Raw genomic sequence first — 59,537 nt, 5'->3', positions numbered from 1 at the left:
TCTCTCTCTCTCTCTCTCTCTCTCTCTCTCTCTTTTTTTTCTCTGTCTCTCCCTCTGTCGGACCACCTGCGGTGCCTCGCGCAGGGTTACCGGCGATCCTGCACCTAAAGTGGACTCATTGGAAGGATCACGCGCGTGTAAGATAATAATCAAAACAGCTCACCAGGAGACTCGGCGAGCACTGCTCGACAACATTCTTCCTGGTTTACTTCTCTCTTTCTCTTGCAAACAAACGCACGCACACACGCACACACACACACACACACACACACACATATTGCACATATTGTAATCTACTGTGTGTCCTTCTGCTGCTTTAATTATCTTTAGTGAAATGTCAGTGGCTGGGTGAAGACAGCAGCAAAACAGCGCTGGTGATTTCCCCTGACCGTGTTGGCAGTCAGAGCTGATAGTTCCCCGCTACAAATAGCCCAGCTGCACCGTTGGATGGTCCAAAATAGCACAAATGTGGTGCCATTTTTATTGCAAGAGTCAAGTGCTCATTTCGTGCAGAGAATTAACAGAAAAGACGTAGGAACATCGTGCAGGGAGGCTAAAAATAGCTCTCTTCCCGAATTAAAAAGGGTACACTCTTAAATTGTGATGCACCGATGTGTTATGCATATTTAAATTGGGTGTGCATGCATTTGTGCATAGGCTGAATAATATTATTGAATGTGAGTTTAAGATCAAATTCAGGAGTTGTAGTAAAAACAGGAACACAATAAAGGATTATTTCAGTGAAAATAAAAATGTTGCAGAGGTCTTTAGGATATGAGCACCCTCATTTATAATGGGAATTATTTACATGTACATGTAATGAGCGCACACATTTAAGTCATATTTACCTTATCATGACATGCACCTAAAGGTTTGACTTATGCTACATGCAGACAAAACACAATGTGACATGCGCATCATTTGCCCTTTCAAAGTCATCATCACAGTTATAATATGTAAAGGTTATACGGAGGAAGAGTATGCAATAGCAATACTATACTCTTTGGGGTCCTGGGGCATTGCTGGATCTAGTACCCCTTATTTCTCCATCATGCTGGAGTATCACATCACTGTAGAGCTGTGCAGAGTGAGCCAGTCGGGCACAACAGAGAGACTCATGTGCACCAACAAAGCTTATGGTTGGATCAATAAACAAAGCACAGAGAAGCATGCATGACAACACAGATAGAGGGAGTGACTTCATTCTCTTCTCAGGTACACAGGAAGGTCTCCAAGAGAGAACCTAGATTGGAATGTTTGGACATTGCATTCATTATTTTATAAATGTTGTATATCAACATTTTAAATAGTTGGACTATCAAAAACAACTGCTATAGCTGAAGATAATGAGGATCCAATAAGATAAACAAATACACTGTGGCTCTAATCACAAAAGCTTCTTTTATTATCAGATATTTCTGAGAACTAGTACACCTGGGTTTTCTGGGGGCCCCAGAGCAATTAGGGCAACGTTACCCAATTAGCTATGCAGAAATAGTTATATTCCAGGACCTCTAGAACTGTCTGTTTGATTGAATGCAAAAAACAGACAAAGATTCACACAATATGCAAATCCTTTATATGTTTGTGTTTAACATATTTCCATCCTCCTCCCAGCTTAACATCAGTTGTAATGGTCAGATCTGTCAGGAAGTTAAAAATATTGAAATACTTAAATATATAAAGTATTTTAAAACCTAAAAAAATCCTCCTAAGCGCATGAGACAAATGCGGGTGTTTTGGCGGCCTGACCAATGACCTTGTTTGTTGTTGTCACGTGTGTCTCTTATCGCTAAGATCTGTGAGGAAGTCATCGATGAAGAAGTCAATGTGAAGCACTTTGAGTGCCCTATAACAGAAAGTCGCTACATGCGCACAGTCAATTATTATGTGGTCAATATCCAGTGTTGTCCGGCGTGTCTTAAATCAATAGCGTACTATGAGGAGATCAAGAAGAAAAACATTCTGACCAATAAGATGTTGTCTGATGGTGAGAAGAGCACTCTCACTCTAAGTTCAGTCGTGCTGGTCTGAGTGTCAAGCTTCGAACTTGTAGAAATCCCTCGGTGGACTTAAATATGGTTAATAAGGTGCAAAGATATGGTCCTCATAGAGTCCACTTTTTGCTGCCCACTGTTCCAAAACCTCAGACCAAGAGAATATGATGGCCATGAAGAACAATATGTGAGAAAACATGAATACATTTGGTTTAAAATTCCAATTAGCAGCCAAGATCAGTGTGAGATAGACAGTAATTAAAGGTAACACTTTATTCAAATTTAGCATTCATAAACAGTTCATTAATATAACAATTAATAAGAGGACAGAATCCTCAACTCAAGCACCTCTGAAAACAGATTTGTATTCTTGTTTTCATCACTTCTGTAAATTGTAGATTGAACTCACTGACTTAGGTCTTTTTAGGTTCACATGTGTTTACGACATTTTGTCATCATGAAAAATATTCCTTTTTTATATGGTGCTGTACAAATAAATCTTGAGCAGCTTCAAGTTGCTTTGAAGCCTCAAATGCAGCATTATTTTCCATCTTATATCCCCACCGGCTCAATTCAGAAGTGTCTCATCTTTCCTGTTAAGCATCCAATACCAATAAAGGGAAGTGAAGTGACGGGGTATAGTGGCCGGGCAGCGCAACACACACACACACACACACACACAAGGCTTCATTTCTCCCTCTTCTCAAGTAAGTGACAGCTGCAGATTTTCGGACCATCCCTCCCTCCAGGATGCGGTGACAGTCCCCCGTTGCCATGGCAACAGAGGCAGTAAGACCAGCAGTTGTGACTGATAAATGCTGCTGAGGTGTATCCCAATCTGACACCCTGGCTCTCCCCCCCCCCCCCACCTTTCTCTCTCCCTCTCTCTCTCTCTCTCGCTCTCTCTCCTCTCTCTGACTTTATTTCAGGTGGTTTGAGATGATGAGTGCAGCCGATGAGGTTGTATCCATCTGCGCCGCGGTGACACAGCGCCCTGCCCTGTCATTGTGCTCACTGACATTTCTCCAAATTGATGCTCCGACATCAAAGACGGGGCGGTGTGCAGATGAAAGCTTCAGAGGTGACGACCAAACCCCACAAAACCTTTCCCACCAGCGATGTAAAAACACAAAAGGGTGAGGGGAGGAGGCTGGAATGATGCAATTGTAGCTGTGTGTGTGTGTGTGGGGGGGGGGGGGGGGGGGGTCTCAGGTGACCGCGAGATTGCAGCTCTTGATTTTAAATGTGTCATGTGTCCCACTCCTAGAGCCAGGTGATTTCCATGTTTGTGTGCGTGTGTGTGTGTGTGTTTGTGTGTGTGTGTGTGTTTGTGATGGCACCCAGTTGGCTGGGCGACACGGGTGATAAATGAGACCTTAGTAGACTGGGATCTTCAGCACATTCATGAATAGAAGCCCTCTGTCGAGGCTGGAGAAGCTGCTGCAGTGTTGTTTGTCTTCATGAATAAACATGCTTGCTGCCATTCATACAACACAATTAGCTCCATGCCTTTCTTGTGGAAGACAGGAATAGATGAACACAGAAACCAGCTCTCATGCATAAACACTGATATTCATAAAGCCGCTAAAAGACCTTGTGAACCACATTGTCCACATTGTGTGCAGAGCTAAATGGATTTATTCCTTAGGTTTTACATGATGTTTGCATGCATAACAATTCTACAATAGGGGGTCAAAGGAGACGCAAATGAACAAACCTTTAAATATGTCTTTGACACCTCTGCACCTCTGTGTGCACAACATCCATCAGATTGTATCAATGCACGCATACGCACAAGCGGAGGAATGAAAAAGATGAGGGAGACACAAAAAGAGTCCTCAGCAGTAGGCTGTGTGTTAAACTGTGTAAACGTGTGTGTGTGTGTGTGTGTGTGTGTGGCCTCTTGGGTTGCAGTGTGTGTGTGGGAGTGCTATTGAGAGATATTTTTAATTCTGTGTGTCAGCTCCTCTCATCTCTCCTCGCAGGAGAAGTTGGAAGGAAGCTGAAGAACATTTCCAGTGCAACTATCATTTAAATATACACACACGCGCCTGCTTGCACACACACACACACACACACACACACACACGCCGTTTCAGAACTCTTTTATATGGCACCAGTTGTGTCTTTGAAAGTTATAAAAAAGCTTGCCAGATTGTCGGTGTTTTTCATGCATTTCCCTCTGAGTGCTTGTGAGGGAATTTTACATGAACATGATTAAAATATGAATGTGATCTTGAATGGGTTCCATTTCAAATAAATGATCAAATCTTCCTGTCGTGTCATAAAAACACGTGAATTTCATACTGAAAGAAATAGAAGATTAAGAGAACGGTTCCTCGTCGCTTATGAGGAGATTTTTTTTTTACAAAAGTTGAAAGGAAAAGGAGGCTTTTTTAATTCTCCTGACACCTCCGAGCCGCAGTGACTAAATAATACTCCACCATACGGTAGATAACGACAGTAATATTTCCCTGTGCGGCAGTAGTCATCAACCTAATGACTTTCTTCCATGCCACTGCTTTTAGGAGTGTGTAAAGTCCATGTGGACTGCAAAGTAGGATTAAAGTCATCCTTGTGGAATATAGCGCAGGATTTATCTCAAGTAAAAAGGATAAGAGGATTATTTTTCTGACACTCCTATTCTTAGTGAAGCTCATGAACAAATAACATGTCACACAGCAGGTTGTCTCCTGAGTTTCTGTGGCCACCCTCAGCATGAAAGATGCCCTTTTTCTATTTAACTACCCAGGCTTGATAGATTTACACTTAAACTCTATAGATGTACAAATATATAGATTACAAAAATATGTTTCAAGCCTCTCTTGATGCACCAGATAATTATTAGCGTTCTAGCTGTTAAACATTTGGGAGGGATCTGAAAGTTGAGTCACAAAACGATTAATATGGTTCCTCAAATGAGTAGATATTTAGTTAGAAAGGATACATATCTACTTCAGGCTGCAGATTACATATTTTAATTTATATTGCAGTCCATAAATATTATAGTATAGAACCATGTCAAGGTTTTCCTCACCAGAAAAACAACACATCCTGCCACAAAAACTCTTCAGGTGGAAAACATAAACTTAATATCCAGTATTTGAATTGGTGGAAAGTAACTAAGAACATTTACTCAAGTACTGTAGTGAGGTACGGCTTTGATGTACTTACACTTTACTCAATTATTACCATTATAAGCTGTGTTGTACTTCTAATACACAACCCTTCACATGGAAATACTGTACTTTCCATGACTCTTATTTTATTTTAATATGATCTAAAGGGCTTTAGTGACCAGTTGCTTTTCAGATTAAAATGAAAGTAAACCTTTTTTAAGGATTTAACTACTCACTAGCTGGTGCCATATACAATATCATGTCATAGTAATAGGAGAGTAAAGTGATCATTTATGAGGTACCAGTGATCTGCTGCTTAAGAGATACTTGTTGCTTTTACTTTTATTGAATTAACATTTTAAATGCAGGGCTGTTTAATTGTAACATAGTATTTTTACATTGTGATGTTGCTATTTTAGCAAAATACTTGTTCCACACTATATACTGTACTTGTTACCTCCTATCATACAAATGACTTGTACACACTTCTGTTAGCTTCTATCTTCTGGCTCTAATCTCATCACATTGGGGTGTATCGTGAAATAGAGGAAATGATGAGCAATATGCCACCAGGTGTAGAGCTCAGCCCAGAGCAGATGATCAGACTGTGAAGTTCATGTCGCTCCAAAACTATGAATGGTAATTGTTTGTTCACAGCTGGCGAATAATTCAGTTCAGGTTACTCCAGATACCAGAATAATTAGCTATTGGATTTTCTTCAAATGGGTTCATGTGGTTCCCATAGTAACACAACGAGACGCAGCGACAACCTGCAAAAGTTTGACTACCATCATCTCAGATGTCAGTAGGAAATAATTATATAGTTTTAATAGTCTATATTTAACTTATCCGGGAGAGCAGTGCTGCTGACCGCGGCGACATGGCTGCCGTCACATCGACAGCATGTCGGACACTTATGGAGTAAACACGGTAACTACTCACTGCCTGAAAATACCTTTAGGTGGGAGGACACATGGGAGTACCAGTAACTCAAAGAAACCTGAGTCATGAGCAGAAGATCTGATCACCTGATTATATGATTGTTTTATAATGTGTTTTGTCTCTTAATTGGCACCAGATTAGAAAAGGCTTATATGGGTAATTTTTTAGGTATACTAAGACCTATTTTGTCGTTTCAGTTGAAGGACTCGTCCATGTGAGGGTAACAATGTCAGACACATATTTATTTTTAAAAAATTCAATCTGAAGATTTAATGACTGTAGGCTACAGTAGGTCAAAGATCCAAAAGATACAGACATAAATCCTGGAGTCCAGCTTGTGATGTGTGTTGCAGATGAACACCAGACCGAAGGTAAAAAATCCCTAAAACAAGCAGGATAGTGAAGCAGGCTGTACGACTTTATTTATGGTTATGTTTATTTGTCTTTTGGCGTGTTAAAGTTATGGAACCGTGGCAGTGTGGGAATGTGACTTACTCAATTTACAGGGCTCATTGAGGTTACGTGGTTGGCCACTGCAGCGTGGCGATGTGAAAGTTGATCCTGGTTCAACTTTCTCTGCCTCTCTTGCTAAACGCACAACCTACATTAAAATGTATTCCGTTGGAATTGTGTGTGAAGAAAACGGAGAACTTCAAGGACCTTAGAGAATGTCTGTCAGCTCAGGTGTTGGAAAATTGACAAAAGTTCCGATTGTTTTGGAAATGAAAACAAGGTTTTTGGCCACTGATATCTTAACACACATCTCGGTTAGCGACCGCGATCCACAAATTGTAGTGTGCGGTTGTATATGACTGCCGTGACTTGTTAATCACAAAAAGTTTCATTTGATCATATGATTTCTGATAAACATCCCAGAGTACAGGATGAATCATTAAACATTTTAAATATTTCACAGTCAAAACCCAGAAATGTGATGGGTCTGATATAGTTGAGATATTGAACACAGGGGCACAGGATTAAAACTGGGAAAAGTGTATTTTTCATCTTACTGATACTTTAATTTGAAATCCGATATACCAAAAGACAGAGGCAACACCACAAAAAAATATGTCACTGTCCAAATATTGCACTGTATTCCTCTGTCTGTTGTCCCTCCTCTCTCTCACACACATACACACACACGCCCACACACACACACAAACACAAACACACACATTGACACAGTCACAGGTAGAGCAGCTGTGAGCCCCACATTTGATTATGTTATTGACACTGGGCAGGAAACACAAGTGGAAGCGTGCCTCGTAAAATACACAGAGGACGAGGCTGCTCCGTCACAATAAATGAGCTAACTCGTTTAGATCAAGGCTGCTTTACTGCGTACAAGGAACAAAACTGTCAGATTAGGAAAGTGGAGCCTCGCAATCCATGAATCAGTTTGATTATGTACTAGAATTACGTAGGTGCGTTTCAACCCCCGGGGGTCTGTGCTCCTGATGACTAGCATTTACATAATGAGCTAAATGTTAGCTGCTGCCTTTAACTGCTACTTCTCAGCTGCGGGGGGCAAGCTGACCTCCACAGAAACACACTGAAGGCGTTGTGGAGGGGAATAATGTCAAAGTAAAATGGTGGAAGTCTAATAAAACAATTTTATTACATTTATTGTCTTTTTTAAGTATTTTATAATACTTAAAATAATCCTACTCGCAAGTAGCCTGTGTATCAAAGCCTGCGATACCTTCCTCCTCTGTGCTATAGAGCTGCACTGTTGTCCAACAAATGATCTTCATATGAGCCACACTGTTGTCCTGAGGGACATGAACACACACATACATTTACAGTTTTAATGCTGCTTCAGATTCTAGTAGAGACATTTTGAATGAAGTGTTTTTTTTATTTAGTTAATTAGCTTATTGGCCAAGAATTAAAGTTACAGTTAACACTACGATGTCTTCAGTGCATTATCTGTAACACTTCATAATAACTGAACGCTTTGAAGCATTAGTTGAGTAAACACTTCATTCATCATTTATAAAGCATTGTTCCACACTTTCTGAATGATGGATTCACCATTTGTAAATCAAGTATCATATAATGCTTCATAGCGTAGAGTTATGAAGTGTTACTGTTTATTTTTCGTTGTCTCTGTAATTATTGGTTATGTTCGAAGCAGCAGAAGCCGAGTGAAGTCTATCTCTGGTCCTATGTCTCGGTAATAAATTATATAAAACTGCATTATATAATACGTATTTCACTTCAGTAGCTGGTTATCTTAGCTTAGCATAAAGAGTCAAAAACAATTTGACAAAATATGCCGAGCAGGACCTCTAGAACTTACTAAATAACACATTACATATTGTTTGTTTTATCTGTACAAAAATCAGTGTAAAAAAACGGACATGTAATGTTTTTTGGGGGGGTTATGACTCTTTCTTGGATGGGACTAGTTGCCAGGCAACCAGCGGAGACTCTCGGAAGTTATTAGTCATGAAGAAGAAATAGAATTAGATTTTTTTTTTTTTTTTTTTTTTACAGATTAAGCAAAGAAGATATAACTTCACATAACCAGCTGCTGTGTAAACATGAGAGTGCTATCAATCTTCACCCTGTAACTCACGGCAAGAAAAGCAAATAAAAGCATGTGTTGCGCTGTTCCTTTTAACCCTCCAAAATTCCCAGAAAATACATTGCACTGGACATCATGTCCGCCATGGTTTGTCATTTGAAAAATCAGCATCATCTGTATCTCCATTTTTTTCTCTCTCCTCTAAACAAGACACAAATTCTCTCGCTCATCTTCATCATCTCCATCACAATCTGTCTTCTCAAAACACAGACAGCTTGCCGGACCGTCTGGACTACACATTTGGATCTGCTTGTCACTTTACATCTCCCTCATCTTTATCTTCTCCACCTCTCTCTGTCTTGCTCTTTTCCTCATAATCTCTCTATCTGTCCATCTCGACCCATGTGAGCACGCTAGCCGATACTAATTCTGCAGCCAAGTGACGACCGGGAGCAGGAGAAAGGGGGGAGGGGAGGTGGCTCTAAATCTAAAGAGTTGGGGCTCTAAATGTAAACAGTGGCACGAAGAGCAGCTAAAGCGGGCTATAAATAGAACGATAGAGCGAGAGGAAGCAAGCAAGAGCGAGATAGAGCAAGAAAGCTTAGTTACGGAATACAAATTGCTCCCGAAAGTCCGGGATTAGTGCTTCCCTGGAGGATTTTCACTCCAAAACCCAATCTGGGGTGACTGGGAAAAGCACCAGCCCCAGTCATCTTAATGTAGTTAAACCCTGCCCAACAGGCAGGCAATAGACAACATAGATGTTTGTTTGCACGCAATCTTACAGACATCCAGCTGGTGCAGATGTAAAGCTGTGTGCTTTGGTAATTGTAAGATACACACAGAAATGCTACCATGTATGTACACACACACACACACACACACACACACACACACACACACACACCACACACACACACCACTGCGAGCCTCATTACTGGCAGATTACTCAGCACCTGATCCTGCTAAGCTTGTTAAACAACACTGTTCTGCAGCAAATACACACACACACAAACACACAAACACACAGAGACACACACACACACACACATGCACAGTCAGACACTGAGTGAGGTGCTAAGAATAACTACTGAGGTACAAAACAAAACAGTGGAAACATCCTCTCCAATAAAAATGGCTGGTGCTGACATATTGTCACCGTCCAATTAAAATTGGAGAAAAAGAAAATCACTTCAATCGATCGATTTTAAAGCGCCATTCATCGGTATTTAGCCACTCTGGGACAGAAACATTTGAATACAAGCTGACATTCCCATTAATGGCCCGACACAATAGACGGAGCTTTTACACTCTTCTATGGTGTAGTATAAGAAATCTCTGAGTCCAACTTGTTGTTGATCAGGTGCAACATAAAAGTTGGTATTGTGTTATTGAACAATGGACGAGACAAAGCAACTTCAAATTGATTAGAAAGACAAGCAGCCCTCACATAAAACCACCTTATTACGTTGTTTTGGCGGGCGGTTGCCTACATTACCAGAAACATCATCATCCTATTGGAGTCATGTTTGTGTTTAACTTATGAGTATGAATCCAAGATTCACTCTCCGTTTAGCTCTGGTTTGGTCTCCACCAACTCCTGAGATAGAAATCTGAAATCTGAGCTGCTTCATGCTCCATTTTCTTGATCAGCTAGTTTCTAACTGTCTGCTGAACAGGTAGTGTACAGTTTATCAGAGCTTTCATATTACAAATCAAACCCATCAAAAGCCTTTTGGATCGTCTGACAAAGCTCAAACTGACTTTTCTTTTAGTCTTTGATTGTTTTTGTGGACAAAAATCTGTGAAATGATGTGTGAAGTGTGTGTACAGTAACAGTGCTTCAGGGTTCCTTCTGCTGAGGCACTACACACATCTTAGTTCCCAACGCAACACATTAGCACTCAACTCTACCATGGTGGAGCCAGAAAACTAAATGTGTGTGTGTGTGTGTGTGTGTGTGTGTGTGTGTGTGTGTGTGTGTGTGTGTGTGTGTGTGTGTGTGTGTGTGTGTGTGTGTGTGTGTAGGTGTGTGTGTGTGTGTGTGTGTGTGTGTGTGTGTGTGTGTGTGTGTGTGTCCGCGCTCCCGAAAGTCTATCTTTACGGGGAACAATGTGATTGTTAGATCTTGAAAGAGATGACATTTTGCCAAGTGAGGACATTTTTGGAAAGGTGAAAAAAATAATTAACAAAGCTTTGGACTCTAACAACATTTTACAAAATTAGTATCGATCTGGAACTAAAGGTCGCTTTTGGAAAGTAAAGAAAGACATTTTTACGAAGTAAAAAAATACATTTTTTGAAAATTTGTTGTCGTTGTAAATTCGGACATCTTTGCAAAGTGAAACCATGCAAACATTTTTGGGGGAATTAAGGACATTTATGAACCAAGGGATAAATAGTGAGCACAGAGTGCAGTTCCTGAAAAGCATGTGTTCATATTCACATATTTAAGTACAAATGAGTGTGTAAGAATATTTGCCTGTGAAAGTTGCATGCACACAAACAATAAGACACGCACTGACCACTTTCCTTGAGGCTAAAATTCTTACAAACTGTAACTCTCAAGCTTGTGATGAATAATGATTCAGAATGGTCCAACACAAGGTTATCACAAGAAGAGAAATCAAAGAAACGCACCACAGGTCAAAGAAACGCACCGCAGGTCCACCGGCTACTTTACATTACATGTCATTTAGCAGAAGGCTAAAGTTTTCTTTTTTCCCTCTCCAGAATAAAGAAAGTATAACTCGTCTCGAGCATGAATTAAAAATCAATCATCCTGAAAGTTGCAGGTATGTTGGAGGACGGCCGTCTGCGGAATCAAAGTCAATTCACACTTAGTTTGCCAAACGAGTGAATAAAATATGATGCTCCAGTTCGAGAGGAAGGGGGGAAAGATTCTCGAATTGGAATTTCTGTCAGCTCAACGAGAAGTTGTAGGGAGACAAATTATTCACACACACACACACACACACACACACACTGTACATTGAATCAAGTTGGTCCGTGGGGTAACTCGTGGTCTTGGCGCCAGCTACATCCTTGGCTATGGGGGGGAAAGTGAATGTCTACATTTATTAAAATTGGACAAAAATGCTCTGTGCAGTCATTTGCTTTTTAAATCCGTCTCTTTACGGTATACGGTATTTATTCATGACCTGCCGTCTTGTTTTCTCTCCTTTTTAACGACCCTAATGGTTACGGAAATACAGAAAGTCAAACACACAGCCTGAGGTGATAATCGTCAACAAATAGTGGTGAATTATTTTCAAATGTTTGCACAAAATAAAGCTGACACACTTCTTGGAAATCAGCTCCACTGCCTCCATCCTCCAAGCCCCCGTCCGTTAGAGGTCACATGTGGGCGAGCAGCTCATAAAGCTGGTGGTGTGAGGGTGGGGGGGAACCATACTGATATGGTGGCTGGTTACATAAATCAAGTATAATTAGATTGATAAGCTCAATTTGGCCTATATAAAGAGGGGTCTTATTGAGCACACATATTGTCTCATCTCATTTTTATTTATTTATTATTGTCAGAGAGGTTATGATAAGTGTGGCAAAGTCACTGCTTTGAAAACTTATTGATGTGATGACATCATAAATGGTTATTTGAACTAACCACACACATACACAGGAATATTTATAGATAGACATGTATTACTGATGCACTGACTTTAAGTAATGTCGTGACTTTGAGGGTGGAGCTTATGTTCACTGTATTCTGTATAGGAATATGTAGTAGAGCACATGGTATAGTACAACACCTTGCTATTGTGACACCTCACATTTAATTCGGGACATTCACTAAATTATCCCTCTATAAACTAACTGAATAGAGGAAAGCTTTTGATGTGAATTTCGAAGATTGATACCATTCTCATTCTCAATAAATATGGAGCTTCAACCAGCTAGCGAGTGTTAGCTTGTTGTTTTTACGGGTAACGGACGAAGCTTTTCCTTCACAATGTAAACAATCTCCCAAAATGGCTCCACTTGCACATGAAAAGGCTTCTCGAGGCAGGTGAGGGCGGTGTGTTTATAGGATAGGAGAACTTGTATTTTCAATCCATTACACTCTGACCTACATTTCTCCTTTGCTTTTCCACCTTATTTCTGTCTGTCTGTCTCTCTCTCTCTCTCTCTCTCTCTCTTATAGCTTCCCGCTCTCTGACAGGCCTATCTTGCAGGACAACTCGGATTGGTGTGAAATCGCCGCCTGACAGGCGGGAAATTGGCTGTTATTTTTGGAGCAGTCATAGGGGACCGTCGGACCATCATCCCCTCTCTAAGAAGCAGGTGATGGGGGCGTCTTAAACATCGCACACATAGCAGATGTACAGATGAGAGTGGAGAGGAAAAAACACTGCGAAAAAGGGGAATGAGAGAGCTTAAGAGGATGGAGAAAAGAAAGATTGAGACGGTGGGATTTCATGTCGCATATATGAACATTTCCATTAGATTAGCCAAATATGAATAACCCTGTGCTGACATTCGCCCCGCATGCAAATGAGCATTTGACTTGGCCTTTGCACAGTGCGTGTCCTGTGCAGTGTGTGTTTGTGCTGAGATGATGGAAGTCTGGGGGGGTGAGGAGTTGAGTACCCCTCATCAACAACCCCCCCCCCAGCAGTTTCTAATGGATCTTTACCATAAATAAAAGGCATTATTAAAGGAAAGGTTCAAATTTTTGCTTAAAACTTGAGTTTTTAAGAGTACACTTTAAGTGAACAGCAGTTTAATGTTTTGTTGACCCATCTATTCATCGTGACCTTCTCCCTATCCAGCCTTCCGTACTCTTAGGTGTATTATGATGGTAATACTGTTGCAGGACATTTACTTTCATTGCTATTTAAGTAAAAGATCCGAGGACTTCTTCCACTACTGGTCCTGTGCAGTCGGTCTTCCTATCGTCGCTAGTCATGTTTTGTTTTTTGTGGCATCGAAAATACAAAATACATGCAGATCATTGCATTAATTTCCTAATGCTGTGTTTAGTGTTCTCCTTTTTATTTTATTTTTACCAAATGACAATTTCTATTTTGTTCAACTGTGGTCAATCCTTACAGTCCCGAGTAACTACAGTGATTCCCAACCAGCGGTACTTAGCTGTCGTCAAGGACAGCGAGGTAATGCACAAGAATGCAGTACTAGACTTGGCATGTCAGTGTGTGTTGATGTTGAGACAATAGAAGGGGGGGGGGGGGGGGGGTTATGGCCAAGCATTTAAGTGTCAGGCTCAATCCCACCTTTAGCCAAAGCAGAGAAAAGCACCTGCTGTACAATCAATACACACTTCTCCACCACCACGCGCTGCTAGTATTAAAGGTTGATCCTTTCTGATTCAGCCTGTTCATTCCAATTATTCTCGAGACACACATGCACGGATCTGTGGACGCTCTGCAGGGACACTCTTCAGCTTACACAAGGATGAATTCATTCCACACAAATGTGCTGCTTCAATCATCTGCGAGCCTTAATATACAGGAAATTTTGAGAAATATTCTGTAATTTAATTAAATAAACAAATGCAAGTAAATAAACAAATTCACTGATTCTGGAAAAGATTACATTCTTTTTTATTTATTTTTATGGTATGATGATGGTTTAAAAACTCATAAACTCAAATATCCTATCTCTAAATATCATGAATAAAATGAAGAAGTAGGTATAAACAAACAAAAAACTTGAATTGCAAATCTAACTCGAACACCTGCAAGGGTTTCCTGAGCCTTGACAAACACTCAGCTGTTATAAATCTTTTTTTTTTTTGGGTCGAGGAAATATTATTTTTTATGAGATAGGATTTTGATTTTTTATTTAAAGCCATAATCAGCAATATTAAAAGAATAAAAGGCTTGCAATAATATTAAGTTTGATTTTGATGAATCCAGAATGCATGACATTTTTGTGTTTTTTTAATTGCATTACAGAAAATAAAGAACTTTATCACAATATTCTAATTTTCTGAGACAGTCCTGTACATGTAACAAATCCCTCGTCTCCTCCTGACTGGCTGGCTGCGGGAATGCACAGTCACTGGCTCACTCATGCCCACTGGAAGGCTTCATACACAGTATTCATCACGGTCCATAAATTCACACAACACTGAATTCAAAATATACACACACACAGCACAGAGCCCAGAGGTCCTGTGGAAGGAATCTATTTTCTCTCCCATCTGGAGGTAGTCAACACGGCAGTAGCTAACCACTGCCCCCTTCTGCCTGACAATCAGACACTCACTTTATCCCTCAATGCATAAGTGATAAAGTGGGCCTGTACGTGATCATGCTTAATCCACAGTCAATCATATTTATTTGTGTCACTGTCTTTTTCAGCAATACTTTTTAGATAGAGCACAGTTAATATGTTGCAATGGCTTCTGGACAAGTCTCTCAATTATGAAAATGTGGCCGTTGCAGCAGTCAGCAAACAGCACTGGTGTGATCTGACATGACAGCCGCTCCAATGTTACGTCGTCCACGTTGAAAAAACATTAAATCACAGAAATGATATCGTTAATACCCTACTTTTTATAAACCTGTTCATTACATTCAACCCATTATTGTTTGGTATTTGCACCAATAAAGTCCTCCAGTGTTCGACAGTCTGGTCCGTGTGCAGCCGACGTCCGGGACTCATGCGTGTTCGGTCTCGTGGCGTGCCAGCGCGGGGGGTAACGTGGTCCCACAGGGGCCGTGGAAGTGGAACCTGAAACACAAAGAGAACAGGGATGTTGTCCGTGCTGTAAAACGTGACGCACACTTGGGATGATTAACGATGCACATTGTACCGAAAGTGTGCGGTGGTGAAATGACACGTACTTGAAGCGCATGGTGGCCGGTGTGTCCTCCATGTTGAATTCGGCTACGGGGACACCTCTGGCTGCCACCTGAGGAGCAAACATGGCCGCTGGATACACGATGGACGACGTGCCGACCTGCGGAGGGAGATTTTACTTGAAAATGTAAATAAATGAGTGAATAACCTTGACATTAACGCAAATCCAATTTCACATATTCTGTAATAATATACGATTTATGTATTTGTTTAGTACAATAGTGATAATGTCAATGCATCATTATTTACATTTATACAGTACTAAATAACATACTTCAAATGCAATGGAACTTTTCATGTTTTGTGAGAAATAGCATTAACATTTATAAAAAATTTAATCAAGATGGAAATAAAACAGACACACAAACACACACACAACTCACACACACACACAGAGACACACACGCACCACCAGGCAGAGGTCACAGCTGTCCAATACTTTCTCTGCGCGGGTGAGGATGCCGGAGTCCAGAGTCTCTCCAAACCAAACCACAGCTGGTCTCAGGAGACCATGACAGCCTTGTTGCTCACACCTGAAACACACACAAACACACACAGACACTTTGTCAAAACAAATGTCCTTATTTGAAAAGAGCACTGCACTAAATGAACATGAGCGTGTGTGACTCACCTGGGCAGCTGCTGAACAGGGATCTGAGCATCATCTGTGTCTGGGTCTGGAGCTCTGAGGGGCAGTTTGGTCAGAGACGTTAGGTGACACTAAAATGGACAATCACACCCGAATACACTTAAAATTCTTCCAAAGCACATTTCTTATTAATCCATGCAATTAAATAATGGTAGATAGTCCCTATCTGATGTATAAATATAATATAGAAATATATGTATGTATGTATGTATATATATGTATATATATATATATTAATTACATGGCTAAAACTGGCATAAACAAGTTAATTTAATAGGTTTTGCGAACATTGCCAACTTTACATCTGTCTTCAATATGATTAATTTGTGTTTTTGAATAAGACTAAGATAATTCAATTAAGTAAAAATATATACTTTAAATACAATGACTAGAATATTAGATTACCCGGAAAAGTAAACCATAGTAAATGTGCGTCGTCCACTAAATGATTTTATTTGGCAGCGAGATATTTATATCATTTATATCTTCACATAAGACTGTAGATGTGATCAGTACTACCGTTAACAGTCTGGTCAGATCAGTTTGAACATTTAGGATTCTGATACTCATGTTTAATTTTAGCAAAGGATGTCCGTCATTTTGTCCACAGTGGTGAATAAGTTCATTAGTGAAACATTTCAGCTATTAAAAAAAACAAAAGTCAGATCAGTGACGGAGTGACATTTCAGTTTGGTCACAGCTTTTGCTCGTCGCTGCGTCATCGGGTGTCACTTAGCTGCAGCTCAGGAGACAGAAACAGGATTCTTTTTCTGGCATTTTGTGCCAAAATGAATATGATCAATATCTCTTCTAACACATTTACATTGTATGTTGTGTTGTTGTTGTGTTGTTGTTGTTGTGTGTGTATGCTTAAAACACATTTTGTCGGCACAGTTCATGTTTGCATTCGTTTGGGCGGCATGTTTTCCTGCCAGTGTTCTTCGTGAGCTGTTGTTGATCAGAATTCCTTTCTTTTAGTATATTCCTCCACATGCTTCCCTTATTTGGCCATAACGTCACATTATCGAGATGAAACCGTCCTATTCACCCAACATGAAGCTCTCACCCTTTGCCCTCCAGAGCGGCACAGATGGGGCTCTTGTAATTGTCCACTTCATGACCACAGCTCATACAGCGTGTTTTAAACAGACTTCCTGGATTAACAATAGCAGAGATAATAGATTAGTGCTGTAACAAATAGTCAAGTGATTAGTCGGTGGACAGAATATTAATTAACAACTATTCTATCAATTGATTCATTGTTTTGTGGAACATAGCAAATAAAAATGCCAAATATTGCCAAAATGCCAAGTCCCATCTTCTCTAGTCTGGAGATGCACACATACACACACACACACAATTCATTTTTAATTGGTTTAACATCTTATAGACTAACTAATTAATCAACTATTGAAAATTGATCAGTAGTAAAAAATAAAATAAGTGTGCAGATGGAAGGACAGATAATTATTCTCTCAATCAATTATTATGGCCTGTCGAATGTCTAATTATAGTGATATGTGCCTATCATAGTTTCCTAACATTACATGCAATGCCATCGAATTTCCTGTTCAGTCTGACCAACAAGGAAGAGTAGAACATCTTCAAAATGTAGAAGCTGGAAAAGTTTGCCATTATGGCTTGAAAACATACTTCTTTGTCGAGCACAAGAACAGTTAGGAGTACATGTATAGGTCTATGCTGGCATTCAGTGCAGTCTACTTGCCGTGGATTTCCAGGATGTTTTGGGATCCGGCGCGGCGGTGGAGCTCGTCAATATTTTGAGTGATGACTGTCACCGTGCGTCCCTGTTTACTCAGTCGCTCCTCACACTCTGCGATGGCCAGGTGGGCCGGGTTGGGGTTTTTTGTGAGCATGACCTCGCGTCGGTAATGGTAAAACTCCCAAACACGCGAGGGATTCCTGGAGAAGGCCTCTGGGGTGGCAAGTTTCTGAAAGATGAAAGCGTGAGAAATTATAATGAATACTGAGATAAACACAGTGCTGATTTAAAAGTTCCCCAGGACATTTTTAGCATTAAGCTCTTTTTTGCTGTTGAACTGGGGTTAAATAAACTCCAAAATTGTTCACAGAAGAAGAGCACAGACTGCACAGGGCTGTGCACAACTGAGCTTCAGAAACGCAATGAAGAATTAGGAATTTGTAGTTTCTTCTTTGAGTAAGAACTTTTTTTTTGCCAAAGAAAAGTTTTCGGAGGGACTGAGATGCATGAACAGACTCTTCCAGCTGACGAGGACTCAATAGTTATTTGTTAAGTTTTCTTTAAGCCCTCTCTCGGACAAAGATGTTTCCCTTGAGAAAGATTAATGCTGCTTTATGACTCTCAGAAAAGTACAGTCATTTTTTTTTTATATGCCGTCTTGCAGTTTTTCACATTAAAGAGTGATAGATTGATCTGTATAAACTGATGACAGAAATTGTGTCATATGCTTATGTGTGCTGTCAGCTGCAATAAGAATAAAAGCATTGGGAAATAGTTGTTCACATATTTGTTTAATAAATGAAACGACTGGTGAGATCATATATCATACATCTCATCTGGCTTGGGAACGCCTCTGGATCCTTGAGGAGCTGGAAAATGTTGCAGGGAGAGGGACATCTGGACTACTTTGCTTAGCTTGCTGCCAGCGTGACTCAGATAAGCGGCAGAAACTTACAATTAAAACACTGTAGAATATGCTTAGTTGCCAGTTTATTAGGTCCACGAAGATTAATCTAATGCGGTCTAAAACAACAGTCCAAGAATGAATCCTACCTTCCAAGGTTAAAGTGTTACATTTTTTGTTGAAACCATTTTAGAGAAGTCTTTTCTCTCAATAATTGTTTTTAGTGCTGTCGGATTGAATTGCATTATACGGTCAGGTGTTTCTACCCCAATTTAATAAAAGAGGGAGGGTGAGTAGCAGAAACACTTCTCCGTGTCATACATCACAGTATGACAATATCCTTGCATACCTGTGCTTGCCATTTTCTCCAGTAGCCTCCTGCTCCTCTGAAGGTGGGGACTCCACTCTCTGCACTCACCCCTGCTCCGGTGACGATGGCTATATTCTTGGCCTTGGAGAAGATCTCCCTGAGTGCTGCGAAGTCTGCAAATAAACAGGCCGATTTACACATACACAAAATGACACTAATGAAGGCCCGAGAATTTGTGGATGACTACGGTAATATGTGCTCATTGGGATAAGGAAATAACAGCAGCAGTGACGAAAGAAAGGAGACTACCTGAACTGGGTCTGGCCATGTCTTGGCTTCCCTGAGGCCTTCTCAGGTTGGCATGCAGGTGAGAGTTTATGAATCCTCTACATGGGAGCTGGCGCACAATCATTGGGTTTCAGATACTAGGGAAGAAAAATACGACATTCTTCAAAATGGAAACAATTCAGTTTTATGCTTCCCATCACCGCTTTATTTTTTGTAGTTACAATTAAGATATTTGCACACAAAGCTATTTTGCTTCATTTAATTATAAGTCAGGTTCTTAAAAAATGAGCGAAGAATTGGAGATAACACATTAAACTTTAAAAAGGTCTGTGATCTTTGTTTGGATGAACCAATGACAACTTGGAAAACTTGAGAAAAGAAATGTGTTGGTTGCGCAGATGTAATCTGAAAATGACTTTAAACCAGAGGTATGTGTCGTCAAAATGGCCAAATAAAGGGTTTCTTCCAGCTTGGCTGTTTTTTTATCTTTTATAATACAATATTTGCTTATAGTATCTATTTTAAACAAACAATAGCATTCAATCTGTTATCATAGCAGTGATGCTAAACGAAACGAAAAGATAAGGCTTTAAGAGCAATAATATGTTGCATTTATTGACAATTTACTGATCAACACAGGTAAACTAACAAAAGAAAAAATTAATATTGTGCCCAAGGTGCCCACATTCAGAATAGTACACTACAGCTACACCACTTAAACCATCATAACCATGACAGCTATTCACCAACTAACTGCAACTAAACCCAAAGTCACTGAAGACCAACAGATTCATTTTTAAAGAAACCTTAAGATATAAGATGTCACATGGGGCCATTCCTGCAAACTCATAAGGGGTGTAAAAGGTGACAAACAACGGGGGGAGGGGGGGGGGGGTGCAGGTGACTTTTTTCCTTCTTTTTTCTCCACACCACATGCACGTTGTTTGATGATACCTCAAAGCTTTTATAACTACAGTCTTTGTTCTGACTGCAAATCTAAATAATAATAAACATTTTAAGAAAAAAGGTCCACTGAATAATTCAGTGATCGGGCCTTAATAATAGTTATAACAACTTTACATTATCATTAGGCTATATACAGGACTGTCTCAGAAAATTAGAATATTGTGATAAAGTTCTTTATTTTCTGTAATGCAATTAAAAAAACAAAAATGTCATGCATTCTGGATTCATTACAAATCAACTGAAATATTGCAAGCCTTTTATTATTTTAATATTGCTGATTATGGCTTACAGCTTAAGAAAACTCTAAAATCCTATCTCATAAAATTTTAATATTTCCTCAGACCAAGTTAAAAAAAAGATTTATAACAGCTGAGTGTTTGTCAAGGCTCAGGAAACCCTTGCAGGTGTTTCGAGTTAATTAGACAATTCAAGTGATTTGTTTAATACCCTACTAGTATACTTTTTCATGATATTCTAATATTTAGAGATAGGATATTTGAGTTTTCTTAAGCTGTAAGCCATAATCAGCAATAAATCAGAATAAAAGGCTTGCAATATTTCAGTTAATTTGTAATGAATCCAGAATGCATGACATTTTTGTTTTTTAAAATTGCATTACAGAAAATAAAGAACTTCATCACAATATTCTAATTTTCTGAGACAGTCCTGTATAATATGGTTAAAGTCATTCATGAACCAACTTCCTTTTTTTAAACTTGTGTGCCCTGCTAAGCTTTGAGCCTGTTCCATGATTCTGTTCCATGATTCTGTTCCATGATTCTGTTCCATAACTCTGTTCCATGAGCCTGTTCCTTCGACTTGTCCCATCAAAGATGTGTTATTGCGAAGAGCACCACATCGCATAATCTCCGTGTCTCACTCCAATCTCATAAACGCCGGCCGTCCAATTTACACCCCACCTACCCAAAACAAAAAACTCTTCGGATCCACACTATTCACGTGGATGACCTATTTTGATTTCAAAACGGCGAATTTCGCCGAAAGGTGACAAGTTTGCAGGTATGCATGGGGCGCATGTGGCATGTGTTCTCAGGAACCTCGGCGTGGCGTTATAGAGCCAAACGGTCACGCGAGTAAACATAAACAAGCTCAGAGCTAGCCCGTGTTTCGGTTCGTTTAGCGACCGTGTTCACTGGGGACTTCATTTTAGTTGTCAAATACGACATAAGCAAGGACATTTGTGTGAATAATTTGGTAAAACCGTCATATTACGATGTTGTTTCTGCTTCCATTGATCATAGTTGGCTCTGACTAGGTCTGTCGTTAGCTAGCTCACTAAAAAGTGAGCGCTGGGATCCAGAGAAACAGCACCGAAGCGTCCCATTACGTTGTGAAGACCGTGAACGCGGCACGCCCATGGACGTGTGAATAGTTGTGGGATATTTCGCTAGATTTGTGGTTCTCTAACGCTCAATAAAGAGGTAACGTTACCCGAAGCCTGGACCATCAGCTGAAGGAAACAGGAACTCGGTCTGTGTTTACTGTCTCTCACCAGCTCAGCTGCTGAGGTCGGTATGAGACAGTGAGCCTATGAGGAGAGCCAGCGAGGTAAATAACAACCGTCCCAAAATCTAGGTGTCACCAGCAGGGGGCGCCGTTTTACTTCAGTGGTATTGTTACTGTATGTGTATTCATGCAGCACTGGCCCCATAAGAGACATCACCGCGGTTAGGAAATACAGAGTATTGTTCTTTTGAAAGGTTTTTGTTCATAACAACGAACTACACAACCACACTTTGGATTTGTTTGATGGGCTGCCTTATTTTCTTGTTTACATATATAGCCACACGTTGGAGACAAAGTACTTGTTTTCCCAAACTCTGTTTTAAGTAATTGTAATTGTTCGGAATAATGTTTGTATAATTATTTATTAGAATTATGAATGCATTAATAGGTAAATTATTGGTGCACCTGCTAATGGTGGGGCTTAGTTTTTACGTGAATATTGCCAAGTGGCTTATGAATTTCTTATCTGAACCTATGTCACATCATTTATTTTTTGAGAGTATTTTGTATTGTTAAACTGAATAATATAAACTAATAAAACAAATGTACTCGAGTAAAAGTACAATATTACCCGGAAATTGAAATACTCAAAGTAAAGTTCCTATGAACATTTTAATTAAGTACAGTGGCTCCACTTATGTAGTTACAATTCGTCAATATGCATAGCTGTCAATAATTAAATTCACTTTACAGTCCTTCTGTTATTCTTTCTTATTGGAATAATATTGCATCATTGAACCCATTGAAATTCATTTTTATTTTCCTTCCTCCACCAGAGGCCAGAATTGGCTTAATCGAGTATGAAGCACACAGTTAAAGCCATATATTGTGATGTTTTACTCGGAACTCTGTGTAGCCTGAGATAGATTGATAGACTGATTGATTACTTTAGTAGTCCCATGAGGAATTGCAGTGCAGCAGCAGCCAAGACACACACACACACACACACTAAAAAAAACGATTCAAGCCCTTTAGAGGTGACACATTTAAATATTGTTTGATACATTTAAATAAATCAATTACAAAACGAAGATATTTATTTTGAATGGGTGTAACACAAAATGTATGAATACTTTCATTTATTAGATTTATTTAGGTTACACTCACAAAAACGATTCAAGCCCTTCTTCGAGGTGACACATTTAAATATTGTTTGATACATTTAAATAAATCAATTACAAAAATAGATATTTATATTTAATGGGTGGAACACAAAATGTATGAATTCTTTCATTTATTAGATTTATTTAAGTTAGATGGTGTGCATATCAACTCAAAATAAATGTGTTTCATTGAGGACTACCCTTTGCGCATGCGCCAGCTGCAAATCAGTTGTTTACAAGGTGAAGTCACTTTCAGGGCTGTACGGTGGTGTAGTGGCTAGCACCGTCGCCTCAAAGCCAAAGGTCTGTGGGTTCAATTCCCAGTCGGGGCTTTCCTTCTGTGTGGAGTTTGCATATTTAGTTAGTTAGTTTATATTTTGAGTTGGACAAACACAAATTAATTTAATTTAATGAATATCGTTTATTTTATTTTAGATGTATTTGATAGAAATGAGTTGGACTAACTTAATTACATTGTATTGCACTGATGTGCTAAATTTGAGTTAGAGTTGCATTTAATTATTGGATGGAAAACCTGCCAACAATGTAATTGAGTTCATCCAATGAGTCATTTCTTTGAGTGTATAATTGTGCCAATTCTCTTCGAGGAAAGCATGGAGAGCATCGGTTTAATGGTGTGATTGGTGTGACTGTGAGCCATTGCTTTTCATTTGGCCACTGAGTTCTTAACGTGCAGTTAGAACTTGACTTACAAGAAAAGAAAGGAACAAGCTTCTCTCTCTCTCTCTCTCTCTCTCTCTCTCTCTCTCTCTCTCTCTCTCTCTCTCTCTCTCTCTCTCCTCCCATCCTTCCCCCCCTTCGTCACCATTACAATAGCCCGCCCTCCTCCAACACCGTCTGCCCGAGCCGGTGCACGAGAGGCTGCTGCGGCGCCGAATCTCTCGCAGTCCCGCCGGTCGCCAGTGGACGCTGCCCGGCTGGCCGAACATGGCGGCGGCCCCGGATGAGGTGGTAGATCGCAGACCGATCCGGAGGGTCCGGTCCAAGAGTGACACGCCTTACATCAACGAGGCGAGGATCTCTCTGCACCTGGAGACAGGTATGGCAGCCGGTGACACGGGTGCTCTACCATTACGTGTCTGGGTGTGTTAGCAGCCTCCACGAGGTGGTCGGGGGGCAATCGCAGTGAGAGAAATCGCCCCATCGTGTTAGTTATCAGTTCCCACGCACCGGCATGACTTTGGGCTTTCATTGTGCAGCTCTGACGGTACCCATGGCGCTCCGCTGCACCTGGGTGCATGGTCACCATGCAGTGACTCACGCGCAGGGAGAGAGGAGTGGAGAATGCGTATAGCCACGTCAGGCTATCGATTTTACTCCAAATACACATGCGATGCACGGTCTGCGAGGCGCGGTGAGGTACGGGGAGCTTAATTATGGCTACAGGGCGATTGGTGACTGTCGCCCCGACCAGACTCCGCCTTGATGGTCGGCTGCAGTGAAAACGCTCATGCAAACTTGGCCGCCTCTGGCTAGCCATTTAAAATGCAGTTGTTTTGGAGAAGAGGCTGCGGAGCGGATGCTCTGGCTTCGTCGCCGTTTTGTGCGCGCACGTAAACAGGGGAGATAAGTAGTGTTTCCTTTGTTGCCATGGTCACGGTGGCCTGCTGTCGTGAAGCCTGGATCATCGACACCGTGGTGTGAATGTAGAGCTTCACCTATGTTCCCCCATGAACACCCTCCTCCTCCTCCCCGAGAGGGGCTGCTTGAACATCGCATCAGCGCGGAGCTGTCCACTCCCCCTCGGTGCTGAAATGCCACCGAGCAGAAGAGGCGATCCGAGTCCAGAGGATTTTGCACGGAACCGGCGTTCCTCTGTTGGTGATCATCCACTTTACATGTATGAGAGGGCTTTCTTTTTTTCTTTTTTCTTTTATTGTGTTCGACCCTCCCCCAGAATTTTCCGATGTGACAAATCCCAGTCACATGGCGTGCCTGGCAGTGGCTCAACCCGGGCCTACATTTTCAGTAGACAACTGGAGACAATTCCCCTGCCTGGCTATTGTTCTGGCTATGTCTTTATTTCTCACCACTGTGTTCTTCAACATGCAGCCTCCAATACCGTGGTCAGTAATTGCCATGCATAAATGCTCGATGCTGATTTAGCATGACAATAATAAAATATCAGCCGTGCATTAATCTTAATGAGATCAGGAATTATCTCCCCCCTCCCCTCCATCCCCCTTTTCTTTAGCCTGCTTAGACCTTTATGACTCGTGATGCTCTGACCCACCTATTCATACTCTCTCAGCTGCCTTCTCTCTGGCCCTCAACAATCTTCCTCTCCATTTTGTTTCCTGTTAAACGCAGCACCTCCTCTTAGCGAGATTAGCCGAGCCTTCGCCGATATGAGTAACACTATTCATTCTTGGAGCTTTGTGTCAGGCTTTCCACCAGGCACGACTTGAATCTGAAGGAGGTGTGTGTGTGTGTGGGGGGGGGGGGGCTGTGCATCATCAGGAACCCAGCAGGCACTGCCAGCTACAGCGGGATATTTTTCTTCCCACCTTCTTCTTTAACCGTGAAACATTCCTGTTCTCTTTCCTATCACCACTAGAAAAAAGAATGTTTTGGTCTAATATCATATATTTGTCATCCATCTGCCCACCCACTCACCTGCTTCTCATTTAATTCATGTTCGTGTGTTTAGCTGCTGTTATTTTTGCATAAATCCAGCCCACTCTTTTCTTTGATGTGTGTCCCAATTCATATGTGACAAATATTCCTGCCATCTTCAGTGTGCATGATTGCCCGGTCTACATGTGCGTGTGTGTGCGTGTGTGTGTGTGTGTGTGTGTGTGTGAGGCTGACTGGATATGAGTATTGGATGTAGTAAACAAGAGTCAATCACCGAACGGCTTGCTGTTGCTCTCTTGAGCGTTACTCGATGATTCATTTCTGTGATTTAGTGCAGAATCATCACTCTGCTCGCTCACGTTGAACTCTTGGCCTTCATCGACTTGATCAGTATTAGAAACAGTTTGGGGAGAATACATATGAAACATGAATGTACTCACAGATCTTGAAGTCTGCTGAGTCTCGAATATGCAGAGAAAGTTGAATCCCAACGTGATCTTCATGAAACTACTAGTTTCCGTATCCCACATATAGTCGTTGTCTTCTTGTTCCATCAACATATTGGACATTCCTCTACCCAGCCATTTGGGGTATTGTTGTTTTTTCCTGCGGGGTCTTTTCTGAGGATCTTGAAGTTGACGTTGACAGCTGATGGATAATGGCATCAGTCTCTAACCTGCTGGGCAAGCAGTGCTGGTTTGTCAGAGGCTGTATGCTGAAAACAGCTGCTAACAACCAGACTGAGGTCGTCTGTAAAACCAAAACAACGAGCTAAAAGAGGCGAAAAAGCTGTGATGGCTCTGATGATCTGTTGGTTTGTCACTCCAAGCAACCCTTTTCCTATATACAGTTATTTAACTCAATATTAGGATAACAATAATGATAAATTGAGTGATTGTAAGAATGTACCTTCCATTCAATCATGGTTGAGGAAGTTAATAAGAGTCATCTTTTATTTATTCTATTTTTGTATGCTAATTTGCGAGAGGCGATCCATTTAATACCCTGGCAGTCCTTTTGCGCTTTGAGCCGATCCGGTTCCCAGGCAGCACCGCTCTGCTTCAGCAATGCAAATCCAGGCCAGCTCAGTTAGAGCTTAGTCCTTCTCACAAAGACCAAGACGCAGGCATAACCAGTCTCATTCACACACAGAAAGCTCCAATAAAGACCTGAATGAGCGACTGAGATGGAGAGGTCTTAAATGAGAAGAGGATGGTGAGCAAGAAGAGTCTGAGGAGGAGGGCAGGGTGGCAGGATGGAGGCTTATGAATTTCAATATAAAGACTGGCACAGTGGAAACACACACACACACACACACACACACACAATCCCGCCCACTATCTAAAAGATACTTTTTTTGTCTAGCTCCCATGCACATACATCTACACCGCTATATCTTCACATATTAGCCAGGCCTTGTAGATACCTGGACACACAGACTATAAAAGGGATACTGGGAGGGTGCAGAAGGGCTTTAAATGCAGAGGACTACTTCCTGCTTCGGAGCCTGCCACCACACATCCCACAAAACCCTTTACTCTTCCTCCACTGGCATGCCGGTTCATCCTTTCAGCTCAGACAAGCTAACCATTGTGCTGAGAGAAAGAACCTGAGCCAGGGAAGGAGTCTGGCTCCGACCTCAGTTGACAATCAAGATACTGGGAAGGTCTTTTAGCTGGTATGATGTCATAGGACAGGAGCTTGAAGCGTGGATTGTTTTTGGTCTGGGCAATGGGCCGATTCCTTGATTGATGTAGATATGAGAGTTTTTTTACCCCATTGCTGTGTTTCTTGAGCATTTTACAGCCATCTGTTGATAATTGGACACACGTGAAACTGTTGGCTTGACTGCGTGTCACATCACACACGTGCACCACCACATGCCTGTGTGTCCTTGTACACAAAATAAAAAACAAAATGGGGGCCCACCGTCCAGATTTTCCCAGAAGTGTCTCGCCACCTTTTGTTATTTGCTTGAATGTGTTCTGCGACTCCTCTTGGTCCTCTGCACATTGCATTGTGGGGAAATTCCCTAAATCATTAGCACACAAATAATTAAAGCTCTTTTGACCTTTTTGAGTATGTTCAATGTTGGAAGCGCTTTATAAGTAACCTTACAAAATGGTTACTGTGTCGTAATCAATGGCTATAATCAAAACTAATGCTTTATAGATTAGCAATAAGCTGGTATGGTAATATAAGAACATCTTTTGGGCCACCGTTACTTTTGCCTACACTTCGAATCCATTTCAGTGATTCTTATTTTCCTGAATGCGTTTTGACAGCCTTTAAACATCATGTCTGGATCTATTGCATTAATCACATGTCAGATGATGTGTCTTCTGGGTGCATTGCATTATGGGTCTCACTGGGGGAAAAATGTATCAGGCTTTTATATTTGCTCCCAGGATGAGTGTACGAAGATAGTGGTTTTTTTTATTAAGTTTTATTGTTTTCTGTATTATTATTTGAGCTCACATCTGCTATTTAACCACTGGAGATATGTATTTTTTATTTTTATTAATGTGATGGCACAGCATCCGTTATGTCAATAATCTAACCTTGGAAAGGAATTTCTTAGTGTGAGTTTACTCTTCATCATATTTGTCAGTTACTGAAGCCAAAAATACCAAAAGATTCTTTGAAAAACACATTGCATTTATCTGTACCTATAACTATACAAAAAAAATACAAGCCAATATATCTATTTAAGATTACTCTTTTTCCAAAACATTATCCACGCAAATATAGGTCAGGCTCTATTTTTTTGTGAATTGTGCATGGCGCATTCCGTAATATCATTTCTGGTTAATTCCTTGTTGGTTGCCTACTGTGTTGTACTATTCTTTGTTTTGCAGCCTCTCTTTGATATGTGTAGCCCTGTGTGGTATATTTAAACCAGATGCATAAGATCAGTTTATCGTAAGAAAACATAACAAACACATCACAAATTAGGCTACCGGTAATATGTTTTATTCATGCAGCAAACCCAAATCAGAAATGTGCCTCAAAGGGCTTTACAATTTGTACAATATATGACCACTCTGTCTTTAGCCTAATTTGGATCAGGAAAACATTGACTAAAAGAAGAGCTATGGAGGAGGATCCCTCTTTCCACGGCTCTCCTGCCTCGGGATATGCAGTTGTTTCCAGTGTGTACACATACAGTTCATCCATTACTCATGTGACTTTACAAGATAAATATAAAGTGCAATATATTCAATATATACACCTTTTTTTCAACTAAAATTACTATCTAAACAAATCACGCAGAGAAAGGGTCCATTTCAGAGGAACCCTTTATTCTTCCCGTAGGTCCTTAAGGTCGGTTGACTTGGGGCTCCTGGCTGAACCTGAGCTCAGGGTTGAGCTGTTGCTGCCCCATTAAGACTGTGGCCCATCACCCCCCACTATCCGATAGAGTGAAAATATGAAAACATACTTTGATTCTACTGTGTTTGAATCCTCCAGAAGTGGCAGATTTCTTTTTTTCTTTTTTTTAAACTTGTGCCTATGTTTATTGCTGTTTAATTGTGCCTAATGCTTAGGTCAGTGTTTGTTTCATTGTTGAGCTACGTTCTCTGGTGGACAGCACTTTATCCACATGGGTGTTTCCAAAAAAATGTGATTTATAGTTTTAATTTGATTCCTTGGTCAATTAAACACATATAGCCATCCTGAGCCAAAATATGCATGTGCAGTATGAAAGTTCACCTCTGAGATCTATTTTGACATCCTAATATCAGAAGAGTCGGTTAACGAGCTTCTGAGACGGCGTGGAAGCTCGTTAGAGCTGCGAGGCAGACGTGGCCCCACAGAGATGTGTGACTCCCCGCCCAGGCAGGTCAAAGTCAGTCGGTGCTTCTCCATCCCAGTAAAAAGGCACAGAGATAAGAAACCCTCCAGGCGTACTGTGTGCTGATGAGGCCACGCGTCTGGACGGTTCACGAGAGAGACGCGCTTAGACGGCTGGTACCGGAATACGGACGCCGCTGGACAGGATGGTTTACGCTGAGACAGATGCGAAGAGCTCAGCGTCTCGCAGATCTAAAATAATCTCACAGCTGTGCACACCACGGGCAGAGGATGCAAGGCTCTCTCTGATGTGACAGGCACACCTGTTGTCTCGCGAGTGTGTATGTGTGCTCCTGACACCTTTCTGAGGACTGAAACTAAATGACACTTATATTTCTCGTGGTTATGAGGATTGTCATTCAGCTTAACAAGACACACAGGGGGTGGAATGAAATGAGATACAGCATAAAAATAACATGACATAATAAAATATCTTCCGACTAATTAGACTTCACTTTATTTTTATTTCAATTCATGTTTGGGAATACTGGTGTATTGATTTTCTCAGGATTTAAGTGGGACTTTACCTCAGTGAACACTGCACTCCAGTGCAGCTCCGGGATTTGAATGAATCATATTGTGTGCTACTTATATACCAACTCTCCATCATTATTAATTTTCAAGACATGCAGTAACACTTATGTGCTTAAAAGTAAATAAGCTCACTGTAATTCTGAGCTGAGGAGTTCTGGGCTGTGGCTCAAGAGGCAGAGTGGCCCCGCCTCCTCCCGCCCACATGTCAAAACGACACTGAAGACACTAAACCCCAAATCCTGATGACTGTAGTTAAACCACTAACGGTGTGTGTGTCTGTGTCTGTGTGTGTGTGTGTGTGTGTGTGTGTGTGTGTGTGTGTGTGTGTGTGTGTGTGTGTGTGTGTGTGTGTGTGTGTGTGTGTGTGTGTGAATGAGAGGAAAAGCACTACAACAATCTCTGGAGGACAGCTCGAATTAACTGCAGTCAGCCCGGCAGTCAAATACAGTACATTAAAGATGGTGTTAACATGTGGAAGTTTCAAAGGTACACGGTTTGTTTACATTTTTTAATTAGCAGTTTACACAAAGCCCAGCTGAAGCTGATGGGAAAGAGTTTATATTGGGTAATAAATAAAACGTGCTGGACAAGGTCAAGTGTTGACCTGCTTGTGGTGCTAGAGGAACAATCAGAAGATCCCCATGCAGAGTCTTTAGGATTCATACTCAGTAAGCCATAGATATCTCTACCAAATTAAATGACTATCCCTCCAAAAGTTTAGCTCCACAGTTTAGACATTTCAGTCTGCACCCGACAGATATAACACTCTGAAATGGGCCAACCTGCATGAAGAGTATTTTTACAGCTGATGCTTAAGTAAAAGTAGAAATGTAAACATGTTATTGGCAAAATGTGCTCGCATCAAATATCAAAATACTTCCTGTGAGTTATAGAGCAATCAATGCTACTCTGTGTCTCTTGTGTGTAATGTGAGTCTTACCTGCAGTCTCACCAAAAAATCCTTTGCACAAAAGAGCGTATGAAAGGATATGAGGAGCTAGTAAAATAGGATGTTTTGTGATAAATTAAACTACCCAACAACACTTGTTCATTTGTACTTGTTGGACAAAGAAAATCATCGTGCTTTTTTTACATTCATGTAAAGTAGTAATAATCAAACTTCAACACACAGGAGACACTCCTCTGCTTTGAGGACTTTTTTCATTTAATCCCTTAAGTGCATTTTGCCGATTATATTCACAAACTTTCAGTCAGGTAATATTTTCAATGTGTTATTTGTACCTTTATTTAATTTGAGGATCTGAACGCTTACTGCTTGTAAGTGAGAGAGGAACGGGAGGCCTGATAGTTATTTAAAGAAGGAGGGCTCGTTCCAGAGAGGACGCGTGTTCACTAAACTGTTCCCCTTTCATCTCCTGATACAAAAACGTGTACTTGGCTTGAATGTGAGAGCGACTCATCGTCTACAGTCAGGAAAATACAGCTTGTGCTTTTGATCTCATGGTGTTCCATATCAACATCAGCATCACACATGAGTGAAATTATTCGAATATAATTCCTTCAAACACACAGGTCCCCGGATCTGTATGCCCCCAGCTCCCTGTTGTGACACGGAGGAGATAACGGACTCGGTTCTGATAGATAGTCTGCACCTCGTAGTCCAGCTGTCAATTAATGTCAGCCTCATTACGTGTGAGTGAGCTCCGCCTAGTGGTAGACATGTGTAACGACAATCTGCTGTGACCCTTTGTTGGCCTCCACAGAACACACACAACATGCTCTCATTTTCTGAACTATAGTGTACATATAAATATATATATATATAGCACAGAGTAATTTGTACCTTATACTCTCACTCTGATGCATCTGTATATAACCAACAGAGATATACGTCTCTGGTAATATTTTCACATTTTTCAAACTATTTTGAAGTACATACAGTAGAAGAATCAACATAATGTATTTGCCACCTCTCTGAACAGCAAGATTACGATAGTTAAAACGCATCAAAGCCCTAGGTATGGCTTTATAAGACTTTCTGAAGACATTTCCGACGGGGACTCGGAAATTGAACCTTCTTTTGAACTGGCGGTCTCTTGAGATCTTCTGTAAAAGTGCAAAAAGAAATGGGAACTGATATCTTGTAAAGGCTAGAGCAGATCATTCGACTAAAATTAATTAATCATTCGCTGATACAGATTTGTAGATTTTTTTTTTCTAACACATGAATTATTTTGCAATATATACAGTATATATATATGGATCTAGTTATATTATATATATATATATGTATAATACAACTATATATATGTTATATATATAGTTATATTATATATATACATATACTGTATATATATATATATATATATTTCTACACAATATATGTACAAGGATATATGTATGACAGTGCAAGAACTGTAACACATTTAGTTCCTCTCTGTCAGGCCTTGCAGAGCTTTTTCGTTACTTGAGCTTCATTAAAGCTTCTCTCCACTGCCCCACATTTAAATCAGAGACCTCATGATCATCTGTTTTGTATTAACTCTGTCTTTAAGAAGGTCAGTATTACAGAAAATATGCAATACGACAGCTGGATGTTTACTTACTTCCTGACGTAGAAGGTTTTTTTCCCTTCACCGTATATAATTGTGTCGTAAGTAACAGACACATCGCAATGAAGCACCTGCCTGTTCATGACCTTTTTGTTCCCGTTCTTCTTTTCCAGCCGAGGAAGTGGAGAGGTTGACAGCGATGCGCTCTGATTCGCTGGTTCCCGGCACACACACGCCTCCCATTCGGCGGCGGAGCAAATTCGCCTCCCTGGGACGTCTGTTTAAACCCTGGAAATGGAGGAAGAAGAAGAGTGAAAAGTTCAAGCAGACCTCTGCGGGTGAGAACAAGAAACACCTCGTCACATAATTACCCCCTGGAGTCATGAGCTATAAAGGGAGGGGGAGAGACCCGTCTCCCTCTGTCACCGAGCAACAGTGCACTGATGAATGGCTCTGCAGAGCAGTGTGTGATATAGAGGCTGCAGCAAAGATAGACGATCTTTGATTATGCTTCAGTGGAAAAATTTGACTCCAATGAAAATAGAGTGTAATAATTCTCAAAAGACAGTAAACTACCAAACACACTAATAACTAGAATGGGCACTCGGTAGAGCTCATACCTTCGCATAGCACAAGATTGGGCATTGCATTATGAACATTTTGGCATTAGCTGCATGCCAATTAGATGAAAATTGACCGTGCTATGGTAAAAAGAAGATGTTGACCTTTTCATGACCTTGACCTTTGACCCGATTGATCCCAAAATCTAATCAAATGGTCCCCGGATAATAACCAATCATCCCACCAAATTTCATGCGATTCAAGAAGATTTTGACCTGTTCATGACCTTGACCTTGACCTTTGACCCGATCGATCCCAAAATCTAATCAAATGGTCCCCGGATAATAACCAATCATCCCACCAAATTTCATGCGATTCGGTTTAATACTGTTTGTGTTATGCGAGTAACACGCATACAAATAAATAAATAAATAAATACACGGCGATCAAAACATAACCTTCCGCATTTTCAATGCGAAGGTAATGAATGATATAGTGAAATATTTTGAACTTTGCTGTTCTGGTGTAGTAGTTAATGTTCACAGTTTACATTTGATTTACTCTCTTCAAACATTAATAAAAGCTGTTAATTACAAATTCAACAGCTGTGGGCGTGAAGTTGAATGTTTACTGCAGCAACTAAATAGCTTTAATTCAGATTCAGATTACATTTATTGTCATTGCACAGAGTACAAGTACTGAGACAACGAAATATTATTTCAATGAATTAACTCCATGTTAGCTGCAGTATTTGAGTGAATGTGGATGTTGGTACATAATAGCTTCTCTGCTATATTTAACAATGCAACAATAACTGTGAAATGTTACTACTGAGAGACCCAGCAGAGGGTGAAGAGAGACGTCCTCCAGCCAAGCTGTTCTCCCAGCTGTCACAGCAGGTGGCTTCCCTTTTCTCTGCATGCCAATAAAACACAATATGGCCTTCATTTTGAGGCACACAGGTAGAAACGCATTGGGAGCATCGTGTGTTACTGCTGGACTCGTGTGTGTCGCTCAGAGGTCACATATTATTCCTGCAACAAGTGGTCTTTCTATTCGTGGTTGTTTATTCAACTTCATGTCTTTTCACCCTCAGTGTTGGAGAGGAAAATGTCCACTCGCCAGAGCAGAGAGCAGCTCATCAAGAAAGGAGTGCTGAAGGAGGTTTATGAGAAAGGTGATTTAATCAAATGTGGGACTCAAATGTAACATTTTGAAACAAACAGTTCATTAGCAAATGTGTTAGTTTATTTATTGTCCTTGACATTTTACATTGTATCAGGTTCAAAGTGGTTTGCTTCTTTTTCTCCCTCTCGTCATTTTTGGAATAACTCTTTCAGTTTGTGGTCGATAATAAATAATACCTGTTATTTATGTCAGAATCTTGATGACGCAATCGAGCGTTAAACATTCTTGATTAATGGTTCCAGATTATTGCTGACTTAAGTTATTTGGCATTGAAACTTTTGTATTTCACATGTAAAAAGCTTTTTTTCTAATGCCATGCAAAACAAGGTAACATTTTAGACATTTTGTTTATTTTGCATAAATGAACCATATCACATTGTATTATATAAACCATGAAATTGATTTAAATCATTTTCAAACAATAGGCATCATCATTGTTGCACCTCTATGTGCCGTGGTAACTTAACTCAATCGGCATGTTATTCTTTTAATACATTTTCTCAATAAAATGAGTTATTTATGAGTTGAACATTGTTATGTATTTAATCAGGATTTAAAAAAGAAGAAAAAAGGACTGCAACACATGCCTCCTCTGACTTTTATCATTCAATTTCCCTGTTTTGGATGTTCTTCCTCCTCTTGTCCCCTGTGTGTCCAGGCGGCTCTTCCTCGGCTGTACTCCAGGAGGTGAAGATGGAGAACGGCTCCGGCCAGTCAGAGTCTGAAGGTACTGAGCTGATGGAAGGAGCCGCTGCAGCTGTAGGTAGGCAGCAGAGCGTCGCCACCGTCACTGCCTCGTCGCTCACCTCCATATTGCAGCATCTGACTGTTTTTTAAAATTGATTTCCGTGTTTCTGATCCTCAGGCCCTCTGGAGTTTCAGATGCCAAAAGAAGGCGCATGTCAACAGGACCAGAAGCCCGTGAAGAAGTCCTTTGTGTATCCGGCCGATTGTGCTGAATCGACGTTCTCCAGGCCGCCGACGCTCCACAAACAACCTCCTGTGCCGCCACCCAAGCCCTTCAACAGGCTACCGAATCACATTGCAGGTACATTTGGTGCAGGTTTATAAAAACTTGTGTAACTCTTTGTATACACGTCTAATCTCTGTACTCTTCCTCCTCCTCCTCCTCCGTGCAGACGGTGCCCCGGTGAAGTTGCCGTGCAAGTCTGCGAAGCTATCTCCTCCTCTTCCTCCAAAGAAGCTCATGATCGCCATACCTGCGGGGAGCGTGGAGCCGTCCTCGCTCGCCTTCCAGAGGTGCCACCCTCACAGCCACGCCCCAATGGGCGGCCACTCAGTGCAGTACGGGGTGCTACCCCTCCACCCCCACAGCCGAATCATAGAGGAGCTCAACAAGACCCTTGCCCTTACGATGCAGAGGTTTGAGAGGTGTGGATCAAATCTCATATTATTCTGCTCATCACCATACAGACATTCTTCTTTTTTTTTAACTTACATTTGTATTGGTTATGGCATCCATCCAGTAAAAATAAATAAAATACATGTAGCTATATTATGTTATTTTGACTAAGGGAACAGTGATGGACAATAAAGTGGGATAGCAGAAAACCGGAGACTTATCACCCATTTCTCTCATGCAGCTTTTACTTCACAACTTTATGCGACATGGAGCACACACACACACACACACACGTCTGACCTTTGCCCTTTCCCACCAACCTGCAGCTCCATGATGCACGCGGTTCCCAAGGGGAGGATCGAGTGTGACGGCGACAAAGAGAACCTCCCTAACGAGGCGGACTACGAGGAACTGCCTGACGAAGAAGAGGACGAGGAAGATGACGATGAGGAGGAAGAAGAAGACGACGAAGACGACGACAATACGTTGTTTTCAAGTAGGTGTTTCTTTCCCTCTCTGTGTAGTGTTTATTTGGGGGGTATAAAGTCAAATATACCCCAAAGTCAAACCTGCTCCATGTCTTTTATCTCCCATCATTCAAGGTCACCACTCTGAACTTTGAACAATTCGTGCTGTAACCACAAATGGCTCCCCAGTGTCAATCTGTATCATTTAACAGTTGTCTGCCGTTTTGTTTTCAAATGTTCACGTGAGAGAAAAATACATAAAGGCCAAATACACGCAATACATACAGGCACACATGCGGGCAACATGTTTCCATAAGGTCATGAGCGTCGACGTCGCACATGGCTTGAAGCATTCAATTTGAAACTGCAATGTGTTCCCATAAATGTGAATGATTTAGCACAGAAGGTGGTGGTGGTGGGCAGGTAGTGTAGAGTATATTTGTCAGAGCTGGTTTGATAAGAACAGATATACTGACTAACTAGAGTAAATGTGCTGTAATAACTGGCTAAAGGAGGCTCAAAAGCATCATAGAGCTGCAACAATCGTCTTCAGTGGATCATTACAAGATGAGTCGAGATGCGAGCTGCCTGCAATGTGCCTCCGCTAACATTAGTCATATTACAATGTTATGATAAATATTAAGCTTCAGGGTAAACAAACACTCACAAGGGTGAGCAAACTGTTAGATCATCATCTGGAATCTAAATGCATCACAGGATGGAGATACTTCTCTGCCTTTGGGGGAAACCTCGAAACATGAACAATAAAATGATGTTCGCAGTGGAAAGAAATCGATGAAAATCCTTCCAAGCGGCTTGTGGAGTGAGTATTATTAAAGCGCCACATCCATTGTGCCTCTTGGGCATTGCAGGCAGACTGGCGATGAAGATTTTACGGAAGGACTCTCTGGCCATCAAGCTGGGTAACCGTCCAACGAAGAGCGATCTGGAGGACAAAAACATCCTGCCAATGCAGTCGGACCAAGAGAAGTTCGAGGCTCGACAACAAACGGCGACCAAACTGACGCGGTGAGTCTCTGGACACACACACACACACACACACAGTGTCTATCTTTGTCTGGTGTTCTTGAAACTTGTCACAGGGAGAGAGCTGTGTGTGCCCTCTAAATCATCTTTGTAGATGTAACACAACGGAAAAGTTTAACACACGCTATATATAGATATCTATATATATAGATATCTATATATCTATATATAGATATCTATATATATGTGTTGTGGAAGCGCACAATTTGAAACATTTTATCCACCACAGCTGTGTATATCTTACAAATTGTTAATGACAAATTATGACATTGTTGCAGTTTTGAAACATAAAACACGTTCTGTAAATCTAAAGACATCTTCCGGCTTCTCTTTTCTCCCCCCCCCCCCCCCCCCCCCCCAGGTCTCGGCATCTTTTTAGTTCTTTACGATCAAACATTTTGACCAAGTGTATGAATTGCTGCACCGACTGCCCATGAACTCACAAAGCACAGCTTCTAAAAAGAGAAATAACGTTGCTTTTCTACGAGACAAAAAAAACACAAAAAAGTAATTGCTGAAATGAACCCGTCTCTTTTATTTATTTGTTTTAGGCGATTGAGTCAGCGGCCATCAACAGAGGAACTGGAGCAGAGGAACATACTCAAACGTCAGTAACTTACATACGGTAAGAGAAAAACCCCGATCTGTGTTAATAGTCCCCGTGTTTGATCACGCTCTCTTTCTCCAACCTTCCAGCTCGAAACGATCTGGAGGAGCAGAAGGAGAAGAGCGAGATCATAAGACATTTGTCCAAAAAGGTAAGCCAAGACGTCATCAGGTTTCACGATGCGATGGTTAGTTACACGACCTCATCCGGAATAATCACCATGGCGACTGAACTGCCAGCCTTCAGAATGCAACTTTTTGAAAGCATGAGTATAGTGTGTCATCTGTTCAGTGAATCATCTTTTTAAATGAAATTTTTTTTTTTATCCGGCTATCCAATTATGTTGCTTTTTTTTTAGACATATGAATGGTATTTTGTGAGAAAAGGGGAGGAGCCAAGGAACACAAGTGATTGATGTACACAGATCCAATTAACGTTGAAAGACAATGAATGACACAAGCGTCTTTGAGTATTTTGAAAAGCGCTATAGAAATGTAATGTATTATTATTATTTAATTATTATACAAATGTGTGTTTTATTGCAGTTCTGAGGTTATTGGACGGATAAAGCTTAGTTGTCCGTTTATTCCTTGCAGAGGTTCTATGATTGCCGTCTAATATGTTACTAAGTATTGTGATTCATTTGTTCTTCTCTCACTTTATTGATTTCAAAACCTAATTATATTTACATTGCACATAGAAAGGAATGTGTTTCCCAGCCAAGAGAAAGGAAGCAGCTTCTTTCCAGGCCCGAACTGTCTCTCAGCACCCACGTTGGGGGGCATTGAGCTACCGTCGGTGACGCGTCTCCTTTCTTGCGCCCTCTAGCTCAGCCAGAGGCCCACCGTGGAGGAGCTGAGGGAGGCCAAGATCCTCATTCGCTTCAGTGACTACGTGGAGCTCGCTGAGGCTCAGGACTACGACCGGAGAGCAGACAAGCCGTGGACTCGGCTAACGGCTGCTGATAAGGTTAGCGAACACACGACGACACATTCCAAACAATGCTTCCCGAACTCTGGATTAAAAGTAGTTTGTACATATACTGTACTGCGTGTGTTGTTCAGGCCGCCATCAGGAAGGAGTTGAATGAGTTTAAGAGCACAGAGATGGAGGTGCACGAGTCGAGTCGTCATTTTACCAGGTAAGAAATGCCAACATATTATATAGTATGACATGCATGGCATACTGTAGTATGTTTTTATGATAGACTAATGACTTTCATTTTTATATGGCAAAGTAAAATATAATAAAAGCATAAAACTATACTATTTTTTTATACGACTTCATTGCATACTTATTACGCCTTTTATGGAATCATCATAAACTCAACACGTATAGTATGTCAAACAAAGTCATAGTAGTGTTGTAAAGTAACTGAAAAAGCCGTTCTCTATTTTATTGTATACAAATAAAAAAACAGTATGGTATTTCGATTTATGATCTATGAAACAAAAAAATTGTTTTTATTTTTTTGGGGTGAAAGACCACCAGAGCAGCATTTCAATAAAGTACTCACTTTCTCTGTGTTGCTGCTGTTCTCCTTGCAGGTTTCATCGGCCATAAGATCAGATAACCGGCCGTGCTTTTATACTCCCACACCGAGCCTCAAGTGGTCCGACGTGCTGCCATCAAACGGCTACGCTTTCCACCTTTGACCTCAAGCTGACAGACTGGACATGAACACAACCCGTGTGCTGCGGGCATTACGGGAAACATCAACACTGTTACACACAGATGGATTCATCTCTGAACTGGCGTCTCCCCTCAGTGGAGATGTTCTTATGTTCATAGCTTTTCCTGAAGGGGCAGCCATTTGTTTATTTTGCAGCACCTTGTTTATGAACGCTGCTTTAGTCAAAACTGAATCGGTGCCAATTTGAAGGATATAGACGGCACTTTATTTTACACAGATTGATTTCTTGCCTTTTTTAAATGTTCTTGCTGTCCTCTCAGATGGACTTTCTTTCCCAGGGGAGTTTGTGTTGGCAGTTTTATTCCCTAGATGACACCCAAATTGGCCAGAAATCAAAACGTCAGCTGAATCTTGAGCCAAAATGCTCCCTGCAAGCCAGTAACAGTGAGAATTTAGATCTCCCAACACGTACACATTAATCAACCGAGCAATAATTTCAGATTTTTTTTCTCCCCATCTTTATATGGGCTGCATTCAAGAGCTCAAAACCCTTTTCAGACTTCAGATTTCCATTTTTAAACCAAAGCAACTTGACTTGCTGTGGAAGTCTCCATCTCGAATGCATCCCAGCGTGACTGCTGTCGAGAGTTCAGTAACCCACGGTGTCACTGTGCCTCTACGGTATCGTTTACAGGAATTTTAAAGTTGCCAAATTATCTGTAAACACAGAAAACAAGTTAAAGAATTCTCTGCCAAACTACAAGGTAGACTTTATTTTATTGTCAGAGATAAATCTTTGGTGGAACAAAATATGAAATCCCTGCCACTTTCCTTTAATCGTTTACTCCTCATTAGCTTCATAAGTCAGTTTTACCCATACAATTGGGAGAACTGGTTGATCAGTTGTGTGTGTGGTATGTCTGACTAAGTGCGTGTGTGTATGTACAAGCGTGGGTATTATTACCGTCTCTTGTATGTTTAAAAATGTTTTTGAAAGAAATGTTCTGAGAATTATAAGACTTGTACATAGTAAAGAAAGTAAGCAAGACTTTTCAAATGTTTTTGTAAAGCAGAACAACTGCATGTGGGTATTAATTTATTGTGAGTCTTCTATGATGTATGACGTTTCCTAAAGAAAGAAACTTGGGGAAAAACAAAGTTTATGCTTCCTTGCCTTTTTTTTTGTTGCATTCGCTCTGCATAGCAGCAGCTTTCAGTCTTTTCCACGTACAGGTCATCATATTCTTTGGGGAAAGCTGAGAGTTGTCAAAAAGAAGAGTGGCTCCAAAGTCCGCCGAAGGTAGCTCATGAAGAGTTTTCCGTTCAGTCCCGCAGAGACTCATCCATTCTGTAAGAGCCAATCCTGATGCATCTTGGGAAAGCATCTCACAAGTGCGCCCAGACTTCCATTGTGAGGGGGAAGCTCCTCGCGACTACATGGCGTGCATTGGAGTGCCACAGTATTTGTGCCACAAGTCGATCGCTTTAGTCACAATGGCGTCCGTGTTTTCTTGCGGTATCTGGAAGGGAAACGTTGCGGTGAGGTTTGACATGGGGGAACCAAAATGTTCGGACACCAACGCAACGATGTACCGTTTGCTCACATTGCACAGAAACCGGACCACGCCGTCAGGCCGGCTGATTCCCAGCAACATGATCTTGTAGCCGAGCAGAATCTCAAGGGCCACAAACACCAGGATTTTACAGGACCCACTGATGACCTTGTCCCACACTCTAGGAAAATGATAATAAGCAAAAGGCATCAGTTCATTTGACCAGTTTGAAGAATTTAAAAAAGTTAAAGATGTCAAAAATAAATCAGTCTCGTCATTTGTAAAGAACAAACTGGCTTAAGGACATCATATGTGTATTCAGACATGAAACAAAGTTAGTCGGCCTCTCACTCAATCTGGTGCTTTCAAGACAAGCAATTAATGTAAACACTCAACATATACACACATACACTACCGTTCAAAAGTTTGGAGTCACTTTGAAAAAGAAAAGAACAAAATTTAGACATTTCCTTATTTTTCAAAGAAAAGCACCGTTTGTTTTTTCAATGAAGATAACATTAAATTAATCAGAAATAAACTCTAAATTGTTTGTGGTAAATTACTATTCTAGGTGGAAAGGTCTGGTTTTAAATGAAATGTCTATATAGGTGTATAGAGGCCCATTTCCAGCAACTATCACACTATGATTAGAAACCCCTTGTGCAATTATGTTAGCACAGCTGAAAACAGTTATGCTGGTGAGAGAAGCTATAAAACTGGCCTTCCTTCGAGCCAGAAGTTTGAACAAAATTAATATTTCAAATAAAAATCATTTCTATTCTCGTCAAGGTCTCGACTATATTTTCTATTCATTTTGATGAATAAAAGTGTGAGTTTTCATGGAAAACACGAAATTGTCTGGGTGACACCAAACTTGAACGGTAAAGTAACTGTATGAAGGTAGATTTGTTTCTTTATTACGCAAACAAAAAAATTGGTGGGTTTGACTTGCTCTTGGCTTGCTGTGCTAACGGGAGGTTAGGTGAGGAGGACATGGAGATAAGTTGGCATCATAACGCATATTACATCAAAGTCGTTCTTTAAAAAAAGTGAAGTGCTGCTACATTTAAAATACTTTTGACAAAACAGAGCAATATTATGCCAACTTATCGCCATGTCATCCTCGCCTAACCTCCCATTAGCGCAGCGAGCCAAGAGCAAGTCAAACCCACCAATAGAAACTCCTCGCTTCAGCAGCGTAAGCCCCGCCCACTCCGTCCAAACTCAAATCGTACTTTTTTTTCCCGAGAGCACATGATTTTTTTGTGTAAGCAAATGTTTTTTTATTTTAAGAGCACAGGTTTTTAATTTGAGAGCAGACATTTGCTCTCAAAAACGTTTGTTTGTTTGCGTAGTAAATACAAATCTACCTTCATATATCTGCCTCAAAGTAACATTTTAAGGAATATGTATGAATCTCCACCTCCTGCTGTGGATTCTTTTGTTCAGCTTGTTCTAAACAGTTAAAGAAAGTAGATTTGATTCGCATGTTTGTGACAGACTCGGCCTGTTGAGGATGAACAGTGAATGAATGAATTCTTGCCGTGTGCCGATATGGTGGCCAGGTGCGTGCCGTGGACAGTAAACTGACCTTTGCAGGCTGGATTCGGGCAGGCAACCGGCAAAGCAGCGCCTGAACCAGAGGCCATAGGGCAGTTGGGCCAGGGCTCCAGTGTTCTTCAGATGCTTCAGCAGTCGGGGATCCTCCTGACTCAGATAATGCTCCAGGCTCTTCGGCTACACCAAAACGAAAAGACAGAGCGGGCAGAGACGGCGAGTCTTTATTTCACACAGACGTGCGTTCAAAAAAATAATGTGATCGAAATTCTTGAGTTTGTCATATAAATTCTGCCATTTTATAAATTAAATGTAAAAACTCATAATTTGTTTCTTATCATCACAGAGTTCCAGCAATGATGTTCAAAACTACACCAGGATATATATACAGTTCAGAGAATTAGAGAATATTGTGAAGTTCTTTTTTTTTAAATTAAATTAAAAAAACAAAAAAATGCATTTCTGGATTCATACAAACAACCAAAAAATATGCAAGCCTTTTATTATTGATTTATGCTGATTATGGCTTACAGCTTAAGAAACACTTGAATTGTCTAATTAACTTAAACACACTGCAAGGGTTCCTGTTTCCAGAATGCATTGATATTTTGTTTTTTTAATTTATTACAGAAAAATAAAGAACTTCATCACAATATTCTAATTTTCTGAGACAGTCCTGTATATATATATATATATATATATACACACACACACTTTAAGAAATATATATAAATGGTGATTAAGCCCTGGGATACAACATATGGCCAATGTCAACTTTTGATGCTGTTGCCCCGGAAAACAATGTAACAATCGAGGGAAGCAAAGACATGATGCATCTCGTCTTTCTATCCATGATAAATACAGACTTTTTGCTCAATAATTGTGTCACACTTACAAGGTGGGGTATCGAGTCTCCAAACTTTGTGTGGAACTGATTGACGAAACACTTGATCAGCCAATAGCAGTCGATAGGATCATCTGCAATCTCCTCCATGGCGTGACTGATGGAGAGGAAGTCCTCGTTCTCTTCATCCTGAAGAAAAAAAACACCACATTAATATCAAGCTCCTCCAGTCTGCATACTGAGCGTGACACTAGGAATTTTACTAATATAAAAGTATACAAATCCAGCCACAGGAAAAAAACACAATCCTCTCCATCCAAGGTCACTCACATCTCTGGATCCCCTTTGGGGTTGCATCAGTATCACAATTCCCACTGTTTTGTTTAATTAGTTCTGCATTAGACAATCAGTTGAACATCGAAAACACAGCCGACATCTCAAATTGTGTGTGGATGGTTAAACACGATCATCTAGTACCTTTTTACCACGTACAAGCTAATGTGTTTCTGATGCTTTATCCGTCTTAAACATGACCATCTTACCGGGTCTGAGGTCTCAGAGCGCCGTGCCAGCATCTGGCTCTCCAGCTGGAACATGCGCAGGAAGATATGGGTGGAGGGAGTGGAAGAGTTGACGTATCTCATCACCTCCAGAGCCTCCAGGATGTCCTGGTACTGCTCTTTCCTGTAGCGTCCCACCATAGTGTGAGAGTCACTGTGGGGAGGTAGGATTCCTGAAGGAACACAATGATTTATAATGCATTTGCTTGGCATGGATCACATTTGATTCTTTTATATGCACTTTTGGAAATGCAAGCCATTTCCGTGATGTGCGTGATATGTGTGCGTGCATCTCACCCAACAATACCTTCCACACATGGATCCTGTACATCGAGGGGAGGGGGAACCTCTGACTGAAGGTGCTCAGCTTTTCTAGATCTATTGAGAACGGTGAAAACATTGGTACCAGGACAAGAACTGAATTACAGCTGCTAAAACTCCAGCAACCAACACACATCAATCCGAATTGATGTTGAAGCAGTTGTGGGAATAACAATCTGTGGTGAAATACAATCCATTGTAATTTGTTATCGATATGCCTGAATGTACCTGTATGATGTGTCGTATTGACATCACTGGTGCGTACTCATGCAACTCCAAGACTGTTCCCAAACCAATTTCGCTATGCAAACTGTGTTTAGATAGAAATGCTGGTCAATATAAATAGTTACCTACCCAGAGGATTATCCTTGAGCAGTATTTCCAGAGACTTCTTCTCCTCCACTCCTCTAAAGCCCACTTTCTCATAATACGCAGAGCGAAAGTTTCTTTGAGGGTCGTCAGCCATACCTGGTCAAAAACATTTAGTGTGCAGTTCATTATGGCATTAGCTGTGGCAGACAGGAGGCAAAACAAATCTTAACAAGACTAAAACAAGATCACAACACATTCAGTCTTTTTAATTGTATTTATATTATGACTCAGTGGTAGAATATAACAAAGTACTAACGTGAGGTAGTTGAACTCAAACTCTTTCCATTACAATTTATACTTCTCCTCCACTATTTTTCAGAAGAAAAGCAAGAGACGTTTTACAGCACTCGTAACTATCTGCTTTAGTAACTAGTTCCTTTAGGAAATAAGATATGGTGCATACAAAACATAAACATGTCATAGTTCCAGTTCCACAAATGTTAAGTTTCTCACTGATGGTGTCACGTTGGCCTCTGGATAATTTCTCACCATTTTCAGAAGTTTTAGATATCAAACGATCTACTTATGCATCAATAAACCATAAACAGATTAATACATATTTAAAATAATCATTATTTGCAAAAACACACAAGTAGCTTCACCTTATCCAAAAACAAATCTAAATTCCTGATTTTACATAAATACATGAGTAATACTAATTAATGAAATATACTATTACACGGGTCACATGAGATGCCTTTTCTACAATGTGCCTTAATAGGTTTATGTACAATTTCCTGATTATATTTAGTGAAGGTTACACTAATTTTGATTTTAAAAAGGCAGGACATTTACTTGTAAGGAAGTCGTTTTTAACAGTATGTTAAAACTAACAAAACGTATACTTTCTCAGGGGATCTGATTACTTCCTCCAACACTGTTCAGAGAAGATTATGATTTCATTTAACTATATATCTCTCGTTGAATTAACGTTACTGTAACGATGTTACAGCCAGCTAAAATTAATCTGTGTAACCAGCTGCGACACATAATCCGAGACAAATCCTTCGTGAGTGTTAAGTGGCGTACGCATTTCGTTTTAGTCCATTTTAAAGATTGTGGTTGAGCAACATAGAGATATATGAATGTGAAATTAAATGATCACTCCTACCTTGCACAGGTGTGTTTCACGCGAACTGAATCACATAGACTGTGAGCGAGCTCGCTAACTGCATAACTTCAGTTAACGACAGCTACAGATAGCACATGTTTAGCGTTTCTAACTAGCGGTATATCATTAACGACACGACCACTCAATTAATTGCCCATTTAGCTATGTGGACGTTGTCCTATCACTGGAGAGAAAAAAATATACAAATTAACATTTTGGTTCACCACTGTTGTTGTGACCGAAACACTTCCGGGTAATGAATGGGGTATCGCACATGCGCAGTACGGTGAAGCTGGCATTGTCTGTATAGGTCCGTGTACGTAATGTTCGTTTGTTTTTTTGTTTCATTCAAAATACGGAATACGGAAATAACGTGATTTCTTCGTTTTCCGTTTGAAACCAAAAACGGAAAAACGGAGAACCACATCTGTATTCGTTCCGTTTCTGTCTGAAACCAAAAACGATAGAACGGAAGTGCTTAAAATGAAAGTCAAAATAAAAGCCAGTGATAGATATTCGTATTTACAGTGTTCTATAATGCAAACACAGAGCAGGGTACGTTAGAAGAACATTCATTAATCAATATAAATAATAAATAAATAAACCTTGATATTTTAGCGACAGTAGTGACCACAGGAAGTTTAATATTCATGTATATATGTACACAGAAATAATCAACTTGTCATTTAATCGTTGCATTGTTTAATGCAACACAATTCCTAATATAGATGAATCAAAGTAATGCATCTGTGCAGAGTTGTTGCTGTTATCATATTTATATTTACACCTCATTCTGCTGTTTCTTGGGCGAACACCGCACAGCCTTTATAAGGACACGCAGAGTAAATGGTTCACCTTGATATCACTAGATGGCAGTATACTGTATGGATACCATACATTTAGTTAAATGTACCCGTGTCTCTGTTAATTAACTAGGTTATTGATACATATGTATTTAATGCCGTTTATTTCCTCTAATATTTAATGTTTATGGTTCATTTATTTGTTATTTTTCTGTCATTTTAAAACTAAACATTCCTACATGGAAGAGTGAGGATATGATGATCACGGGGCAATACATACTGACAATTAAAAAATATAGAGGCAGTTGGTTTATTCTTAATACGCAGCATTCAGTGGACCTCTCTTCAGTTAGCACTGCAGTCACAGCACCACCTGTGCTTCAACTGTAACCTTCATTACTACTTTCATCATCATCAACATGTAACCTGTTCTGTTCTGACTTTGCAGTCAGTGTCTTAGCCCTCTGACTACATCACATCATCATAATGTAGCACTTTGGTCTCAAGAAGGATTCAGCTGTATGGAGATAAGGAAATAACCAGATGGTATTCAGTCTTTGTGTACATTGTTGCTGTCGGACATAAGTTACTGCTCCACGTGTAACAAGTTACCATTGGAAAACAAAAAATGTCTGTTGGTATAGACAGAGTATTGAACCTTTATAACAATTATTTAAAGATTATTTTTAAAGTATTTTTTTCCTGCAACATTGATTTTACCCATCCTTCTGTGTATTTCCAATTCTGGTCTATAGCAGTGATTAAAATACAAAAAAATAGAGAAACACAACATAACAAGATGGCAATGAAATTGTATGTTTTTTACGCAGAGATTTACACATGATTTACACAATATGCTTACAATGTCCAAAATCAATTTCCTATAACAAATGATCACTGTTTTTGAAAATATTACACATTTGTTTGCTTACACATCATGGTGTTCTCTTCTGGATCCTATTGTTTGGCCACTTGGGGGCACTTTTACCCTTTCAAGTAAATATCACATTGTGTTCCACTCAAGATGTTTGAGCATATTTGAAATGTCTGCAATTTTTATGAAAGTTGGCGAAAAGTTTAAACGTTTTGGGGTTTAATGTAAAATTTAAAGAGATCATTCATAAGGACTAGTTGATAAATGATCAGCTACTAAACTACAACATTAAATAAGAGATTTTAACTTGTGATTGTACCATGTCCTCTTCAATCTGAGAACTAATTCCCCAAAGCAGAATATTAAACTCAGTTTGAACATGTTTGCTCTGGAAATGATAACCAAAAGCTACAACAGAGTCAGAGACGGATGATATGATATGATATGATATTCCTTTAGTTGTCCCACAGTGGGGAAATTTTAAACAAATCACAGCAGCGGTGCACATCAGAGCATCAATGAAAATGAATACAAAACACTAAACACAATACAAAAAAACTAAATACTAATACTAAAGACTAAATATACAGGGGGGAAATAAAGTAAAGTGCTGAGTAAAGTGCTGAGTTTGCCAGGATCTCCAGCGATCTACTGCAGTGTGTTGTGCAGCCTGACAGTAGCAGGAAAGAGGGACTTGTGCTGCCTCTCCCTCAGACACCGGGGAGGAATCAGCCGGTGGCTGAAGGAGCTGTGCAGAGCTGCGAGAGTGTCATGCATGGGGTGGGAGGTGTGGTTCATCAGGGACGAGAGCTTTGCCATCATGCTCCCGTCCCCCACCACCTCAACAGTATCCAAAGGACACCCCAGCACACTGCTGGCCTTCTTTATCAACTTGTTCAGCCTCTTCCTGTCAGCCATAAAAGATGGCTGTGAAAATATGCGTGAATCAAAATGTTCACGCAATACTGTGATGAAGCTCGCTCATGACAACGGTGGTCCTATAATGAAAACCGAAACATAATCATGACATTTACTTTATTTGAATTTCAGAGAGTTCATAGAATAAAAGTTGTTTCCACTCGCACTAACAAACTCCCCTGCTATAGAACACGGGCTCCGTGACATTTTCAAACAATCAATAATTGAGAGTGCATGCTTTCTTTCAGCACAAACCATGAGGAGGATCTCCTGTCACAGGGTGAATTGTCTCTGCTTAGTTAAAGCTCTCCTCAAAGTCAAGAACAATAATGATTTCAGGAGGCTACAAAGGATTTGGTGATAATTTCAATCAGAGCACAGTAAAAGGCACATTTAAACTAATGTCCTCCAAACTGTATAATTATCTGGAGGCTTTGTCTTGTCATGTTCCAATAAATATCGAGTCCCCTAAAAACCACAATTTGTTTATTTTCGTGTCTGTTTGTTCTTTTGTGTTAATTAATGAGCTTTAGAGGGAGTATTTTTTAACTTTGGACATAGGCCCTGCTTCAGGCTTCATGCTCAAATAGGCCAACCATGTCTTGATTCAAGCTATGTACATTATGTACTTATTATTATTATAATAATTATTATTATTCTAATCTTTAATTAAAAGGGACAGTTAAAACATAAATGTCACCATTTGATGTGCTGTACCAGAGTGTAGCTTCAGCTAATTTGCATCTGTAGTCCCTTGAAAGACCTTACAACATGAAACAAAAAACAATAACAAACAGTACAGGATAAATACACCCAATGCAAAGTTACAGTACAGCATTTTAAATTTAAGAAGAACATACTATTTCAAAGTAAGTATTAAACACCATTAAATGTAAGTAATACACACCATTAAAAGCAAGTAATAAAAACCATCAAAAGTAAGAAATAAGAACCATTAAAAGCAATTAATACGAGTCATAATAGTTTTTTATCAATGAGTACCGCACTGAAAAGCTTTCAACATAATTTTTAGACTATAGGTAGTACATATCCCCCGGTGGTACATCCTGGTCTGGCAGGCAATACCAGGACTGATATAAACATAAAGAGGCAGACAACAATGCATGCTCCCATCCTCGCTATACAACACATTTAGTGTCAACATTTAACCCACCCTCCAGCAGGTTCAAACCCTGAACTTGCTGTTGGGCTAAGGTGCAGCACCGTGCCGCCCCTTAATTACAATGTAATATTACAGCATACATTATTCTGAAATGGGTCATAAGGCATGATACGTTTTTTAGGTTCGGTTTACAAAGTATTTCTACAGTGGAATCGGCTACTTTTACGATCAGAGTCCTTGATCCAACACTGATCTTCCCAATGTAATAGAATATACCTGCTGGCTATTAAGCTTGTCATCAACACTAGTAACACAGTGCTGCTGGGATAAAACAGAACATATGAAGAATGAGCCTGTCTGATGCTGAGGTCCTGCCTGGCAGCTATAGAGGCTGCAGTGAGTAGCAGGACGAGTCAAGCAAGGTGACAGCTCTCTGACGTGACAGGTCTCACCAAGCATGCGAGGGGAAGGTTTGAGGAACAGATGGTTACATGGTGGGCAGGGTCGCAGAAATTTCTTGCTGCTCTTTCATTAGCTCCTGTGTCATCTGCCTCTTTAACGGTAAGACCAGCTGACAGGTAACAACAATGGTACCGTACCATTGGTACGGGTAACACGCTGGAGTTTGTCATCAGAATACAGGAAGGTAAAGATACTTGAAGGGGATAAGGTCATGACACATCTAAACTCGGGTTAGTCTAGACTAGACTGTCTGCTGTCAAATTAAATACATAGTGTTCCCGATGTTCTCCTCTGGAGTTATTGATTTTTCTGCTTGTTTGGATAATGTAAAGGTGAATAAATTGTTTGAAATCATTCCTGAGACATTTATTTTTCACAAGGGTTCAGATTGTAAATATCCCATTTTTTTATGTTTCAAAAGCCATGAGCTCAAGTGACAAATCAATACAATAACCAGATATGTTTGCATTGTGTCGTCCGTTTTTATACAAAAACTAAGAGTCTACAGCCATGCTAGCAGCTCTCTGAGGCTGTACTTATACACCAGTATGCAGGGCTGGAGAGAGTCATAGAACAATTGACAAGATATACCCTGTGGATAAAGAAAAGATAACACCAAGTCGAAGAAGAAGCTGCAGGTGTGTCTGCACACGCCGACACCAGAGAGGTGACCCTTCAGAAACCATTAGCCTGCTCAGATATGGTAGTGAAAGGGGTAGAGGGTTAGGGTTAGACACTTCAGTCTGGATGGAATAACACTGTGCCCCGAGCATGGCTGAACATATTAAACATGAGTGGAATCCCACCAGGGTTGGCCCGAGATGTGTTGGAGCCCTAAGAAGAATTGTGTGACACATATGGCCTTTTTCCATTGATGCCTTAGAGCAGTGTGCCGTGCTCATTAGTATTTCTACTGCACCCTCACAGCAGTTAGTCACTGCATTGTAGAACATCTGAGACTGGAAGTTGTCAAGGGAGGAAAAACATTACTGCAGCATGCATCTTCAAGAATGTGTCATATGCAAAAGCCTTTAAAAGGTGAATTTATATTTTTTGTAGGATGGAGAAAATGCCCCCAGCCTCCAGGTTAACGTGACATATTTGAATGTCAGTCAGTTATCAAGGCCACTGGTTCTGCTGTTGTTCAATGTTAAAGATGACAGGACCAATGGGGTCTCAAATCCACCTTTTTTTTTACTAATCTGGATGTTTCACTGAAGAAACAATTTATCATCCACGATATTAAATACCTCGCTGGCACTTTATAGGTAGGAGCCTCTTTGAAAACACAGCTCTGTGTGAAGTTTTGTCTTTAAAAAAAAGAAGAGAAAAAAACTTTTAATCGCGATTAATGAATTTCAAAATGTGCGATTAATTAGTTACTTTTTTTAATCGATTGACAGCCCTAGTTATTACATATACTTATTACACAATATGCAGGCAAACATATTGAGAAATAACTGAAAACATCATCCAAAAATGTAAGAATTTGTTATGTTAACTCAATTAATGTGTCTGATTGTTAAGTGCTTCTTAATGGACACACCGTCCATAAACAGATGTTTATGTTTTCTCAACAGGTAGAGTTGCTTATTCGTTGTGGAAGTGGGAAGTTGATGGCTCTCATATGAAAAGTGGCTCATAGGGTAGAGCGGTGGCTGGTTCAATTCCTGGCCTCCACACAGTTTGTGTTTCAGAGTGTCGTTGAGCAAGACACTGGATCTCAACTTGCTCTTTTTTTCAGTGTCGGCACTCATTTATTATTAGATATAAGTCATTTATACAGATTACAAAGTCAGTATCTGATATGAGAATAATAAATAGACTATTTATTAGATGACTTTAAATTGATTGATGGCATCAAAGTGAACATAAATGCCATCTGAAACGTCTGGGAAACAAGCTCTGCTGCAGAGTTAAACATCATTGTATTATATTACACATTAAATAGGTCTAAATTCAAGTATCACTTTACTCGGTTTCACCCAAAATGTGTGCATGTGTAAATGTAGTTCATCAGCAACATACAGTACATGCTCCCAATTTCTGTTGTAGCTGTGAATCTATTCTTCTTTCAGTTCCCCTAAAGAGTGTTATCTATCCCGTCCACTCTCCAGTGCAGTTTATCTTCCCAAACACACAGTTTACAGAAGCAGTGTGTGAAGAGTATGATGATCACAGCATGCACAGACTAATAAGCCACATTCGTTGTTGCTCTGATTGATGTCACAAACTCAACAGCAGCAGTACATAGCCCTTAAAGGTGAGGTAAGAAAGGTAAACAAAGGCTTTGACATTAAGCCGTTTCACGTGAAATATTAAACAGTAAAGATGAACGAACAATGACTTTTTTTTTGCTTTAAAGGTAATGCCATGTTCAGACATTTAAACCAGAAAGGTGGATAAATAATAACGCTTCACAACTGAAATCACTACGCTCCATTTTTTCTTTACAATGACTTCAAAACTTTTAAGTTTAGATTTTTTCTTAAAGGTGATTTAGCACATGTTCACATCGAGCTATTAACATGAAACTACAAAATGCTTTTATTTTACCATTGCGTAGTGAGTGTTTTGCCCCCAGTAATTACAGCATTGTTACACAATAAAGAACATTTCTAACCTTCCTGTGTCATTGGAGGTGCTCGATACGAATTTTACAATAATTACAAAAAACACTTAGCATTCAGGAAAGTAAAAAAGTTGTTGATGTGATTGTTTTTATGAAAGTGAAGTGTTTAACCGTGCAAGCAGCAATATTACAGTAAGCACTGATCGTGGTGTATTGTATATTCAGAGTGATCACATACTATTTGGGGTTCTTGTGAACTGCATGTGTCACATTAACAGAGTGGCATTTTCACAAGCAGTCAGGTCAATGAGAAAAGAAGAAAAAACAAGAAACTCTTGAGTCTCTGCCAGCGTGTACAAAAACAGCTGGAGCCGTCCAGTAATCTCCACAGAAAGGAATCTGATCAGATACAATCATCAGTGTCCGATTCCTCCAATGTTCCAGCACAGGCTGACAATTCAAAGTCCTCTCTGGCCCAACATTACACAGGTGTTACATCCCACCTGCAGGTGATAAAACAGTGGATAGAGCTTCAATTCATGACTGACTTGAATATCCACTTCAACAACCAATGCAAGCAAACATGCTGCTTTATATCCCTCGAGATAGGTCGGAAGGTCACAGGTTAAGTCCCAGAATGGGTGTCCGGAGGTTGCTGCTGTAACGTCTCATCGATGGTGACTACTGTCTCCTCCGGCCTGTTGGAGCCAAGGGAGTTAGTGTGGTTCAGGAATATGTCGCTCATTTCCACCAGCCGGGGCCTCTCGCCCAACTCACTCATCTCGCTCATGTTGTTGGAGATGCAGTTTATCTCAGTATTGTTGCAGTTAGTAACTCGACGAGAGCCAAACACCCAGTCTGAAGAGAGACAAAGGGATAATAGTGTTGTTACTCCTGAAGTCAGTGCACATTTAACAATATCAATATCAGTTAAAGGGAAGGAGATTTTAGAAGTGAGTAAAATTACTTGTGTGCAGTCAAGGGTATAGGTTTGGTTTAAATGAAGTGGCATCGTGGATATGGGAAGGAAGTGAGGTCTGAATCTGTGTCCACCAGAGACGATCGTCAAGATACGATAGCATGCATTCATCAGTTCGAATGAATAACCTGTAGGCTACTGTCCTCATGACTTTGCTGAAATTCTCTAATGTGAGCTAGCTGTGATGGATTGGCGGCCTGTCCAGGGTGAACCCTGCCTTCGCCCAATGTCAGCTGGGATCGGCTCGAGCCCCGCGGCCCTAATGAGGATAAGCGGTATGGATAATGGAATGAGCTAGCTGTTCTAATGTCATAAACAAAAGCAAACTAACTTTAGCAGAAATGACTACATTTAGCTTTTTGTATTTGTTCTTATTTTAGTTTGCTAATGACATGAGCATAGCTAACCCATGGGTTGGGACATTAGCCTACAAGTTATTTGCAGCAGTTACATTTACCGAACTTTATAAGTTATCGTTGTATATTGATTTGGTTGAAGACTCTTGTTTAGCTTGATGTTATGGGTGGAGATTAAATGAAGATAATGGACATGATACAATGGACAGGGTGGCAAACAAAGTAGGCTCCTCAGGAATTCAAGGAAACACGAGGCAAGTAATTGATACACCAAGACCATGTTGATGTTGTAGTTCACCAATGTGGAGCCCATTTGAGACACTTTGAATAATACTGGGTAGATAGATAATAACACTGCTACTGCATGCATCGTATCATATAAGCATATCACACTTGCTTATTTAGTTACAGTTCAAAACCGCACGTCATTCATCACACAATAAAACAATGCTGAAAATGCTCACATTTAGGAAGTTATAACCACCAAGGGACTCAATCAATTATTAAAGTAGTCGAACATGAATTAAATTACATTGAATAATTATTTCACCATTTGATTAAGCTAGCAGCTCCTTTACATCTATAATCGCAGCAAATATAACACAATGTTGTAACTGTATTACTGATCAGAAAAACCTAAAAACTCCCAAACCTCCAATTCAGAGTCTTTTTTATCTTTACTTTTAGGTTAAAACCTGAATGTAGGATTCTTATGACAAGCCTTTCGAGATGCAGCCAAAGAGGAATGTATGTACAAAGCTCAAACATTCGTGCACGGGGCGAAACACAAGCATACTGAGTATTTAGAACATGCACACAACATGACCGTAAACTTCATCTGACAGAAAACTATGATGGGTTCAGCTTCTGTAATTCCATTAGAGGCAAAGCACCATAACATTGTTTCTGGGGGAGAAGACTGCTGCACTGCAGCTCCATCATGACCGGTGGAGCCTGTATGAAGTGGGACACATCAATGATTGTTCTGTCAGATGATGAGCTGAGATGTAGGCTGACAGTTGTGAGTGTGAAGAACAGACCGAAGGCAGAACAGGATTCCTCAGACCCTCAGAACCGAAACATGACCACAAGGGACACCGCCTTACTTCCAACTATCCTATTTTTTCTCCCTCAATTATAGTTTCAATGTTTTTATCATTGCCAAATGTCTCTGCTCTTACTTGTCGGTTACAAAGACTACTATTACTATTACTACACCTAGTGAGTGTAATGAAATTAATAATGCCATTGAGAACACCGATGTGTAATATTTTCGATATTATTTTTATAGATTTGATCATTTGTAATTGGGACATTGTTGGTTGACTGAATATGCAAACATTTGAAAAACTTTACATGAGCAAAACAATTTAACTCCAAACAATATTCCATATTTACTAATAATCTTTCAACACGTAAAGACAACACATTGGTGGGACTTGGGCATTGTTTTAATTACTGACTCATAATTATTTATAGTTTACGTGTCCTGTCTGTTTTTACTCCAGTGTACACCAAAGTTTTGTCTTCAACATGCTGTTTTGCTTTTCTGATGTTGCACCATGTTAGAAGAGTGAAGCTTCTCACTCAGGAGGCTTTATGACTGCAAACACGCATCCTCCACATTTACACCTCAGCAAAATGCCCAAGAGCCAAAACACTGCATCGCTTGTGTGCGTGTGTAAACGTGTATGAGTTTTTATTTGGATGCTGGGAAGGCCGTGTGAGGTGCAGATAGACGGGCCGATAAGCTCTTTCTGCTGACCAGTTGAAAGGGGTCAGCATGTCTCTGTGGCAAAGCTAAGTGCTGCAGACTGTGACCCATGTGAGCTTTGTTTTTACCTGGTTCACTGGTTTCACCACCGTCACCTTCAGCAACCATTGACCTTCCTCCACCTACATGCAGTGAGCAAGAGGACAGGCATATTAGAGACTCTTCCCTCGACTCCATGTGTGTCAGAAAGAGAAGACATTTAAACACAAGAGGACAGGTGTGATAATGTGACTGCGTGTGCAGATGCTCAAGCCTGTTAGCCTAATAGAAATGTTTGTCTTTATTGTAATAAAGGAATATCTAATCTAATCTAAAGGTGTAATTACACTTAAAAGGACAACCCCTGAGTTTGTTACATAGCCCCATAACTTGATATATCATTAAATCTGTTCTGGCACTTTAAGACGTTCATATTATTATGTTACTACTAACAAATGTCAAATATTGTGTGGTGCCTCAAATCATCAAATATGGTACCTCCCTAAATTGTTTTCATAATACATCAATTCATTATAGTCCCCCAAAAATCAACACCATTTTTTTACGGTAAAACATCCGTCCAATTTCTGGTTATAGAATATACACTTTTATGATCCCAAAGCAGTTTTTTAATTAAGCCCCAAATACAAAAAGTTGGAATAAAGCCCACCACACATTTGGGAGTATCACAAATTGTATTGTTGCGCTCTAAAATTAAAAAGTATTGTCATTATCCCAAAATGTGTCTTTATGATCCTATAATTAGTTGTGATGCACCCAAATCCAAAAACGTTATTTTGTGTCATAATTTAAAAATGTGGTATAATGACCCCAATAATTCTCATATTCACAAATTTTATGTTGCTCCCCAATTGTTCAAAAAATTAATGGAACACTTAATCATCACAGTATAACACCTGGTTAATTACTTCTGGAACATCAATATGTCCAGTATACGAAGCAATTGTGAACTAATTGCACATCCTAATATGCTGTTTTTTTAACAACACAGTCTAAAGACCACGGAGGAGATACTGGTAATAAAGGTCACATATATCCCAGGAGACTGAGACAGAACATCAGAATTTGTAGATTCGCCATTGGTCATCTGTATGTTCTTCTCACAGATGAGAGCTGTTTCAAAATAAGCGCATGTGACGTACGTCACAAAAGTCTGGAGACGTAGTGGAAGACATTATGCTGCCTGTGACATCATCCAGCATGATCACTTTGCTAGCCAACCCTAAATACTCTTGGGTAGCGGGATGAAATCCTCAAAACCCATTGTCAGACCACGGCAGGTGCAGTTGGCCCTGGGCTCCTCTTGGTGCTGGACAATGCACTGCCTCTTGTGGTCTGGGAGGGAATCCCCAAGAACACCATCCCCCCATGGGAAAATTCTTCTCTGCATTTGACCCATCCTTAGTAATTAAGGAGCAGTGGGCTGCAGTGAAGCGTTCGGGAAGCAACATGGGGGTTCAGTGGACACTTCAACATGCAGCTATGGGGAGAGCGGGGATCGAACCGGGTACCTGTTATGTGACGACCACTCTGAGCTTCAGCCGATTGGTCACAATTGCACAATTTCTTTTAATGCATCCAATCGTACCCCCTTTTCCTAATGTTGCTGTCATTTACCACAAATGTTAATCACTGTAAAATCTCAGAATATGAGATAACTCTCACCATTACTTGATGTCATTATTCCAAGATGTGTTTGTATTGTATTGTGATGACCCTATTGTCAAAATGATTCAGATTTCTCTCCGATGATATTTGAGGAATTTGAGGCCAATATTGGGCATTATAACTAATTCAAAGAGGGCATCTTTAAAATACTTGAACCGTAAAAAATAAAAGGTATCCACAGATCCAAGTTTGCACTTATTTTGTGCGGCCCATGCTGCTGCTTCATGTGCCCCTGTCCTGATCGCCCCCTTGTAAAGCATGTGTCAAATATTTCATTTTGCTTGAAATCATTTGATGTAATGAGCTTACTATCAAGTCAAGTCAGTATCCATACTTAAAAATAGACTTATTCATTCATTAATTATGTATCAGTCACAGGACGCTCTTCAAAAAGAGAGAAACAGCAGACCCCTCTCCATTTCTCATACAAACACTTGCTGATGTAGTTTGTCATGACGTCTTCCTCACAAGGTCATTGGCTGAGAGCAGAATACAGGGATTATACAATTTTGGATTTTATTTTTTGTCGGAGCGGACAAAATACTCTCCACAGTTAACTGATTGGTGTTTCCCCAAATGCATGTCCTTGTACATATTCAATTAAAAAAGAGCCTGCTTGTCTCATAGGTCATCTATATTAATTAAGGTGTGTGGGCTCTGTGTTGTTACTTTCAGGCAGTAATTGTTCTGTATTAAAGTCTTTAAAACAGCCTTCAATGCACAACTGTAATATGACTTTAATACATACATCAATATATATATATATATATTGATGTATGTATTATGACACTGTGTATTTATTGTCTGTACCTTTACCACCTTTTCTTCACAAAAGGATATATCTCCAATTACATGCTCTTTTTTTAAATAAATCAAGTGTACACACACACGTATGCGCACACACACGCACACGTATGCGCACACACGCACAAGCACATGCACACGCACATACCGACAAAGTCATTAACCACATCTTTGACCAGGTGTCCAACTATCGCATAGGCTACCACCACCACTACCAGCGCTGCCATAACCAGATAGAGAACCGCTTTGGGCAGCGGGATGGAGTCTCGCGCAGGTGTCCGGTCGTCTGTGTACAGCAGGCCACTCTCTGAATAGGAGTACTGAAAGACGTGCTCCATGCCCGAGGTATGGTTGGAGTTGAGAGGCGGGTGACTTGCGCTCATGCCACTGTCCGGCTGAAGCGCCGTCACCATGGTGGCCGTCACGTCCTCCGCTTTGTCGATGTTTACCAAGCCTGTAGTTTTATTCATCAGAGGTAAAATCTGAGACAGAAAATAGCTCCAGTCCTTTATGGCACTTGTGTTACATAAAAACATTGTTTCTCCCATACAATCCTCACAGGAAGGTGTGAATTTGCATGGTTGTCAACGCACAAAAAATAATCGCTGAAGTGGCAACAGAAAGAGACAAACCAGATTCTCCAAAAGCGTCTTCTTTGAAAGAAACAGATCTTGTTGATTAAAATCCAACAGGTTCACTCGGATGCCAAAGTCTCCGTCTGACAGGAGCTCATCAGTGCCTCTGTAAACTTACCCGGCGTTCACTGACGAAACGCACACCGCCTCATTCGTTGGAGGGCTGTGCGGCTTTTACGCACCATTAAAACAGGAATGTTGTGCCCCAGATCTTTGACTTATTTCCATGAGTGAAATAAAAAAAACATTACAGTGGCACAGTACAACAGCCTAAAATGTCATCCAAGGAAAGACGCGTGCCCCCCAACCCCCCCCCCCCCCCCCCGCCCACAAAAAAAAGAAGTGTGGTCAATCTCCTACCGACCTTAAAAACGCGTAAATCTCGGATGAAGGAACCAATAATCTGTGACTGCAGTATAGACCCGGTGTGCCCGCAGCTGTCACATCCAGTGGTGATGATAATCACGCGTGAGAAACTGCAGGAGTCACAACGCACCTCCGTCGCTGTCAGAGGTGTCTGGTGCTGAAATGTGCGGCTGGTGGGAGCGCGGCGACACCGGGAGATACTAGATCGCCTTTCCCGTCGACCTCACGTGAGACGATGTTCCTCTGTGGACTGGAAGTGAGTTCAAGTCTTTTTCCGCCATATAGGCTGGCTGGCGGGTGGACTGGGTTGTCTGTAAACTCACCGATGAAGAAGAAAAAAGAGGACCGTTGATGTGATTTAGAATGAGCTCCAGTGGACCAAGATTGAGTGATGGCGCTGTGTGGTTGGAACTTGCACAACAATTCAAACTATTGACTTAAGAAAAATAAAATGGGAACAATGTATGAAAAGGATATGGAAGAAGAAAACTGAATATATATATATACACTACCGTTCAAAAGTTTGGGGTCATCCAGACAATTTTGTGTCTTCCATGAAAACTCACTTTTATTTATCAAATGAATTGAAAATTGAATAGAAAATATAGTCAAGAA

General features: G+C 40.4%; 3 protein-coding genes across 7 annotated transcripts; 1 reads left to right on the top strand and 2 right to left on the bottom strand.

Moving 5' to 3' along the window:
* Positions 1-14,892: 14,892 nt before the first annotated feature.
* Positions 14,893-21,808, bottom strand: LOC130194384 (NAD-dependent protein deacylase sirtuin-5A, mitochondrial-like). Its single transcript, XM_056415378.1, is given in 9 exon segments — positions 14,893-15,305; positions 15,419-15,534; positions 15,844-15,967; positions 16,066-16,119; positions 17,150-17,233; positions 17,806-18,035; positions 19,060-19,193; positions 19,330-19,445; positions 21,727-21,808. Coding segments are annotated over 8 exon segments (1,002 nt in total). The 5' UTR covers positions 19,433-19,445; positions 21,727-21,808; the 3' UTR covers positions 14,893-15,148.
* Positions 21,809-23,785: 1,977 nt separating this feature from the next.
* On the top strand, positions 23,786-40,428 carry LOC130193809 (phosphatase and actin regulator 1-like). 5 transcript variants are annotated; one of them, XM_056414566.1, is made up of 13 exons: positions 23,786-23,964; positions 32,578-32,742; positions 34,062-34,142; positions 34,812-34,916; positions 35,019-35,201; positions 35,293-35,545; positions 35,843-36,012; positions 36,856-37,012; positions 37,582-37,637; positions 37,727-37,788; positions 38,466-38,606; positions 38,702-38,778; positions 39,185-40,428. In XM_056414566.1, the coding sequence occupies exons 1-13, from the start codon at positions 23,853-23,855 to the stop codon at positions 39,198-39,200; spliced, it is 1,578 nt and encodes a 525-aa protein (XP_056270541.1). In that variant the 5' UTR covers positions 23,786-23,852; the 3' UTR covers positions 39,201-40,428. The 5 variants fall into 5 exon arrangements, 3 of the variants coding, with proteins under 3 accessions (XP_056270541.1, XP_056270540.1, XP_056270542.1); XR_008831709.1 differs by having other exon boundaries at positions 38,466-38,778; XR_008831710.1 differs by lacking the exons at positions 38,702-38,778; positions 39,185-40,428 and having other exon boundaries at positions 37,582-37,655; positions 38,466-38,493.
* On the bottom strand, positions 40,029-45,807 carry tbc1d7 (TBC1 domain family, member 7). Its single transcript, XM_056414570.1, has 8 exons — positions 45,589-45,807; positions 44,460-44,573; positions 44,082-44,162; positions 43,767-43,957; positions 43,276-43,413; positions 42,415-42,560; positions 40,875-41,004; positions 40,029-40,790 (listed from the first exon to the last, which is right to left on the bottom strand). The coding sequence occupies exons 2-8, from the start codon at positions 44,569-44,571 to the stop codon at positions 40,704-40,706; spliced, it is 885 nt and encodes a 294-aa protein (XP_056270545.1). The 5' UTR covers positions 44,572-44,573; positions 45,589-45,807; the 3' UTR covers positions 40,029-40,703.
* Positions 45,808-59,537: the final 13,730 nt, after the last annotated feature.

Source organism: Pseudoliparis swirei, chromosome 5 (genome assembly GCF_029220125.1).
Source record: "Pseudoliparis swirei isolate HS2019 ecotype Mariana Trench chromosome 5, NWPU_hadal_v1, whole genome shotgun sequence".
NCBI lineage: Eukaryota > Metazoa > Chordata > Actinopteri > Perciformes > Liparidae > Pseudoliparis > Pseudoliparis swirei.
This window is presented reverse-complemented; position numbering and strand designations above follow the sequence as displayed.

What these genes read in the sequence shown, in the direction of transcription:
- LOC130193809 (XM_056414565.1), top strand. Translation starts at nt 23,853, where the DNA reads ATGGCGGCGGCCCCGGATGAGGTGGTAGATCGCAGACCGATCCGGAGG. An exon ending in GAAGGAGGTTTATGAGAAAG is followed by an intron (nt 34,143 to 34,811) that starts GTGATTTAATCA and finishes CTGTGTGTCCAG; the next exon opens with GCGGCTCTTCCTCGGCTGTA. An exon ending in TAAGACATTTGTCCAAAAAG is followed by an intron (nt 37,789 to 38,465) that starts GTAAGCCAAGAC and finishes TGCGCCCTCTAG; the next exon opens with CTCAGCCAGAGGCCCACCGT.
- tbc1d7 (XM_056414570.1), bottom strand. Translation starts at nt 44,571, where the DNA reads ATGGCTGACGACCCTCAAAGAAACTTTCGCTCTGCGTATTATGAGAAA. An exon ending in CCCGAATCCAGCCTGCAAAG is followed by an intron (nt 41,005 to 42,414) that starts GTCAGTTTACTG and finishes TCATTTTCCTAG; the next exon opens with AGTGTGGGACAAGGTCATCA. An exon ending in TGGTCCGGTTTCTGTGCAAT is followed by an intron (nt 40,791 to 40,874) that starts GTGAGCAAACGG and finishes TTTCCCTTCCAG; the next exon opens with ATACCGCAAGAAAACACGGA.